This window comes from Artemia franciscana, chromosome 10 (assembly GCF_032884065.1).
Source record: "Artemia franciscana chromosome 10, ASM3288406v1, whole genome shotgun sequence".
NCBI lineage: Eukaryota > Metazoa > Arthropoda > Branchiopoda > Anostraca > Artemiidae > Artemia > Artemia franciscana.
Genome location: NC_088872.1, coordinates 43,138,804 through 43,210,892, shown reverse-complemented (window position 1 = coordinate 43,210,892; position 72,089 = coordinate 43,138,804). Strand labels below are relative to the sequence as shown.

General features: G+C 35.6%; 1 protein-coding gene and 1 pseudogene across 1 annotated transcript; one reads left to right on the top strand and one right to left on the bottom strand.

The window, feature by feature from the left end:
* Window positions 1-14,125: 14,125 nt before the first annotated feature.
* LOC136032506 (basic helix-loop-helix transcription factor amos-like) lies at window positions 14,126-15,109 on the bottom strand. The gene has a single exon (XM_065712812.1). It carries the CDS (start codon window positions 15,001-15,003, stop codon window positions 14,380-14,382), a length of 624 nt encoding a protein of 207 aa, XP_065568884.1. The 5' UTR covers window positions 15,004-15,109; the 3' UTR covers window positions 14,126-14,379.
* Window positions 15,110-17,958: 2,849 nt separating this feature from the next.
* On the top strand, window positions 17,959-70,586 carry LOC136032477 (cytochrome c oxidase subunit 2-like; annotated as a pseudogene).
* The last annotated feature ends 1,503 nt before the right edge of the window (window positions 70,587-72,089 follow it).

The following is a 72,089-nucleotide window of genomic DNA, read 5'->3' as shown; positions in this document are numbered from 1 at the left end:
TTTGTGTCCCGGTGTCCCGGTCTGTAATTTATCTTTGAGTGTCCCGGTCGTCATTTATATGTACCGGTCGTTATTTGTGTCCCAGTCTCCCTGTCTGTAATTTCTCTTTGAGTGTCCCGGCCGTCATTTATAGTCCCTGCGTCCCGGTTTTTAGTTTTCTTTTCCTCCTTTATTTTTCAGTTCTTTTCCTTTTTTTAGTTTTTTTTTCTTTTTCAATTTTTAGTTTTTTTATTTTTTTTTCTTTTTAGTTTTTTTTTAGTTTTTACCTTTTTTTTAGTTTTTTAGTTTTTTTTTCTTTTTTAGTTTTTAGTTTTTTACCTTTTTTTTAGTTTTTTTTTAGTTTTTTAGCTTTTTTAGTTTTTTTAGTATTTTCTTTTTAGTTTTTTTTGTAGTTTTTATCTTTTGTATTAATGCTAAAGCCAAGGTTCGAACCTGGAACCTCTCGGACCTAGAACCTGGAACATAACGCTTTACCAACTTAGCTACTTCGGCTTGAATACATTCGTATTTGAATTGGTATATGATGACTAACTTCTTGACGACATACAGCTCAATCCTTATAATGACGTCAGTTGACAGACAGACAAACAACTTATTTTTATATACTAGCTGTTGGGGTGGCGCTTCGCGCCACCCCAACACCTAGTTGGTGGGGCGCTTCGCGCCCCCCAAGCCCCCCCGCGCGCGTAAGTCGTTACGCGCCATATTAGTTACGCGCCATTGTAGTTGCGTCCCTGTGTCCCACCTGTGAATATAGATTTATATATGTGTTTCAAACTACGTAAAAATGGCATATATACAACATTCTTGGCTTTCCCATTGTCTGTGCATATACAAAGCCTTATGTACTAATAATGACGTCATATGCAAACGCTCTTTTTACACTTGCGAATATACAAAATTCTTCGCTGTCAAATTGTTCGCTGTCAGTATGTACTAATAATGACGTCATATGCAAACGCTCTTTTTACAAACAAACAAACATGCATACACACAACTCGTTTTTATATAGATAGATAGATAGATAGATACAATACAAATTAACTGCGTAAAACTTGCGAATATACAACATTCTTCGCTGTCCAATTGTCGCTGCATATAAATAGATTGTCAGGTTTACCGACCCTCGAACATGCAACGTACAATTGTCCATGGTGGGGCGCTTCGCGCCCCCCCCAAGCCCCCCCGCGCGCGTAAGTCGTTACGCGCCATATTAGTTACGCGCCATTGTAGTTGCGTCCCTGTGTCCCACCTGTGAATATAGATAGATTTATATATGTGTTTCAAACTACGTAAAACTTGCGAATATACAACATTCTTGGCTTTCCCATTGTCTGTGCATATACAAAGCCTTATGTACTAATAATGACGTCATATGCAAACGCTCTTTTTACACTTGCGAATATACAAAATTCTTCGCTGTCAAATTGTCGCTACATATAAATAGATTGTCAGGTTTATCGACCCTCGAACATGCAACGTACAATTGTCCATGGGAAAAACAATCAGTAATAAGATCTATACCACATTTTTCTACTGATTGAACTTGAGCTTTGTTAATGGTGATTGCAAATGCTAATCGAATTGGGAATTGCAATCTTTTAAATTGAAAAAGCAGATCCGATGGAATCACGGGAATGCGAGGAATAAGAACAGCCTCACCCTCAAAAGGCCCTGTCAAGATTGTGGCCTCTATTAGGTTTTCCATTGTTTTTTTTTACGGCAAGTCGCGTGCCATTGCAAAGCTTTGGTGGGTTGATATTTCTTAAAAGTATTATTGGTACGCCTATTTTTAGTTGTAGCACGTGTGGTGGAAACCCTGAAAGATCTATGGAATTTGAAAATTCAGATGGATAATTAACCTGTTCATTTGGTTCCAAAACTGTGTCGACTGACTTGTAAAGGACTGCCTGGTCTCGAATCTTGGTCAAAACAATATTGTTGATTTCGTGGACGTCTATATTTTTGGGTGCGAGAATCGCTCTTTCACTTAGCCATTTATTATTTTTATAATTTTTTAGAATATTCGGAAATACTTTTTCAATCAATTCATTTTTGGACGTCACTAAATTACAGAAATCAGCAGGTAGTTGTATACGTCCTGAAATTGAGTTCACTGGGAGCTTTCCGTTTCCAATTGCCAGCAATTGATCTGAAAATGTTTGACCAGAGTCATCGTTTTGCAATCGGACACGCATATTTGTAGTTAATTTTAATATTTTTACGTGTGCCCATAAATTAGAATTTTTCAGGCAAGCATTCATTTCGTCTGCAGGAGTTGATCTAGGTATTATAGGTAATGTTTGCCTGAAATCTCCCGCAAGCAATATTAATGTGCTGCCAAAGGGTTTCGACTTGCCTCTCAAATCTTTCAAGCATTGATCCAGAGCCTCGAGCGATTTTTTGTGTGCCATTGTGCACTCATCCCAAATAAAAAGTTTGCATTGCTGCAATACTTTACCCATCCCAGATGATTTGGAAATATTGCACGTGGGAGTTTCTGTAGAATGCAAATTCAGAGGCAATTTCAAAGCGGAATGAGCAGTTCTTCCACCAGGCAGCAATGTTGCGGCTATTCCGGACGATGTAATTGCCAACGCTATATCATTTTTTGATCGAATTGATGCCAGAATCAGTTTTATCACAAACGTTTTACCAGTACCTACTGGCGCATCCAAAAAGAACATTTCTCCAAAGTTGTTATCGACACAATGCATTATCGTATCATAAATGTCTTTTTGTTCCGACGTTAACTTGGAAATGTTATTTTGTACATACGACAATAGATCACTCGTACTGTAACTTTGTTCACGATCCAATTCTACACATGTCGAAACAGCAGCGATACGGTTAGGTGAAGGCATTCCCAAATCCTGAAGAGGTTTGTTTGCCATACGTACGCACAAATCTTCTATAATAACTAAAGTGTAGTTATAAATTTCTGATGTAAAATCAAAAGTCATATCTGACGTCTCTAACTGTTTTCGATGGAGTATATCTTCGGACATTTTTGACTTATATTTTTCCCATAACTCTGTAGGAGCTGATGGAGAGCAAGTTGTTAAAATGATGCCAAACAATGCACGAATTTGACTTGGGGTTGACGTTTCGCACGCGTCATTGATGCAGTTTTCCCAGTATTGGTCATTCTCCAATAAATTCAGAGCTTGGCATGCACTACGGTAAGTGTCATGTATAGTACCGTTTACAGTTCTCAAATACTCAAAGGATGTCGGACCGGGTACATTCACCACAAGCAGGCGTAGAAAGAAGCATTCATGTTGATTGGGGTGAACGGTGTAGAGTCTTCCTTTCGTGGTATTTTTGAAGATGGTAGGTTGGCTGTCGACTGACTTACCCTGTTTTCGACGTTCAAATACTTTATTTTTAGTATTCCACGTGTAATACGAAGGCACTTCAGTATACAGCAGTTTTTTTTGCAAAAGAATCATTTTTGCAAAGCGAAAAAAAAGCTGTTAATGTTGTATCCGGTGGATTCAGGGCTCTTTGTTGCACGTTGGTTTCCGTGAAATAAACACGTTGACCATTCTGTAAATGTACCGCTAAGTGAACAACAGCTGGACTACGTTCATGTATCGGAAATGAAAGAATTCGCCAAACAGCTTCATTACTGCTTATGTATCTTCCAGCCTGATATTGTACAATTTCGTCGAAATCTTTGATTTCGGGCTGCAAGCCAAAAACTGCCATGTCACTGCCTTTGTTGACGTATTTACATATGTATTTGATTGCCTTTACGGAGTTACAGTATTCAACGTTTATGTGTGCATTAAATGTTTTTGATAATCATGGGGAATATGGAACAACCCACTGGTTATCTACTTCGATGGTGGTACCGTTACGCTTCTTTATTATTGCTGTTTTACCGCCATCTTCAGTAGATCTTCTTCTATATTGTGGGTAACCATCATTGCCAGTAATTGTCTTTGATACTAAAAGTCGAGGATATTGCTTTGTGCACCTTCCTTTGGCCATGCATGGTGAATTTTCGTTCAGTGCACCGCAAGGTCCATGTATCATATTTTTTACAATAATATCATGTAACCCCTTATCGACATTTTTATCAGGTATTTCAGCGGAAATCACATTATCAATTTCGTTCCAAGTAATTTTTTTATGTAGCCAGATTAGTATATGTGCGTGTGGCAAACCTCGTTTTTGCCATTCCACTGAGTACATCCAGCATCGCACTGACCCAAACACTTCAAGTTTTACTATGTAGTTTATCAGTGATTTCAACTTTTGCCGGAAGACACGGGCCGTAATGTCATGCCTATGAACCGCCGATTGGCCTTGAAGTAAAAGCTGCAGTATCTCGTCCCAAGATTGATTACATGTAAATGTAATAAATAAATCTGGACGACCATAGAGACGAACATACGCAATAGCATCTTGACCATATTCATGCATATGACGGGGACTGCCAGCATATGACGAAGGTAAAATTGTTAATCTTCCAACGTTTGTGGTATTACCGTCATTTATAACTGCATCTCGCAAATGAATGTATTGTTCAGAGCGGAGCTTGGTCTGATTCAGGCGGATATATAGCAAACGTTCTGATTCAATTTTAGCATACATATCAACGACAAATTGGTGAAACAATTCACGGCATTTTAAAATATAATTTTCTTCATCCTGCCGAATCATTAGTCTATAGGAATAATAATGCATTGCACTGCATTTCTTATTCATTTCTTTGTTAGTGGCTGGATTCATCAATTTAATATTAAAGTGATAGCCGTCGGTTCCATCCCAAAAAATGATAGGATATTGTAGGGCATCGTAGCATCGATGAGTTTCAGCAATTCTTAACAACTGAGCGTTTCGCTTATGAAGAATAATATCTCGAGGTAAAAACTGATCACCGACCATAACGATTGCCACTTCGTCGATAGTTGGAGCATTGTATCTACGCACATGTTGGCCAGCAGGCGTTTTGTCAGCGGAAATAACAATTTTATGCGTATCAGTAGGCATCAAATCGATGGCTGTTTTGAACAGACGCACTAAATTATTATTTTCGTGGAAAAGATGTTGCAATTGGGAAACGATTGTCCTTTCAACCTCGGGAGAAATTTCGCAACGTGCATTCAATTCAGAATTTCTATCATTGATGAAGTACAATTGTAAAAATTTATGATTCTTGCCTGAGAATGGTAGAAGGGACCCTGCTCTATGATAAGTTTGCCCTTTTACTTTGAAAGTATACATAAATTGATCTGGATTTTCGATTTGGGCTCCAAACGACGTCATTTGGAAACATGAGTTGTATTTTCTGATTTTTGACAAAAAACGCTTAGATTCTGACGTAGTTCCAGTAAGGAAAGCCTTCAATGGCTCTGGTGGTGCAGCCAATAGAGGAAGTTTAACTTTTCCTGAGGCGCAACACATTCCCATTGTTTCACCATTGAATTTCAAGGCCTTGCAATAGGGACAAATTTTAGACATTGTCCCGATTTGAACACATCTACTCAAGCTATAATCATCGACTGGGCTGTACCTGAATGCCAGGCGATAACTTTCAGGTTGCTCTGATTCCTCGGCACGCTTTCTTTTCTTACTTTCTCTATCAGCAGCAAGCCTGATTTCTTGCTGTTCTTGTGATTCCTCGGCACGCTTTCTTTTCTTACTTTCTCTATCAGCAGCAAGCCTGATTTCTTGCTGTTTTTGTGATTCCTCGACACGCCTTCTTTTTTCACTTTCTCTTTTAGCAGCAAGTCTGCTTTCGCGTTGCTCTGGTAGTTCCTCGGCACGCTTTCTTCTCTGACTTTCTCTATCAGCAGCAAGTTTTTTGGCATAGACTCTTTGAGCATCTTCATCGGCTTTTGCCATTGTAAGTTCATCAGTCATTTTAAACTTAAACATTAATAGATTTCTACGTGAACATATATGTCTTAAAAATATCTTTAATGACGTCACCGTCATAGCAAAAATGACGACAACTAACTTCATGACGTCTTTTCTTACTTTCTCTATCAGCAGCAAGCCTGATTTCTTGCTGTTCTTGTGATTCCTCGGCACGCCTTCTTTTTTCACTTTCTCTTTTAGAAGCAAGTCTGCTTTCGCGTTGCTCTGGTAGTTCCTCGGCACGCTTTCTATTCTGACTTTCTCTATCAGCAGCAAGTTTTTTGGCATAGACTCTTTGAGCATCTTCATCGGCTTTTGCCATTGTAAGTTCATCAGTCATTTTAAACTTAAACATTAATAGATTTCTACGTGAACATATATGTCTTAAATATCTTTAATGACGTCACCGTCATAGCAAAAATGACGACAACTAACTTCATGACGTCAGCCGACACAGAAACATGACGTCACCTGATCCACAGACAGACAACTTATTTTTATATATATAGATACTAGGTGTTGGGGTGGCGCTTCGCGCCACCCCAACACCTCGTTGGTGGGGCGCTTCGCGCCCCCCCAAGCCCCCCCGCGCGCGTATGTCGTTACGCGCCATTGTAGTTGTGTCCCTGTGTCCCACCTGTGAATATAGATAGATTTACATATGTGTTTCAAACTACGTAAAAATTGCGAATATACAACATTTTTGGCTTTCCCACTACTGGGAGCTTTCCGTTTCCAATTTCCAGCAATTGATCTGAAAATGTTTGACCAGAGTCATCGTTTTGCAATCGGACACGCATATTTGTAGTTAATTTTAATATTTTTACGTGTGCCCATAAATTAGAATTTTTCAGGCAAGCATTCATTTCGTCTGCAGGAGTTAAACTACGTAAAAATTGCGAATATACAACATTCTTGGCTTTCCCATTGTCTGTGCATATACAAAGCCGTATGTACTAATAATGACGTCATATGCAAACGCTCTTTTTACAAACAAACAAACATGCATACACACAACTCGTTTTTATATAGATAGATACAATACAAATTAACTGCGTAAAACTTGCGAATATACAACATTTTTCGCTGTCCAATTGTCGCTGCATATAAATAGATTGTCAGGTTTACCGACCCTCGAACATGCAACGCACAATTGTCCATGGGAAAAACAATCAGTATTAAGATCTATACCACATTTTTCTAATGATTGACCTTGAGCTTTGTTAATGGTGATTGCAAATGCTAATCGAATTGGGAATTGCAATCTTTTAAATTGAAAAGGCAGATCCGTTGGAATCATGGGAATGCGAGGAATAAGAACAGCCTCACCCTCAAAAGGCCCTGTCAAGATTGTGGCCTCTATTAGGTTTTCCATTGTTTTTTTTTTACGGCAAGTCGCGTGCCATTGCAAAGCTTTGGTCGGTTGATATTTCTTAAAATTATTATTGGTACGCCTATTTTTAGTTGTAGCACGTGTGGTGGAAACCCTGAAAGATCTATGGAATATAAAAATTCAGATGAATAATTAACCGCTTCATTTGGTTCCAAAACTGTGTCGACTGACTTGTAAAGGATTGCCTGGTCTCGAATCTTGGTCAAAACAATATTGTTGATTTCGTGGACGTCTATATTTTTGGGTGCGAGAATCGCTCTTTCACTTAGCCATTTATTATTTTTATAATTTTTTAGAATATTCGGAAATACTTTTTCAATCAATTCATTTTTGGACGTCACTAAATTACAGAGATCAGCAGGTAGTTGTATACGTCCTGAAATTGAGTCTATCGTATCATAAATGTCTTTTTGTTCCGACGTTAACTTGGAAATGTTATTTTGTACATACGACAATAGATCATTCGTACTGTAACTTTTTTCACGATCCAATTCTACACATGTCGAAACAGCAGCGATACGGTTAGGTGAAGGCATTCCCAAATCCTGAAGAGGTTTGTTTGCCATACGTACGCACAAATCTTCTATAATAACTAAAGTTATTTATAAATTTCTGATGTAAAATCAAAAGTCATATCTGACGTCTCTAACTGTTTTCGATGGAGTATATCTTTGGACATTTTTGACTTATATTTTTCCCATAACTCTGTAGGAGCTGATGGAGAGCAAGTTGTTAAAATGATGCCAAACAATGCACGAATTTGACTTGGGGTTGACGTTTCGCACTAATGGGGAATATGGAACAACCCACTGGTTATCTACTTCGATGGTGGTACCGTTGCCATTGTAGGTTCTTCAGTCATTTTACAATTAGAAATTTCTCTTTCAACGGTCTTCTTACAATTAAAAATTTGTCTTTGAACGATATTCTTAAATACCTGTGTCCTGGTCGTCATTTATATTCCCTGTGTCCCGGTCGTCATTTGTGTCCCGGTATCCCAGTCTGTAATTTCTCTTTGAGTGTCCCGGTCGTTATTTATATTCCCTCTTTCCCGGTCGTCATTTGTGTCCCGGTCTGTAATTTCTCTTTGAGTGTTTTTTCTTTTTAGTATTTTTTAGTTTTTTACATTTTTTCTTTTTTCAGTTTTCTTTATCTTCTTTATTTTTCAGCTTCACTATGAAATACATATCGCCGAACCTTTGTTTTTTTAACTAAAATCTGGTAGGCATTGATGACCTTATCCAAGTCAAAATCCCAAACCCAATCATCATCGCTATCATTTTCAGTTTTGATATGTTTTGACTCTCGCTGTCCAGGTGGATCTTCATCTAACTGCGCGGTTTTGCGTTCTTTAGCCTCAAGCCTGTTTCCTTGCTGTTCTTTTGATTCCTCGGCACGCTTTCTTTTCTGACTTTCTCTATCAGCAGCAAGTTTTTTGGCATAGACTCTTTGAGCATCTTCATCGGCTTTTGCCATTGTAAGTTCATCAGTCATTTTAAACTTAAACATTAACAGATTTCTACGTGAACATATATGTCTTAAATATCTTTAATGATGTCACCGTCATAGCAAAAATGACGACAACTAACTTCATGACGTCAGCCGACACAGAAACATGACGTCACCTGATCCACAGACAGACACACAGACAGACAACTTATTTTTATATATATAGATATAGATATATATTGACCTATGTGATTGTATGGATGAGTAGGGTTAAGGCCTCATTCAAGTGCTGGTCTATATTAATCATTAATTTAGGAAAACAGTCTTCCTTTTCTCCTTCTGTCTCTTTTTTTTTTTAATGTGTTTGTGCTGTTGCATTGGAGATTTCTCTTTTCGTTATATATATATATATATATATATATAAGATATCCCAATTGGTTTTGGGAAAAATCACATAAGGGGAGTAATTCTTAATTCTTTATCGTTGTATTAAAAGCGGCGCCAGTCATTCCTTTGGAAGGCTGTTCACTGTAAAACATTTGCTGATATGTTGACAGATCTCATTGAAAAGAACGACCCATTGGACATAAAATAGATTGTATAACAAGTAATAAACCCCGTGAAATTAATATCTTGCTATCTACCTACTTTAAAAGATCCTCGGAAACGTGTTGCACGAGGAGCATGAATTCAGCTACTTCAAAAAAATGTGCTTTTTGAGCGCAATGACGAGCGACGAGAGATAAATGGCTAAATTCAATTTTGGGTGGCAATTGTATTTGGGACGGGGGAGGTGTTCAAGAGTTTTTTGTCCATGCTCATTTGTTTGAGCACAGAGACCATGTTTAAATAGGCTTTATTAAAATATTGAGCTATTCAAATATACTTGGACAAGAACTTAATCCTATGCAAATGCCAACGATTTTTATAATTTTGGAGCCTGTTTGTTTCCAGTGGATTCAACTTCGTTTTTCAATACAATATTGCTTGTCAAATGGAAGTGACCATCCATAGTTTGAATAAGTTCCTTAGTATTTTCTAGGTGTGCACATTTTATGCAACATACATTTCTACCACTGTTAAATTATATGTAAGCAAGATTATATTTTTATTTTCCCTTTTTTAATGTAATATGCCTTACTTTGAAAAAGTTTGAACTTTTAAAGTTATTCTTATAGCGTTTGAGTTTTTGTTTATTATTATTTTTCTTTTAAGACAATTGCCTGATCTTTTAAAATGGTTTAGTTTCCTATTCATTTAACAGGAACACGTATTTAGTAACTTGCTGTAATAGATTAGACTACTTTTAAAATACTTTATTTAATTCCTTTACCAAGATTGCCGTTTTGACCGATTGTTGTTTGCTTTTTATGCGTATATTTTGATGTTTGCTCGGAAAACTAAATAAGAATAGACATATTACATAAACAGCGAAAAAAGTGACAGATCCGTCGAAGCGAAACTTGTGTATGATTCAATTTGTCTTCATTAGTTATTTATCTCCTTATTGCAAATTCAGTTATATCCACATTCCCATTATACAAACCTGTTGGATAGTTCATGTTTCATTTGCATAGTTCTCTTATATTTTTCTATTTTCCACTGACTGTTATTATTCTCTTTTTGTCTTCTTTGTGATTTTTTTTTGTCCTCTCTTAAAACTACTGGAAAAAAGGGAAAATAAAAATCAAATCTTGCTTAGCCTACATATAATTTAACAGTGGTAGAAAAAGTATGTCGCTTAAAATCTGCTTACTTAGAAAATACTAAAGAACTTGTTCAAACTATGGATGGTCACTCCCATTATACGAACATGTATTTAGTAACTTGCTGTTACAGATTAGACTACTTTTAAAATATTTTATTTAATTCTTTTACCAAGATTACTCTTTAAACAATATTTATTTGCTTTTTATTCGTATATTTTGATGTTTGATTGTTTATTTGTGCTCCATTCGTTCTCTACTTGTAGCTATAAGCTTCAAAATAGGATATCAAAACAAAACGGGATATTAAAAACAATCAAAACAAAACTAAACCCTTTATCGATACCAGGTCAAACGCTAAGATTTTCACCAGTCAACAAATCTAAGCAATAATTAAATAAAAAAACATATCTTTCAACTAAAAGTAAGGAGCAACATAAAAAAATCAAACGAATAGAAATTGTTCCGCATATGAAGGGTTACCTTCTCCTCAATACCTTGCTCTTTACGCTAAATCTGTTAGCACTTGTAAAAATCTCCCTATTCTAACTAAAGTCCCCTGTGTTTCAGTAGTCGTTCTTAAAAAAATAGGACAAACAGTCTAAACTTTATCGTAAAGAGCTAAGTATTGAGGAGAGGGACAACCCTTTTATATACAACAAAATTTCTGTTCGTTTTGAGTTAATTTCTATTCGTTTTTGATGTTTTTCTTATATTTAATTTCTGATTGTTTTTCAAATTATGCCGGTAAATCTGGCCCAGCCTCGAAGAAAATTACCTCCCCTCACACGAGGTAATTCCTTGGGAGGTAATTCAAATATCTCCCTCACGGGAGGTATTCGAATAGATTGTAAAACTTTATTATTGATTAAATAATAAAAAAAAATTAACTAAAAGTTCGGAGCAACATTAGAACTCAAAACGAACAGAAAATATTCCGTATATGAAGGGGCTGCCCCTTCTTCAATATTTGGCTCTTTACGGTAAAGCTTCTAGCACTTATAAAAAAGTTTCCTGTTCTAACTAAACGGCCCCTGTGTTTCAGTGTTCTTAAGAATCGGGACAAACAGTCAAGCTTTAGCGTAAAGAGCAAGGTATCGAGGAGGAGGCAACCCTTCGTATACGAAATAATTTCTGTTCGTTTTGACTTTTAATGTTGCTGTGCACTTTCAGTTAAAAAAAAAATGTTATTCAAATTTAATTTCTGTTTGTTTTTCAAAAAGTGCATGTAAATGTGGCCTTCGTCAGATATACCCCCCGTCACGGGAAAATCATTTGTAGAAATTTCATCCGAAGCAAAACACACACACCCCGTCAAGATCCCTCCAGACAGTTCCATCCTCGCTGAGAATCCTCCCTCTCCATAAGATGTCTTGCGGACGATTCAGCCTGAAAAATTATTTTTACCGTACTTTCATTTTATTAAGACTTTAATCTCTAATCGGCTTTTCGATAACTCCGTAAATGCCCCCTTCCGTATACTTTTTTTTCCAGAAATCAAAACACGTGGAAAATAGCTCCCAGGTAATTCCTTCGGAACACCTCTGCATGCAAAATTGAGTTGACAAATATAATGTAAGACAATTAGGAATTCTGTCAAATCCCCCCAGTGTAAAGTTTTTCCATGTATTTTCACCACCCCCCACCGGAAATTTCACTCTCCAAGGAAGATTCTCCCAATGGAAATTAACCCCGAGCACCCCCCCCCCCAAAAAAAAATGTACGTATACTTTCCAATAGCAAATACTATGCATTAACAATGGGCAAATTTCGTAGCTTACAGGCCTCTCCCCACGGGCTGTTGGGGCCGCTTTACCCCTAAAGACAGTTATTTGATCTGTCAACTATACTGAACAAAATGGCTATCTCAAAATCTTGATCGGGTAACTTTGGGAAATAAATGGGCATGAGAGAGGGGCCAGTTGCCCTCTGATCTTTTTTCACTTAAAAAGAGCACTAGAACTTTTAATTTCAGTTTGAATGCACCCTCTCCCGATTTTCTGCGACCATTATTTCAATACGATCACCCCTAGAAAAAAACAACAACAAAAAAAAAGAAAAAAGAAAGAATGCACATCCTTTATCTGTCTTCTGGCAAAAATAGCAAAATTCCACATTTTTGTATGTAGGTGCTTGAAACTTCTACAGTAGGTTTTTTGGGTACGCTAAATCTGATGGTGTGATTTTCATCAAGATTTCATAAATTTAGGGGCTGTTTCCCCTTATTTGAAAAATCCGGTTTCTCAGGCTCGTAACCTTTATATGGGAAATACTAAACCTGATGAATCTCATATATTTGGAAGTAACATAATAAGCTGACTTTTTTTAGGGTTTTTTTTAGGAGTTGCTCCTTACTTACAGTTCGTTACCACGAACTATTTGATAGCGAGAAATCAAGAACTTCGTAATAGCCAAACCAAAACCAAACCGGAGCCCTCAATAATTATCCGACTAATAGCCAATAGAATGGTACTAAAATAGTATAGCTTATACTTTTAGTTATACACTGGTTCTGGTTTCACGAAACTCAACCCATAAAATTTACAAATTCAAAGTATGCAATATTTGTCTCAGCTTACGTAGGGTTTGAGGATTACACAGCTCAACCAAGAAAAGTACAGCCCAGCCAGAGTGAATTATCGTAAGATTTCAATCTACAAAACCCTATATAATTTATACTCAACTAAATTAAAATTTAATCTTTACCCAAGGCAATCCATGGAAAGTTTAAACCTGAAAAACGCTATCCAGGCCTGACTCAACTCAGAAAAACTAGTCAAAATTGGCATACGTAATAGTGTTGACCTAGTAAAGAGTAATAGGTCTTTTTTACCAGCACTTTGTGTAGAGCAGACTATGATTGAAACATGAAACAAAGCTCTTTCGAATGAAAACAGTAAGTTCTAGTGCTGTCTTAAGAGGAAAACCATATGGTGGGAGAACATCTCTCTCCGGTGCTTCTATTTCACCCAGGACTTAACTAAAGTTGTTTATATAAAAGTCAGTTATGATAATTGATGCAGATTCTGGAGATCATCTAAATTGGCTTAGACTGGCGTTAATTTACAAATTGTAAATAATATAAGGTACTTAAATAGTTATAAATTACTTTCCAAACCTGAACTATTAGTAATGACCTTGAAGATTTTTCACCGCTTAAAAAGTAAAAAAAACAAAAAAAACACTTCAAATCCAAAGCTATATTATCCAAGTATCTCTGAGAGTGTTCAAAGGAGATGTACCTTGTCTTAGGGAGAAAGAGAGAAAATAAGCAGAAAAAGAATAAAGCAAACAGAGACCATAAAGTGATCTCAGAACCATACGTTTAGCTAAAAAATATTCGTAACTTGTCAATCTAGTGGGCTCAGTTTAGAGGCATGGGGTATGCCCAAAATTTAGCAAAACATTTCTTTTAAGTAACTCAACCATAAAGCCGCCCATGGGCCGAACGTAGCATTCGCAAAACGTAGAGGTAAATTGAAGCTCAGGGAACAGGTTTAATACACTCTACATGCTAGAACTGCGAAAGGGCTAAGTCAAATTAGAAAAAGTGTTCCCATCGCATTGAATCTTAATAAAGGGTTTGTAGATAAACCATTTCTTTTTGGTTGATATTAATTTTTGTCTCAAAAATATCCTCAAGAACATAATAATAACCTAGAAAGCCTGTCTCGAGAAGTCTAAAAACAAAACTTGTCAATAATAGAAGATTTTAAAGTATTTATTTCAAAAATTGGAAAAGGAAACTACTGCGATATGTTGTTGAGCATTTTAACATATATAAGGTGTATAATACTACAAAAATTCAATTAAGTAATACAAAGCACTGTAGAGAGACTAGTATCGTCAAACTTAACAGCTACGAAAGCAATGCTTGATATGTTCTATGGTACAACTAATGGCAATTGCTTTAAATCAAGTCCTTTTTATCACAGATATTCAACCAAAGAATCTTACATTTCATTGTAAAAGATCAAGTAAAGCAGTGATATAACTTTGAGCCATCTGAAGAGTTTCATATTTTGAAAGCTGTCGGTCATCCCCTATGCCTGGAACAACACCTCGAAGTCGGTCAAATGCATCATTTAAACTGTTCATTCTCCTTCGTTCACGTGCATTCGCAGCAAGTCTCCTTTTTTTCATAACTGTTGGTGCAACTTCTTTTGCAGGACGCTTTTGAGCAGCTCGGGCAGCCAACATTTCAGTCCTTGAAATAGGACTTTCGCTACTCGAACTGGAAGAAATAACATCTCTAAAATCAACAGATGAAGCTTTTTCAAAAGTTGTCTGAAATGTAGCTGCTCGCTCTGAAATAGAGCGGCGAAATTTTTTAGAATCACATGATAAGTCAACAGGGCTAAAAGAGAACTCACTTTTGATTTGGCTTTTCGACAGAATTACAGGTGATGACGTTGGACTATCACAGTGATCACTTAGTGTTCCCGAATCCGACATTTGAGATTCGTAATTCGTAGGGCTTGGAGTTTGATAACCGTCAGAATTGTAAGCTTCAAGTCGGGCAAAAGGAGAAGTCGGCGGATATAAATTCAATAACTGAACATTGTTCTTCTGGAAGTGAAACATTTCAAACCAAACAAAATCAGTTCATATAGAATCTTAACTTTATGTGTTTTTCTCACTAACTCTATTCACAGGTGCTCAAGACACGACTGAATTACTGGAACACCTCACTCTCAGCTTATACATGTAAACTAGAGTAAAATGCAATCGGAAGCAGTATGAAGTCAACCATTGGTTGAAATGCTTAGCGCGTGGCGGGGTAGATACCGAAAGCCCTCTGGGTCGAAGGCCATGAGTACCGCCCAAAAACTGCTCATTCTGTGGCCAGACCCCCCAGAACATAGTTTGGAAAATCGGACAAATGTAGAGCTAATACCTGGTCTTGGCGTTTGAAGATTGGGATATTTTAGCAACTCCATAGACATAGTAATTTAGTTCAATCATGACCGCTGTCATTTTCTGTCCAACGAACTGAACACTGTAATATTGACTTTCACAGGAAACCAAAGTGCTCATTATTTTTTCGAAAAATAGAATTATTCTTCGCGTCGACAAGAATAATCATCGAGCGGAACAGCTTTCTTGATTTGTAATTTTGAATAAACTTAGGCATAAAAATAGGTTTGCAATTCATCACTGATTCTTATTTATATAATGCATACTCATAAATATATATACATATATATATATATATATATATATATATATATATATATATATATATATATATATATATATATATATATATATATATATATATATATATATATATATATATATATATATATATACATATATATATATATATATATATATATATAGGATTGGCAATATATACAAATGATTTGGCAATAATAAATGTTAGGTTGAAATTTGTATGCTTGGGCCTTGCTAGAGATTTTTCACAGCGTGGGGGGTACTGGTTGGCTAGGAGGGCAAATTTGTCTCCTTTCATGAAATTGGCCATTTGCTTTTGAAAATGTATAAGACGGGATAATAAGTTAATAAGTTATCCCTCATATCAAGGCCGCGTTTGGAAGGTCATTGTCTTTATGACATTGCTGGGCAACAGCCTGGTCAAATCTAGCCTTTCTCCCCAACTTATTTTTTGAACCTTTCACCAAATTAAACACAAACGAGTTTTTTTCAACTAACTAAGGATCCACTTTAAAACTTGAAAGAAATAGAAATTTTTTGACATAATTTCTATATAAATAGAAATCATATGATGGGGACTGCCCCTTCCTTAATCCTCTTTCTTTACGCCAAAGTCATTAAGTTCTTTAAATTACTTCTCATTCAAATTCAACAGCCTTTGTATTCAGGGGTGAATTTCCAGCATTTTTATTGGGAGTGAGGGGGCAAGAGGGGTCCATATCCGGATAGTCAAGGGGCATGGGATGCATAATAATTTTCACAGCACGTTATTGGGGGGAACGGCCCTCCTTATCCCCCCTCTAAACAACACCTCTTGTTGTGTTTGAGCAGTCTTTCTTAAAGAATTGTACCAAAAAGTGAAACTTTAGTTTAAAGAGCGAGGGTGGAGGGCCCCTCAGCGAGGGACAATCCCCCTCATACCAGGAATGATATCTGTTCGTTTTTAGTTTTAATGTTGCTCCTTACTTTCTGTTGAAGGAACTGATTTTTTTTTGTTTAATTTCTGACCATTCTTCAAAACATGCCGGAAAATCCTCTTCCCTCCTTCTGTGTAAAATTTCCCCTCAGAAGTACGCCTTAAAGCTTTTTTCTCCATGGGAAATTCTCCCCGGAGAAATTCCCCCGCAGGGAATCCTCCCCCTTCCCAAAAATATCAGTACATTTCCTAACGACAATTACTATAAGGGAAAAATCCGCAAACCGTGTAAGTTAAAGCTCTTTCCCCAGAGATTACTGGGGGTCATGTCATCCCCAAAGGCATAGTTATTAAACCTTACAACTATGCTGAATCAAAAGGCTATCTGAAAATTCGATTGGATATCTTTGGGAGGGAAAGTGCAGGGGAGAGGGACTATTTTCCCTCCAATCCTTTTGGTCACTTAAAAAAGGCACTAGAACTTCTGATTTCCGTTTTGAATAAGACCTTTCACAATATTCTAGGGCCAATGCTTCGATATGATTACCTCTGGAAAATAAATGAAGTATAGACGCATCCGTGACCCTCCTTCTGGGAAACAATATAAATTTCCTGACTTTTGTAGATAGGAGGTTGAAATTTCTATAGCAGGGGTTTCTGATGTGCTGAATGGGGTGGTCTGCTTGTCATTAAAATCTCTAGACTTTTTAATGATATTTTCTCTCTTTTTTGGTAATCAAGTAAATTTTGTAATTTTGAATAAAATCGCAATAAAATAAAGGCTTGCAGCTTTTGAAGAGTAATATTAAACTTAGTGAATTTTAAATATTTGGAATCAGCATAAGAATCTAATTCTTTTGAATTTTTTACTTTTTGTCCTAATTCTTTAAGAACAATTCCTAAAACACAATGACCGTTTAATTAGAATAACAATATTTATTTTAAAATTCTATAATAAAAAAACTTTAGCGTAAAGAGCGAGGTCTTAAGGAGGAAGCAACAGACCTTTTTGGCTAAAAAACCTCGTCCTAGCTGATTTATCTACAATGGGTTGCCTCCCGTATTAGCATAATATTTTTGTATGTATGAGTTTATAATGAGTCGGAGGTAATAGGCTTGAGACTGTCTGTGCAGGATTTAAACTCTTGTCTTCGAACTTGCAATGCTACAACGGTTAAAAGTGACTATCGTATCAACATTTTGACTAAAGAATCCAGACGATTCGAACTGGACTTATTAGGAGTTTCAGAAACTTTTATCCCTGGGATAGGAAGCATGAAATTAGGTGGTATAGAATTTGTTTACTCAGGCAGGAAGGGTGGGGCGCGTAGACAGGGAGAAGGCTCATGATGAATAAGAAAGCTGCTAAGTCTTGTTTAGGCTGGGAAGGTATTATTATAATACTAATTACTCATTTTATGACTAAAAAGTTCGGGGTATCAGTTATGGTAGTATATGCCCCTGTAGAACCGACTGACGGAGATACCAGTGACTCAGATGAATTTTACTTACAGTTACAGGAGCAAATAGACAGGGTCCCTGGTAGAAATTTGGCGTTTTTATTAGGAGCTTTTAACGCCCAGGTTTGTAGAAATAGGGATAGATGGTACCCTAGCCTAGGTAAATTTGGTGTAGAAAAAGAAAACAGCAATGGCTACAGACTTTTGCAATTTTGTAGGCATAGCAATTTAGTTATAACCAATACAATATGTTTGGTCATAAAATGGCCCATAGGTTAACATGGGTATGCTAGGGGGATGGGATGCTAGGGTATGCTAGGGTAGCGTAAGATACTAGGGCAGTGTAAAGAGCGAGGCATTGAAGAGGGGGTGAGCCCCCTCATATTACGTATACGAGGAAGTTTGCTCCCTCGTCAGTACCTCGCTCTTTACGCTAAAGTTTAAATTTTGTTAAATAATGATGGATATAAGCAACAATTTGTTTGTGTTGTTTTTTGGCAATTCTTATAATTTAATTTTATCTTAAGCAGCTTCATAACTATGATTTTTGCGTTATAATAAACCAAAGATATTGTATGTCTTCGGCTTGGGGTAGCTATTAAATAAAAAACAAGTTTTCTTTCCAACTAAAAATAAGGAATAACGTTAAAACTTAAGATGAACATAGATTATTACGTACATCTTTTAAGGATCTTTTATTTCAGTCATTTCAGTCATTTGAGAATTGTTCAACTTGTGACTTTCATTTTCATAAAAATAGTTTCGACCTATTTGGCCGTATTGTTACTATGACTTACAAAATTAGTTCCGCAAATATTACTAGTTTAAGTTACGTGGGAGAATTTTTCCATGGAGAAATTTCTCGTGGGGGACGGGAATTTTCCATGGAGGGTGAGCTGGATTTCCCGACATTAATTAAAAAAGATCAGCAATTAAATAAAAACAAGCTTTTTTAACTGAAAGTAAGAAGCAACATTAAAAATTAAAACAAACGGGAAATGTTACGTAAATGTGGGGGGTTGTCTCTCCTCAATAGCTTACTCTTACGCTAAAGTTTCTTTTCTAACTTTTAGAGGGGGTTATTATTTTAACTAATTACTCTTTGTGATTCAAGAGTCATTCTTAAACAACTGCAACAAAAATCAAACTCAGGTTATTATAAGGTTATTATTAGTTAAAAAATTAATATACAAATTTCGTTTTAATTATTCATACACAGTGAGCTAAATTCAAAACCTACTTTAATTCAGAAACGAAATTAAATATTTTATTTTTACTGAAAGTTAGGAGCGACATTAAAACTTAAAATGGACAGAAATTATTACGAATATGAAAGGAGCTGTTCCCTCCTCAGCGCTCCGCTCTTTAAGCTAAAGTTTTTTATTGTTTTAAAAAGTAGAGTTGTGAGAAAGAGTCAAACTTAAGTGGAAAGGGCAGGGCATTGAGGAGGAGACAGTCCCTTCCATATACGGAACAATTTCTGTTCTTTTTAAGTTTTAATATTGATCCTTATTTTCAGCGAAAAAACTTGTTTGTTTTTTTAATTTAATTAAAGACAGGAACTGGGCCACAATTAGTGATAATGAAAGATTTAAAGGGAGATGGGCAAAACATTTTGAGAATGTGCTAAACAGAGATAGAGTTGCAAGAAAAAGATATAGAGGAAAATGAAAAAGTTTGTGATACCTTGGATGTGAAGAAAGATTTGTTTTGTGAGGAAGTATTAGCGACAGCACTAAAAGAATTAAAAAATAATAAGGCTCCAGGTGCTGATAGTGTGGTTAATGTGTTGCTTAAATATGGTGGCTCTGAGGTTAGAAATAAGTTATTGCAGACTATGAGAAGGATTTTTGAAAAAGTTAAAGTACCTAACGATTTTAAGAAAACCTTAATTATACAACTGTATGAGAAAGGTGATAAGAGTGAGTGTGGTAGTTATCAAGGCATTAGTCTGGTCTCTGTAGGTAGAGAATTACTTAGTGAATATGATACTTTTTAGACTTTGACTCTTTCTCTCAATTCTACTTTACAAAACAGTAAATAACTTTAGCGTAAAGAGCGGGACGTTGAGGAAGGAACAGCCCCTTTCATGCACGGAGTAATTTCTGTTCGTTGTAAGTTTTAATTTTGCTCCTTACTTTCAGTTAAAAAGCTTGTCTTTTTTTTTAATTTAATGTCTGAACGTTTTTGAATTAATGCATGTTTGATTTTGGCTCTCTGCAAGTGAATAATTAAAACGAAATTTACGTATTATTTATTTTTTTTTGTTCAATGGCTTTCTCTAAGTTTTGATCAGACGATTTTGAGAAAAAGGGCGGGAGAGGAGGCCTAGTTGCCCTCCAATTTTTCGGTTACTTAAAAAGGCAACTAGAATTTTTAATTTTTAACGAACGTTTTTATTAGTAAAAAATATACGTAACTTACAAATTAACTAACGAAACGAAGTTCTATATTCGTATATTTTTATTTTGTATATGAGGGGGTTTGCCCCTCGTTAATACCTCACTCTTTACACTAAGGCTTTAAGTTTGTCCCAATTCTTTAAGATTGACCCCTGAATCACAAAAGCTGTAGAATAAATAGTTGAAACTACTAAAAATATTTTAGCGTAAAGATCGAGGTATTTAGGAAGAGCTGAACCCTCCCCCCCATATGAGTAATAATCTCTGTTGGTTTTAAATTTTAATGCTGGTCCTTACTTTCAGTAGAAAAAACTTTTTCATATTTATTTTTTCATTGTTTTTTTTTAAATAATGCAAGAAAATCCTGCGCCCCCTTCATGGAATTTCTCTTCTTTCATGACAAATTCCTCCAAGAGAAGATCCTCCCACGCAGCCCCCTCCTCTCACCCCTCAACCAAAAAATCCCCCTGAAAATGTCTGTACACTTCCAAATAACCATTACTGTATGTAAACGCTGGTCAAAGTTCGTAACTTGTAGCCCCTCCCCTGGGGACTCTGGGGGAGTAAGTTAGCCCCAAAGACATAGTTATTATGTTTTTCGACTATGCTGAACAAAATGACTATCTCAAAATTTTGATCCGTTGAATTTGTGAAAAATAAGCGTGGGAGGGGGCCTAGGTGCCCTCCAATTTTTTTGGTCACTTAAAAACGGCACTAGAACTTTTAATTTCCGTTAGAATGAGCCCTCTCGCGAGACTCTAGGACCACTTAGTCGACACGATTACCCCTAGGAAAAAAAAACAAACAACCAAGCAAACAAACAAATAAACACGTACCCGTGATCGGTCTTCTGACAAAAAATACCAAGTTCCACATTTCTGTAGATAGGAGCTTGAAACTTCTACAGTTGGGTTCTCTGATACACTGAATGCGATGGTGCAATTTTCGTTTGGTAATGGTACGACTTTTAGGGTGTGTTTCCCCCTATTTTCCATAACAAGGCAAATTTTCTCAGGCTCGTAACTTTTGATGAGTAAGGCTAAATTTGATGACTAATCAAAACTTATATATTTAAAATCAACATAAAAATCCGATTCTTTTGATGCATCTATCAGTATCAAAATTCCGTTTTTTAGAGTTTCGTTTGTTATTGAGCCGGGTCGCTCCTTACTACAGTTCGTTACCACGAACTGTTTGATATAAGGGCCTTAGCAAAGGTCTTATCCTTGTATGGTACGCCAGATAAATATGTTAAAATGATTAGTGATATGTACGAGGATAACACTGCTGTGTTTAGGGTAGTAAATGAGGTTAGCAGCAGGTTTTGTATTAAATCATGTGTTTTGCAGGGCTGTGTTCTATTCCCCTCTATATCGATCATTTCGATGGACTTTGTCTTAAGAAGCACAAGAAAGGCAATGGGAGACCACGGAATCAAATGGGGAGGAAAAACTCTCCTGTACTTAGATTATGCTCACACATAAAAGTGTGAGTAAAATGAATGAACTTTTAGAGGTTTTCTGAGTTCAGGTTGCTAGAATAGGTTTGAAAATTAATTATAAGAAGACTAAGTCACTAAGGCTAGGAAGAAGTGAAGATGAAAAGGTGACGCTGGCAACGAAAAGATTGATCATGCAGCATCACTTACTTTGGTAGTATTATTAGCAAAAACGATGGGAGCAGTGAAGATGTTAAAAATAGAATAGCCAAGGCTCAGGGTGTTTATTCACAGTTAAAAAAAAAAAAAGTTTGGAAGATTAGGAAGATAAGTCTGCAAACCAAGATTAGAATATTAGAAGCTAGAGTGATGACAGTGGTCAAATATGGCTCTGAAGCATGGGCGCTCCGAAAAGCAGATGAAGATGTACTAGATGTTTTCCAGAGAAATTGCCTACACATTCTTCTGGGTACCCGGCTGACAGACCGTATTTCAAACAGTAGGCTGTACGAAAAATGTAGTTCAATCCCACTTTCTAGGGGTATAATGAAAGAAAGGTTGAGATGGCTAGGGCAAGTTGCGCGGATGACGGATGACAGATTGTCGAATATTGTCCTTTTCGGCCTACCGTCTAGGGCTAATCGGAAAGCATGTCTTTCTCGTTTGGGGTGGGAGGACGTCATAAAGAAAGGTTTGAAGGAAACGGGAGCTTCCTGGGAGGGTGTCAAAGGGGACCCTTTGAATAGAATGGGATGGAGGAGGAGCGTTTGCAGTTGTGTTGGACTCAGGCGGCTTGCTGCTATGGTGAGTTGGTAGTAGTAGCAGTAGTAAGTGAACAGAAATTACAACAAATAACGGATTGACCTCAAGATAATCAGGTACTAAGATGGGTGCGCTGACGATCCCCACGTCTTCTAAAGACCAGGAAACAATTTCAACTTTGAGCGACTCAGCCGAATAGTAACCAAAACATTAAAAAAACATAATTTTGATAACAATTCACACTTTGAAAGAACTTTCTTTTAAGCTGATTCCAAATATATAAAGTTTATTAAGTTTAATATTACCCATTAAAAGGTACGAACCTGAGAAAATTTGCCCGATTTTAAAAAATTAGGCATCACGAAAAAAAAACGATCCAAACAAATATGACGCCATCAAATTCAGCATGTCAGTGAACTCTGCTGGGTAGGTTTCGACCTCATATCTACAAAACGAAGGATTTTGTATTTTTTGGCAGAAGAACGACCACGGATTTTTTATGTCTTTTTTTGTTTGTTGGTTTTTTTTTTTTTTTTTTAGGGTTGATTGTATTGACACAATGGTCCTTTAAGATCAGATTGGAGCTCTTTCGAACTGAAAACAAAATTTTTAGAGCCCTGATTTAGTGACCAAAAAAATTGGAGGCGCCTATTTCCCTCCCAAGTCCGTTTTCTCCCTAAGAATATCCGATAAAAAATTTAAAGATAGCCATCTAATGCAGCATAGGTGAAAATCCTACTCTATTTTTTGAACAAATGGCTGTCTCAAAACTTACAACAAAAAAGCAACAAAGGAAAAATTAAAACTCAAAATAAACAGAAATTATTCCGTCAATGAGGGGTTGCCCCCTCCTCAATATCTTGCTCTTTACGCTAAGACCGTTAGCACTTTTGAAAAAAGCTTCCTATTCTAATTAAACGACCTCTGTATTTTATCAGCCTTTCTTAAAATACAAGGACAAAGAGTCAAACTTTAGCGAAAGAGTAAGGTATTGAGTTGGGGGCAAGTCTCCATTTACGGAATAATTTCTATTCGTTTTGAGTTTTAATGTTGCTCCTTAGTTCCACTTAAAAAAAAAACTGTTTTTTTTAAATCTCTGTTTGTTTTTCAAATAATGCAGATAAATCTAGGTCAGCTACTTTGAAGCATTACCCCCCCCTCAAGGAAACATCCTCCGTGAAAGTTTCATCAAACGTAAAGTATGCCCCCCCCCTCGTCAAGCTCCCACCAGACAGTTCCATCCTCCCTGAAAATAACGATAATCTTTCAAACTTGTCCACTTAAATTTTAATCAGGTTCTTTACCTACCGGGTTTTCTATAATTTTATTAAAATCTACTCTTTCAATTCCATGTCTATTTAAATTTACTTTTTATTATTAGCATTGACCCTCGATAGGTCAATGGTAAAGACTTGGGTAGGGACCGGCGATAATCAAGTGAACAATGGTGACGCAGATGAGCTCATTAATGGCACGATCTTGAAACCTGTACATTGCATTGGAGATTTTCGCCAAAATACTACCCTCGCCACTGTGGATACGGGCGTTTTCAATAGATATCACGCACCAAGGGCATGATAAAATAGGTTCTTCGGGAGCACCTCATAAGGACACAAGGGACATAGACTGATATGTGCATTTTATGACCAAATTTCTTAAGTCTTCGTAATGCTACAGATAAACATCCAATAGGGTTTCTGTGTGGGGTAGAAATTAATCTCTAACCCCCTTTGAATTCCCGGGATGTTTTTAGACTACGCCTCTAATATGGGGCCTTTCAGGTAATGTGTCCCTCTTATTGCAGACAACCCTTTTCAGCGTGAGATTAAAGACTACACTCACACGCCTACTGGCAAAATAGTTGGAAAGGGGGATGATTACCACTAGGAATATCTCAGAGCATGTGGGGGGGGGGAGGAGTAAGGCTGAATAACTTGCTTTGAAATCCTTAGAAGTGATAACATTATAAATGATTTTTTTTTATAATCTGGATATCCTCCTAATGAAGATTTTGAGTAGTTCTTTTTGTTTAGAGAAGATTATCCTTTTTGAGGCGTTGTATACAAATGGTAAACTTTAATGTATGAAATTGGTGTTGGAAGATGGACTTGCGCCCTCCCACACGTCTGAACAAGCTTTGGATCACACAGCTGGAACTAAGAAGTAAAGAGCGACCCTTACCCTTGTCAAAAGAAACTGAAGCTCTAAAAAACTGAAATTTCGTTTTGCAACAACAATATATATGCAACGACGAAATATATTATTCATGCTTATTCTATAAATGCAATTTTTTATTTTTAAAGTTGCTCATCGCTAATATTAGAACATAAAAATTGGTATAGTTTTAGACATACAAATTAATCTTCCCCAAAAAGGTGCCGTCCTCATAGAGGTACACAAATTTAATTCAACATGTATGACAGGTCCAGTCGATAACTATAAAACGGGAAATATCTCTCGCTTCTTATGGTTTGAATTAATATCCACATGATTATGGATTTGTTTAGAGTATGACTACATAGAAGGAACTGCCCTGTTATTGTGGAGACTGTAGTTTATTTTGGCTAATTATACTCTGTCTAGAAAAGAAAATGCACTAAATGAGCTCTTTTTCTCGAAGTATTGCTACACAAAAGCTTGATTTAAAGAGTCAGGGTTAGGGGGGGTAGCCCTCCTTACAGTTGGGGTAACCCTGGGTAAGCTATTAAAACGAACGGAAGGTATATTTAAAAGTATTTTATTTGTAAAATGAAAGTAAAGAGCTATACTAAAACTTAAAACGACATAAATTATTCCACATACGAGGAGGTCTGCCCATCCTCTCGTCCCCCCATTCTCCAGGCCAAAGTTAGACTTTTTGTGCTAATTCTTCAGTAATGACAGCTCAAATACAATGACCGTTGAGTTGGAACAAGACTAATTTTTAACATACTCAAGGGGCTTTATCATAAATAGAGTAGGTTGAAGAGATGCGGAATAAGTAGGCGGAATGAGTAGATTTAAGAGATTCAAACACGGAATAACTTCTGTTCTTGTGAGATTATAATGCTGCTCTTTTCTTACGCTTGAAAAAAAAAACTTTTTTTATCCAATAGCCTACATTGCAAAGGACAGTCATATCCTTACCAATTCGTAAATATCTATTCTTAGCAACAGCATATAATATAGTTAAAATTAACCTAATTTTGAAAAATAGGGAAAACTCCAAAAAAGAGTGTATTTCGGGTAAAACTATACCATTGAAACCCACATGTTCAAGAATCTAATTCATGAAGTTTCAGTCTTTTAGAATTTAAGAAATTTTGAAAAAAATAATTCTAATTTTAAAAAATAAGTAAATACTCCAAAAAAGAGTTTATTTTGGGTAAAACTATACCATCGAAACCCACATGTTCAAGAATCTAACTCATGAAGTTTCAGTCTTCTAAAATTTAAAAAATTAGAAAAGATTAATTCTGCCCAAACTCGTCGTACTTTTCCCTGCATTTACTGGAAAACTGTGCATTAATACTTTGAACCTCCCTAATTTGTTAGTTGTTTACAGCTCAAGCATATACGAAAGGAGAGGGGCTTGGGGGGATACCAGCCTATCACATGAATTTTTCTGGAGTTTCTAGTAAAAATGTAGAGAATTCATCTCTTTTTCTCCTGTTTTGACAAATTCCAATATTCGTCAATAATAATAATGACAATAGTTTATTTATAACAAATTTTTAAACAAAACAAGCGAAGTAAATTTAACTTGAGAACAAACCGGTTTTACCTGTTAGTAATAAGAAACATTAAACTTACGCTGAGTGGAAAACAAGTGGCCGGTGACAGAATACATCGGAATAATACAACTTTGGCAACACATTTGCATATTAGGGGTGGGATGGGGGTTAGATCAGGTTACCCCCACCCTCTACCATTAATTTGCAAATTAGTATTTTTCATTAGGACTGACCTAACTTCATTTCTTGGGTGTAATACCAAGTACCCAGCTTTTTCATAATTTCCCATATATTTCCGCTTACAAATAATATGGCGAATGACAGATGTTCGTATTATAAAATAATATTATTTTTGAAAATGTGACGTTATAGAATGATATGACAGGTGTTCAATTTGGGACTCAAACTGTATAACGCTTCATTTGCTTTCTTAATCTAAACGCTAATTATGGAGGAATATTTCCGGAGAAGAGTTTATTTAAAATTAGATTGTCCACTACTTTTTGCGTCGTCCGTCAGATGCTTAATCTGTTTAAACCATATCAAAGCCACAATTTCGGCCACATAAAAACTTTGATTTCGCATCGTTACGATATGATAACAGCGTACAGTGTTTTTACTTTCGCCCTAAATTAAGCTATAACGACTCCTCAAGTTTGAATATGTGGTTGTCGCAAAAACTCATTATTAATGAAAGGCTTATGGAGAGCCTAAAGGCGCGCGGTGATCATCTCAATCAAGCAGCAAACAAGCCTCCAGTATACTTTTTATTTATCAATCGATCACAAATAGAGGCTGTTTTGAGGCACTTGGTCCGCCTCAAATGGCTTTTCAACTTTTTGACACCTTTATAACAAAAACTTTTGCCGTCAGTGATCAACAATGATCGAAGATGTTTTCTTTGCTTGTTATTTGCCCAGGACTTCAACCCTGGATAACTTCCTGCGGAAAAACATGCTCTTCAGTATGACTGACAAAAACTGTTAAGGGTGCGAAAGGGGCACTTTTGCAGCGTTATGTTTCTTTTAAATTGTTTTCTTTTCAGAAGAAAATTCTTTAAATTGACATATTGTAACTGTGCAGCTGTGTAAATATCAAAAATATTTAAAATCAAATTCTGTCAATTTTCAAGGCATATTCTGGGGAAGCTTCGCAGAAAAATGTTTTTGGATGCTAGTTAAAATTATTTTTAATGTCATCTTTCCTCATTGCCGAAGGCAATCACCAGTTGAGCCCTATTAATAAACAGAATTATTGTGAATGTGCAACTTTCAGCTATGCTTTGACCCATGTTTGTTCTTGCAAATGAGGCAGTCGATCTTAACCTTGGAAAAAATCAGCTAACTATCGTCAAGAATGGAAAATAGGCCTTTCCTATCTTCTTTAAATCTGAACCATACCTGATAAAAAGAGTACCCTGACGAATGCCCTGATGAGGATAGGCTTGGTGTAAGAGGTTGGACCTGTTCCAGTGCTGTGAGTTGGTTTGGGTCTCCGCTCTCTCATAAGTTCTGTCTCCGTCCCTATCTCTGATAGTGAAGTACTGCTTGCGTGGTCTCATTGTGGAATCAGGGTGGATCTTTCACGGGTCTCCCTAACCTAAACCATGAATGCTAAAAGGGCTGCAGGGTGATTTCGAGGAGTGGTGATTCTTGACGAAACCATAGTCTTGTAAACGAATCAGCATTTGCATTGAATTCTGATCAGTGTTTGGGTTTGGTCTTTTTTGAGGGTTTGGTCTGTTTTGAATTTTTTTGCAGGGGGGGGGGGGGCTGAAACGCCTCTTCCTAGCTACTTTATCGATTGTGGGCTGCCTCCCCGTAGTAGCATAATATTTGCAGGCATAAATATTTAATGAGTCGGAGGTAGTAGGCTTAATATTGTCAATGCAGGATTTCGACTCTTGATGATAAAAGAGCATTACCAAGTGTGGAAACTCATTTTATGACCAAGATTGAACCAGTATTGCACAAATCTTCCGTTCAACTGGAGGTCCCAGGGACGTCTTGCTGTTCTGCTCCAAACGCTTCTTGTAGACTTTAAAAGATGTGTTAATCGTCTTTTGGGATTCGGGAATTTGCCCTAAGCACTTCTTGTAGACTTGAAAAGATGTGTTAATCTCCTTCCTGCACGTATTCTGGGACCACTGCTTTTCCTGAGGCTATAATAATTTCAATGATTTAGAAAATATGAAAATTACAGCTTGGAATTACGTTAAAATACTACTATCCTATCGATGTTGTGACCGAGTAATTCAGACACTTCGAACTGGATTTATTAAGATATTCAAAAAACTGATATCCTATGGGTAGGAAACATGAAATTAAATGGTATAAAATTTATTTATTCAGGCAGGAAGGACAAGGTATATAGGCAGGGAGCAGTGCTCAAAATGAGCAAGGAAGTTCCTAAGTAATCCTTAGAAGGTATTAATAGTAGATTGATAGTAGGTCATTTTATTACTAAATTTACTTGGTGCAGGGTACTAGTCATAGTAATATGTGCCCAGGTAGAACTGAATGATGGAGACAGTAATGAAGATGAATTTTACTTACAACTACAGGATAGAAATATGGTATTTTTATTTCACGATTTTAATGTCCAGGTCGGTAGAAATAGGGATAGATGTTACCCTAGCCGGTGTAAATTTTGTAGAGGAAAAGAAAACAGTAATGACTGCAGACTGCTGAAGCCATTACTGCTACAGCCATTACAAAATTCGGTGTTATACCGAATTTTGTCGGTATAACAATCTAGTTATAACCAATATTTAGACAAAAAATGACCCTTAAGTTAACATGGTATTCACATGATGGTAAGACGGTTAACCTTATTGATTATGTCATTGTAAACTGAAAACTGGCAGGATCGATGCAAGATACTAGGTTGTATAGGAGTGTTGTTATTGATGTTAAAAGTAAATATCACAATGTAATAGTGTCTAGGATCAATCTAAAGATAAAATTTAGGACGAGTAATACCTTCCCCGAATCTATGATGCTGGTAGACTCAAGGATGAAAATCTGAGAGAAACCTTTCAGGAACAGTTGAATACTAAACTGGAGAGACTAAAATTTGACAATATAGCAGATCAATGGGATCATTTTAGGAAAATATTATGTAAAACCGCTGATGGTGTCTTATGGACGAAAGTTTGAAGCGCACCTAGGGATATTGATGAAAATGATTTATGTTCAGTATAGAGGAGGACAGGCTTTTACAAGAATTATTTGAGTGATAGATCATATGAAAATAAGAGGAATGTAAAGAAAGCGGAAAAAGCATTAAAATATGAATTAAGGATGTGTGAAATGGATACCTTGGATAAAATTGCTGTAGATCAAGAAGGTATAACCAGACGGCATAATAGTAAAATTTTGCACTGGCATGTTAATACATTGAAAGGGAATAGTCAAGTGGGAGTTGTCCCAGATAATTATAGGAACGAGGCCTCAACTAAGGATAAGAAGGAGTTAAACAGAGATGGGCAGAACATTTTGAGAATGTGCTAAACCGTGATATAGTTACAGGCAAAGATACAGAAAATTACTGATAGAATTCTACGGTTTTATAGATTATGAGGAGACGTTAGATTTAGCTGATAGCTGAGCTTTAGTGAAGGTCTTATCCTTGTAATGTATGCCATATAAATAAGTTAAAGCGATTACGAGAATAGCATTACTTCGGTTAAAGTAAGAAATAATGTTAGTAGCTCGGTTCTTATTAAATCAGGAGTGAAGTAGAGTTTTGCCCTAACCCTATTTATACGAATCGTGTGATGGACTTTTTCCTAAAGAGCACAGCAAAGGCAATGGGAGAGCACGGAATCAATTGAAGAAGAAAAACTCTCTTAAACTTAGATTATAATGATGGTTGAAACATCCTGGATGAATGTTAGCAAAATGAATGAATTTCTTAGAAGTTTGTAAGTTAAGGGTGCAAGAATAGGTTTGAAAAATAATGTTAAGAAAACTAAGTCGCTAAGACTAGGAATAAGTGCAGATGAAGAGGTGATGTGGGTAACGAAAATATTGATCAAGTGGAGAGCTTCACTTACCTAGGTAGTATTATTAATAAGGACGGTGTTTTTTAAAAGCAATACAGCCAAGGCCCGAGGTGTTTTTTCACTGTTTAAATTTTTTTTGGAAGAATGCTAAGATAAGCCTGCAAAACAAGAATAGAAGATGGAAGCTACAGTAATGACAGCGGTCAAGTATGGTTATGAAGCGTGGGCGTTCTGAAAAACAGAGGTGAATTTGCTAGATATTTTCCAGAGAAATTGTCTGCGGCTTGTTTTGGGTACCCGATTGAGTAATCAGTCGGGTACCCGAAAAATCTGAAACTTTAATACTAATAGATACATTAAAAGGATCGGATTTTTATGCTGATTTTAAATATATAAGTTTCCTCAAATTTAATCTTACCCATCAAAAGTTACGAGCTGGAGAAAAATTACCTTTTTTTCGAAAATAGGGGAAACTCCCTTAAACGTCATAGTATCTTATCGAAAATCACACCATCACATTCAGCTTATCAGAGAACCCTACAGTAGAAGTTTCGAGCACCTATCTACAAAAATGTGGAATTTTACATTTTTGGCCAGAAGACCGATCACGGGTGCGTGTTTATTTGTTTTCTTGTTGTTGTTTTTTCCCAGGGGAAAAAAGCGACCCGAGTGGTCGTATCGACTCAGTGGTCCTAGAATGTCGCGAAAGGGCTCATTCTAACGGAAATTAAGTACCCTTTTAAGTGACCAAAAAAATTGGAGGGCACCTAGGCCCCCTCCCACGCTCATTTTTTCCCCGAAATCACCGGATCAAAATTTTAAGATAGCCATTTTGTTCAACATAGTCGAAAAGCCTAATAACTATCTCTTTGGGGATGACTTATTCCTCGAAAGTCCCCGGGGGATGGGCTGCGAGTCACAAACTTTGACCATTGTTTACATATAGAAATTGTTTTTGGGAAGTGTACAGACGTTTTCAGGGGGATTTTTTCTGGTTTGGGGAAAGGGTCAAGGGGAGGGGGTTACAAGGGGTGATCTTTTCATGGAGAATCTATCTTGGGTGAAGAGAAGTTCCATGCGCAAGATTTTCTAGTATTCTTTAAAAAAAAACAATGAAAAAATAAATATGAAAAAGTATTTTCAACTGGGCGTAAAGAGCAGCATTAAAACTTAAAACGAACATAAATTATTACGCATATGAGGAGGTTCATATCCTCCTAAATACCGTGCTCTGTAAGCTAAAGTATTTTTTGTAATTTCAACTATTTATTCTACTACTTTTTTGATTCATGGGTCATTCTTAAAGAATTGGGATAAAATTTAAGCTTTAGCGTAAAGACCAAGGCATTGACGAGGGGGCAAACCCTCTAATATACATAATAAAAATATGCGAATATAGAAGCTCGTTACGTAAGCTAATTCGTAAGTTACGTATATTTATTACTAATAAAAACGTTCGTAGAAAAAATTTAAAGCTCTAGTTGCCCTTTTAAGTAACCGAAAGATTGGAGGGCAAATAGGCCTTCTACCCCACCCCTTTTTTCTCAAAATCGTCCAATCAAAACTATGAGAAAGCCATTTAGCCACAAAACAATTAATATGAAAAAACGTTCAGAAATTCAATAAAAAAACAAGTTTTTTTCAACTGAAAGTAAGGAGCGACATTAAAACTTGAAACGAACAGAAATTACTCCGTATATAAAAGGGATTATTCCCTCCTAAATACCCCGCTCTTTACGCTAAAGTTTTTTATTGTTTTAAAAAGTAGAGTTGTGAGAAAGGGTCAAACTTTAGCGTAAAGAGAGGGATGATTAGGAGGGAATAGCCCCTTTCCAATACGGAGTAATTTCTGTTCGTTTTAAGTTTTAATATCGCTCATTACTTTCAGTTGAAAAAACTTGTTTTTTTATTTAATTCACTGAAAGCCCAAATTGTGTTGAACAAAGGTGCCTACTATTCTGCAATAGTTGGATTAAGAATTCATCTAACAAAGACTCAATTATCGTCTGCTAATTCTCAAAGCCCTCCTTCTATATCCTTGGATAACAACAGCATTGAACAAGTTGGAAAATTCGTCTACCTCAGATTCCTTGTCAATTTAAAGGGAGATCTGACCACAAAAACAAAACTAGCCTCTCGACTAGCCTATTTGACTAGCCTCTACCAGCTTCACTCAGCTCATTAAATCACTTTGGAAGCGCACAAACATAAGCCTTGGTGCGAAAATTATTGCGTACGAAGCAATCGTTAGAAACACTCTCCTATCTGGGTGAGAAATGTTAGTTGTCTGAAATCATTATACTATAATCGTATGTGTCTGTAATTAGGATTCCTGTCGTCACATTCTACGCACCAAACGACATGAACGAGGATCAAATAAGGAGATCTGTTAGTGCTGTAAACAACCGTACCCAATCCCAGAAATTGTAAAGAGAGGACGGGTCGTGTGACTGGGGCAATGTTTTAGGCGTGAAGACTGCTGATGCATCTCTGAGTCCACTATTAAAGCAAAGCCGTTCAACAATTGGAAATTTTACAGTGTAGGCTAGAAGAAAAATTTGGTGGTCAATGTGAAAAATGATGTAGAACTGCTTGAAGACTTCCACCTTTTTGGTCGGCGTTATGCTGACTCTTTCAGCGCATGTTGAGAGAAATATCGCATTAACGAAAAAGTTTGCAGTATTAGATACCCTTAATTAGGGAATGTTCAACTAATCAAAAGGTACTATGTATATGCTTCTACTTCTACCAGTTCTATTAATACTACTGCTGCTACTGTTACATATTACTCAGCCTTCAGAGAATGTGGGGGATATTTGAAATTTATCAAAACTCACTATGTGTATGCACATTGTCAAAAGAGCGTATCAGTAATATCTTAGAGTACTCGGTTGAAACTTTCAGGGCATTTTAAGGGATATTATTAATTGACAAAAAGGCACTAAGTTCACCTTGCTACTATTACTACTACAACTGCTATTGCTATTACAGCTGCTACTTCTACTACTAATGCTATAGCAAATACTTATACTCCTACTACTACTGCTACTGCGACTACTACTACTGCTGCTAATGCTACTAATACTACCCGACTACTACTACTGTGACTACTATTACAACTATGGCTAAAAGTAAGAAGGCACAATTTTCAGGGAATATTGAGGAGGGAAGCTGAAGTGAATCACAGCATGCTGTCTGTACGCAGGTTGTCAAAAGTACGCATCATCAATATCTTAGGAACAACCTGGTGTGTGAAGTTGAAACTTAGAGGGCTTGTTGTGGGGGATGCTGGACAAAAGACAATATTTGCACCCTACTATTATTACTTACTTACTTAGTAACTTTCGACTGGAATTAGACGATAATCCATCCTGCCCGACACCAATGGACAATGGGATGACTGACGTAGTCCAACATGACCTGTCAGCAGCAACCTATTCTGCAGTGTTCAGCCAGTCCTTATCTCAACGACATCCATATTGGCGGAAGCCACCCCGAGGATCCAGGTCATTCTTGAATGTCTACAAGAGATTCTTTCTTTGGCTGCCTGTTCTCCGTTTCAAAGTTGGAAGGGGATCAAAGGTGAAGATGTCGCGGGGTATGGTTCCAGCTGGCCGTCGTAGTTTATGTCCCAGGAATTTCAGTCGTCGTAGTTTTATGATTACCGAGACGGGGACCTTCTGGGCCCAACGCCTTCGCACGTCAGTATTTGAGATATGAGACCATCGACTGACCCGTAGTATTTATCTCATGTAGTGATGGTCAAATATTTCTAGCGAGCGTGTTTCTTCGGCCTTTAAAGGCCGAGTTTCACAGGCGAATAGTACGGTAGATTAAACAGTTGCTTCGATTAAACCTTCATCTTCGTTTTAATGCTAATCTAATGTCCAATCCAAAGTGCACTTTGGTTTGTGGTGCTTGCTTTCATGACTTTTGTTTTAGACTTGCTGATCATGAGGCCAGCTTTCTTTGATGTACAGGAGGCATAGTTGTCAATATTTTGGAGCTCAGCCGACGAGCTACTCATAATACCCATATCGTATTGAAATCAAAGTCTGTCAGAGCCATCAGGTTATCTTTTCACTGACCAACGACAAACCCTATGTGGGTGCAAAGCAAATTCACCATTATCTAGTCTATTATGTAATTAAAAATAGCTGGCAAAGAGGACACCCCTGTTTGACCCCTGACTCAAAATCAAATTCCGTTATGTCGCCGTCGGCAGTTCGGACTCTCGTCCAAACTGCCATGGTCTTGCCGAGCATCATGGTGGAAAGTAGACTCATAGGCTACTTCGAGTATCTCGATCAGTTCTGCTGGAGCACCATTTTCCACCATGATCTTCCAAAGCTCGGTCATGATAAGGGAGTGAAAAGTAGCAACAAATCGATGAAGGTGATGAAAGCAGACAGTTGAAATCTCTCGGTCTGCTGTAGAATAAGTTGGAGGATAAGAATATGTTCTTGACAGCCCCTGCCAGGTCTGAAACCAGCTTGTTCTGGTAAACCGATAAATGAAAGATACTTTCTAATAACAAGATACTGATGGTTTCCTTTTTTTCAATCTTGCCCAGTTTTTAGAAAAGGCGACCATTTTTTAGGTATAATCCTTTTTCATGCGAACACAATTGTTGTCCAATCAAATTCCTTTATTTTACATATATTGGGCGTGAGAAACTTCCAAGACCGACCACTCTACATACACGTGCATGCTGCAGATGAATTCAAATATTAAGAATTCCAGTACCATACGTATTTATTTTTTTATATGATTCATATAAGACAAGACAAATTGTTATTTCGAACTGACTTCATCACGAAATAAAAGAAAAAGAATGTAGAAATTACACTTCTTACCAACTATTGGCAATAAACCAATAAACTTATTGCTGAAATTCCGAATTAGAACGGTTGATTCTCATCATGAAAATGGATTTACATGGATTACTTTTTAAACTATGGTTTTGGCTCAGAAAAAAGTCACCGAAATTGCTTTTGGCCAACAAACTTCACAATGAATTGACAGCAGCTTTTCTCTATAATGTCTCCATACCAAAGAAGTATCAGGTTCCCGAAATGTCTCCCCATGCAGGGCATTAAGACTTTTTGTTAGATCAACATGGGCGTTTATGTGCAATATTATGCAAATGAAATCATTAGTGCCAGTTAAACATCCCTGCGGGTGACAGGAGCCAAAGAAATGTAAAAAAGCACCGTACATATTCAAATAGATCGGGTGAGTGACAATCAATCACTAAGCTTTTTTGATGTTTTAATCAATAGGCTTAGTTTGAAAGGTGTTTCATTTATGGAAGGCCTGTTTTTTCTAATGTTTTTGTAGGTATTTGACTACACAGAAAAGGTGAAGAGTTTTAACGACTTATATATGCATCATTAATATCTTTTTCTAGACTATAGAGAAACACAGTATAATGTTTGACTTTTTCAACAGTGACTGGAACATAAATTAATCTTTTTTAACGTGATCAGATATTTTTTTTCTAAAAAAAAATAACAAGTAGTTCTTAGTCCCAAGAAAGACGGGCAGGCCTTGCATTTTTTCACAGGCGGGATATATAAATGACGACCGGGACATAGGGATTGTTCGAATAGAAATTACAGACCGGGACACAAATGACGACCGGGACACCGGGACACAGGGAATATAAATGACGACCGGGACACTCAAAGAGAAATTACAAACTGGGACACCGGGACACAAATGACGACCGGGACACAGGGAATATAAATGACGACCGGGACACAGGGACACATCATGAGAATAATGAGGTATAGATCTGAATACGGATTGTTTTTCCCATGGACAATTATATGTTGCATGTTCAAGAGTCAGTAAACCTGACAATCTATTTATATGCACAGACAATGGGACAGCGAAGAATGTTGTATATTCGCATGTTTTACGTAGTTAAAAACATATATTTATATCTATCTCTATTCACAGGTGGGTCAAAGGGACACAACTACAATGGCGCGTAACTAATATGGCGCGTAACGACTTACGCGCGCGGGGGGGCCTGGGGGGGCGCGAAGCGCCCCACCATCTAGGTGTACAGCTAGTATATATATATATATATATATATATATATATATATATATATATATATATATATATATATATATATATATATATATATATATATATATATATATAAATATATATATATATATATATATATATATATATGTATATATATATATATATATATATATATATATATATATATATATATATATTATAGTACTATTATACACTATCAGTACTATTGCTGAGGGTTTTTCTCATTATCAGTAATAAGCGTAGCTATGAATTACTAGTATCATCATTTAGAACTAATTACAATTACTATTAATTACCACAGTATCATTTACCACTTGTAATAATTATCAATAACATTACAGAATAGTTTCCTCTGAAAGAAGTTTTCCATCATTTTATCTTTTACAAAATGATAATAATAATGAATATACATGGCTCATTAGGGGTTTGGTTATTTGTTCTACATTGTGCTCTAATCGAGCTGTACGTAGAATTTTATGTTATGTAAGCTTTTGTTACGTTACGGAAAAATCAATAAAATGGAATTTCGGGATGGGCACTTAACTAATTTCTAAAATAAATTACTAAGCTTTTCCTAGAAATCCTCTCATGCTTAATGGAAGCTTGAATCTCCGTGTCTATCCCACATTTTTAATTTTTGAAGATTTTGCTTATGATGAGTTTAGATGAGCGATTTTTGGATTTTACTGGTTTCTATGTTGGCCTGGTATGAAAAATTACATGTAACACAATGTATCTTAACCACCTAGTCTCTTTTTTCTCTTATTCCCTTTTTTGTTGTTTTCTGTGTGTACTCCGTCTCTACACTTTTTTGTATTGTATGACGGATTGGAAATCAATAAATATAGCAAATTAGGTGTTTAATGTGAAAGCCGCTTCGTGATGCTACCGTAAAGGCTGCTAAAAAAAAAGATTCCTAGTCAACTCTCCCTTTTGATTAAATCAAAAAACAAGCTTTTTCAACTGAAAGTAAGGAGCAGCATTAAAACTTAAAAAGAACATAAATTACTCCATACATGACGGGGGCTGCCCCTTCCACAACCCTCGCTCTTTACGCCAGTCTCAAATTTCTATAAAAATATTTTTACTTAAATTCAGCGACCCTTGTGTTTGAGCAGTCTTTCTTAAAGAACTGGGCCAAACTTTAGTGCGAAGAGCGAGGATTGAGGAAGGGGTAATCCCCTTATATATGGAATCATTTATGTTCTTTTTAAGTTTTAATGTTGTTCCTTACTTTCAGCCAAAAAACTTATTTTTTTTATATTTAATTCCTGACCGTTTTTCCGAACCAGGGGGAGGAGGCAAGTTGCCCTCCAATCTTTTTGTCACTTAAAAAGAGCATTAAATTTTTGATGGCATTTGAATGAGCCCTCTCTCGACCTCCTAAGACTGTTGGATTGACACGATCAGCCCTCGGAAAAAAATTAAATAAACACGCGTCCATGATCTTCGTTCTGGTTAAAAAAAAAAAAAAAAAAAAAACATTTTTGTAGATAGGAACTTTAAACATCTACAGTAGGATTCTCAGATATGCTAACCCTGATGATGTGGTATTTTAAGATCAATTGACTTTTTGGGGGAGGTTTTCCTCCTGTTTGGAAAATCAGGCAAATTTCCTCAGGCTCGTAGTCTTTGATGGGTAAAATTAAACATAATGAATTTGATATATTTGGAATCAGAATAAATTGATGTATCAATAAGTTCTTAAAATTCCTTTTTTTAATATTTCAGTTATTATTCGACCGATTTGCTCCTTACTTACAGTTTATTACCCCGAACTGTTTGATTTATTACAAGGGTGGCAGCAGAAAATAAAACAAAGTTTGTCGATGGTAGTTCCAAACAAGCCCAAAATGATGACTATAACAGCTGTTACTTCTTGATGGGATCATTACTGACATATTACGAGTACTTAATCGTTTCAGCAGTATCATAACCCCTCCGGTCGCGTGGGTCGATTTTGCAGCAGGAACTACTAAAAGCTAACAATTTTCGCTTCGAAACGAACACTTTTATCGCAGGCAATGTTGAAACAAAACACAATTTTATTTTTATGGGCTAAACTACCTTTGATAGAATCAGAAAATTGCAGGTGTTTCAATAATTACTGTCATGGACTGAATGAAAAATGCGATAAAAGTAAGGAAAGTAGACCAATGGAGGTGTTATGATTATATGCTGAGCATCATGCCATAAAAACGTGTGATGCTTAAGAAAAAAAAATGAATTAAAACAAGTAAAGCGGAGAGAAAATTGTCATGCAATAAAAGTAGTATAATGATTTTCTTAGTTTGAGATTCTAATCAAAAATAAGGAATATACAAGGCAGAACAAAATTTAATCTGTGTTACAGCGATTCGATTTTTGAATTTTTTTCTAAGCCTTTATATAGAAGGGCTTATTTTCACTTAGCAATCAAGTTGTCAAGAACGACGGTAAGGTTGACTAAAGTATTTAGTATCAAAGCATTTAGACTAGTGTGTGCAAGTTTTTCAGTTTATTGTTTCCCTTTTCTTTACATTAGTGGACAAAAAATACTAGCCTTTAAAAATTAAGAAACCCAGTAGCAACTTTAGTCCCAATTATTTTCAAAGGAAGTATATGTGCATATCGCAAAAATTTCAGGAGATGGGCTACTGATTTTTTTGATGGGGGGAGAGGCTTTTGAAAAATTGTAGTTTTTACCGTTTTTTAAGACAGGAGTCTTTAAACTAGCTTTATATATATATTATATATATATAAAGAGAAATCACCAATGCAACAGCACAAACACATTAAAAAAAAAGGGAGACAGAAGGATAAAAGGAAGACCGTTTTCCTAAATTAGTGATTAATATAGACCAGCACTTGAATGAGGCCTTAACCCTACTCATCCATACAATCAAATAGGTCAAACAGCATAGCCATACACAATCAACCACAAAGAATAAACCATGGACAGGCAGTCATGTCGTCAATAAGTATAAGTCGTCATTTACCAAACAGTAAAGACAAATAATTCAGAGGCAACAACCCAACACAAGGGCTCATCAGGAGAATACACTTGCCTATAGGGTTTCGGCACTTTAAATGAGAAATGAGAGTAAAATGAGAGTGAAGAAACAAGAAATTTTAGGTTAGAAGAACAACGTCATCACAATCTTCGACGCCAAAAAGCTCTGGCACAAAACCCAGGGCAAACCTAGAAAGATGCCTCTATTTTCTCGAGAGAACCAAACAAAGGTGATTCATTTGCAGATTCCGAATTGCTTGGTCAAATTGCATTGTCACTCCCACAATTTCCAAATGAACCGCTTTGGCTTACTTTAGGACATCACTTGCTCCCTAAAGAGTTCCACTAACGAATCCAAAACTTGAATTCATCTTAGGCTTCAGCTTCATTCAACGTAAGCGATCGTCAAACCATCAATAGTCATAATGTTTTTAACTTTAAAGTAGCAAGACAGATTTGTCACAAAATTAATTTAGTGGCAAACAATTGAAGGTGATTTTTCCTACCTTCATATATCCAAACGTATCTGCTATGTCCCAATGAAGCTCTCGAAGATCGCCTCACACATCTTTTACATTATGGGATTTCTTGTAACCTAATGGATCTCTTGGTAGAAATATTACGAGACACAAACATCTATGCCAAACATTTCATGAAATACAAGTAGTGGAGGATGATTTAAAATCAGCGTGCTAGTTCACTGAGACAACAGGCTCCAAACGTAAAGCTCATTTTCACTGTGCCAGATGGTGTCAATTATAGACGGTTCAACCCTCGTGCATGTGATAAAATATACGCTGTACTTACTATTTATACTGACCAAAGTTTTCCGTCAAACGAAACGATTGTAAGACAACATGGCAAAAATATTGCCAATTTTAAAACTATTGACCATCATGTGGAGCACTTTACCTACCCATTGTTTTATCCAGCTAGAACGTCATGATGGACAGTGGATATGCCACTTCAAACACCGTATGTAAGTCGTTCACATCTAACATGGTTGGAGTTAGCAATGTATCGTATTGCTTTTCGACCTGAACATGCCAAAAACCTTTCTCTGCAAGCTGTCTGAAGCTGTCCCTGCAATATTTGTTGGTTAAGTTAGGGTACTTAGATGTACTGTTCAACGACATCAATTTCCATTTTGACCTGCATTTACCATGACAATACACAAGTCACAAGGCCAAACTTTCGATTTTTTTTCGCGTTGACCTCCGTACTCTTGTTATGAGTCATGGTGTGTCGTATGTGGCATTCTCTACTTTTTCAAGACAACATAGCTTAAAAGTTCTGCTACCACCCCAAAATGAAAGACGAACATATAATGCTGCGTGGTAAGAAGCGTTGACAGCTGACAACAAATTCATTTTATTGTAAGGATTATATTCCTTCTTTTAAATTAATCAAACGAGCAATAACTGTGTATATGTGTGTTTATAGAGTTTCGTCAAAATCGCTTACATGTTTTTTTTTTCTTAAAACTGGCATATTGACATTTTTGGCCACAAGAATGACCTGAACTTTTAATGACAACTTTAAGGAAAAATTTATATTTTTCCCAATGCGGTTGTATCAAGCCTATAGTGACGTAATGGTATCAAGAAGAAGTTCACATTGTCTGTGGTTAGAAGACAAGCGACAATAAGAATCAATATATATAAGTCTGTCACGTCACCCTGTTGTGGACTGGTGGTGAAGCCGCCAGTCTCCTAGCTTATAAGATATCCCATAATCTAAAGGATGTACAAAGCGTTTTTCTATAGCTTCATCGGGTGTCTTCCAACCGCACGACTATTTTTCTTCCCTTCGATTTTCTTACTTTCTGATACTCCCTTTCACGTGTCTTCTAACTGCAAAATTGTTTGTTCTTCACTTTCATTTTTTGGACATCCTGATTCTCGCTGTCGCTTGTCTTCTAACAGTACAATTATGCACTTTCATGTTTTACAAGTTCTGGTCTAACTGCACATTTTACTGTTCTTCAGTTTCGTTTTTTATTCGTTCCGATCCTTGTTGTCGCATGTCTTATAATCGTATATCTCTTTGTTCTTCACTTTCGTGGCAGGATAGTACATGTTTGATTCTCTAATTACGCATTATCATAAGTTTATCTCTTTCATTTTTGATTCGTTCTGATCCTCGTTGTCACATGTCTTGTAAGTGCGTATCTCTTTGTTCTTTAATTTCGCTTTCGACATTTTATAACTCTCACTACTGCTTATCTTCTTACCAAATATTTCTTTTGTTGTCCTTTTTGTCTTTTACTCGTTAGGATTTCCCTTGCTACATATCTTCTAACCAGACATTTCTTTGTTCTTCACTTTCATTTTTCGTTCGTTCGGATCTTCTTTGTCACTTGTCCTGTAACCACATAATTCTTTGTTCTTCACTTTTGTTTTTGACCTTCTAGCGACACATTTCTTTGCTCTTCACTTCCGTTCTTGATTCGTTGCAATTGTCATTGTCGCAAGTATTTAAACCATAAACTTCTGTGTTCTTCAATTTCTTTTGTCATTACTTTAGGACTTTTTTTCAATATCCTTTACCTCAGCTGCTTGGAATGGTCTTGTCATATTTGATGGTCTAGGTTGTTCATTTTCACCCATTGTAAATTTACATTTGTCGGGTCTAGTTAGTTCTATGTTTTTGTCCTCTATGCATTTTGAAAAAGTCTTTTGTAAATAGACTCATTACACTTAGTATTTTATGCTTAGCCATCTCCCTTGTATAATTTTACATGCGTCATAGATACTAAAAACGATACAATCACTCCTGGGGGGGGGGGAGTAATGCAATTTTTTCTCTTGAAAAATGCTGATAGATATGACGTCATTCATACGAATCATTTTCCCAAAACTAAAGCTCTAAACGAATTTTCTCAGTATTTCTGACCAATGTTGGCCGTTTTTATCAGGCCAGAAAATCCCAAGGTTCCAATTTTCAAAAAAAAGAATGCACAAATAAATGCACACAATTATTACTCGTTTAAAGAGAGTAGACAGATAGATAGATAGAACCGGGAACCTAGTGGCTTCCCAACCAGGACCCGGCACTTGCCAAGTGGCAGGCTTTATATATTAAAGTATAGACTATATTATATCAGTGGCAGGCTCATTAAGACTTGTGCAGTTTACGACATCTTTGTAGGTTTCTGCTGTTTTTTTTTTGTCAGAGCTTGTCAAAGATACTGACAAGATTGTTCTTCTAACCTAATATTTATTTGTTCTTCACGTTCTTTTTTATCTCGTTCTGATTCTACCTATCGCTTGTCTTCCTACTGCATGTTTCTTTTTCTTCAATTTCGTTTTTGATCCATTCTGATTCTCACTGTCACTTGTCTTCTAATCACACATTTCTTTGTTCTTCACTTTTGTTTTTGACTCGTTGGGATTTCCAATGTCACTTTATTTCTAACTGCATATTTCTTTGTTCTCCACTTTCGTTTTTGAGTCTTTGTAATCCTCAATGTCGTAAGTCTATTTCTTTGTTCTTCATTTTCTTTTTGATTCGTTGTAATCCTCGTTGTCGCAAGTCTTCTAACCGCATATTTCTTTGTTCTTTATTTTGAATTTTTCATCACTTGAGACATTTTTTCAATGTTTTTGGCTCAAAGCTGAAAGGATTGGTCTTGTCTCTTCTGATGGTCCAGGTTTTACGTTTACGTAAAACTGTCCCATTTTGATGGTTTAAGTGGTTGAACAAAAAATTCTCTTGTTCGAATGAATCATCATTTATAACAATTCTAAATTTTCATTTTTTTGGTCTACCTCTATGCATGTTTTTTATACTTGAGCTGTTTAGTACAACCTTCATATAAAAAAATAGTTCTACTCTGTAGTAAAAATATGATCCTATTCCCTTCAAATTGTGTTTATTTTAATTTAATTTTTTGAAAATAACGCACAAGACTAAGAAAACTGTTCAAATGTTTCCAGGGTTTCAAGAAAAAAAAATTTAGAATGAATTTAATTTTTTGTGTCCAGAAACAGTAATTTTTTCTATTTTTCAGGCTTAATCTACATGAGGGGAGATGAGGGATTGATTCCCACACCCCCCCCCGTCGTACCTCTTCCCGTATTTTTCTGAAGGTTAATGGAGATTTAAACAGTATTGACATCGAAAAACGTTCTTTTAAGTCTGTAGCATCCCCTCCCCCGCCTTACAAATTACCCATTGCCCTCCTTCATAAAGGCTGCTTTACTATTATAAAATTTTCTTCGTTCTCTTTTTTTGTCATTCGGCTTCCCCATTTAAATTTGGGGAAATTTTCCGGGAGGAACTTTTGGAGAGGGGGTTTCGTGAGGGTATTTTAAATGAGAGGGGGGCTTTTCCGGGTGGAACTCTCAAAGCGATAATTTTCAGGGTGGAACTTTTAGGGGAAAGTGAAATATCCGTGGGAATAAGTCGAGCTTCAGAGATTAAAATGGTATTTCTTTTATGCTTCCCAGCCTCTAAACTCCAGAGATGGCATCAGAAAAATCATTTTTGGCGGCACATGTTGTTTTTAGATGATGAAGTCAAAACAAACTTAAGAAAACTTGCAGGTACGAGTATGATAAAAAATGTTTAAATGATGCATTAAACCGCTCACTAGGATGTTCCAATAACCGGCAAATTTTGATAGACAGTCGACAATTTAAGTAATTCACTAGGGGGGCTCGGAGACTGCAAACATCAACTTTAGGGTTTTCGACAATATAGATTAAGACGGTACCCCTTTGTCGCTTTGCAACCTTTCTCCTTTAGAAATAGCGCCAAAAAATTTTTTTCCTGTAATATTGCACTTTCTGATAGTGGTATCAAAAAGAATTAATAAAAAGCACGTAAATAAAAATTAACTTGGAAATGAACCCTTAAACATCTTTCTATGATGCTCTCGTGTCTCACTAGTGGCAAAGTAAAAAAAGGACAGGCATCAGTCCTTTCTATGCGAATAAGGGATTTGTCCTGCTGCTCAAGGTTTTCGACTACAATCCTCTTGTAAAACGTCAAGTTTTTCGAATGGTGCACTCTTCACCTAAATTTGGCACCATTTTCTAAATGTTCAGGGCTCTTTTCTAAAATTACCATTGACTTGTTTTAATAGTAAGTTTTTAAAATTAAGATTAACCAAAATAATAGTTCCCATTCCAAAATTGGCTTCAAATTAAATTCTTTCTCACTATAAGGTTTTTTTTTGTCACTGTTGTTTTAACTTTCCAGCTAGTAGTTCGCTCTTTACTAAATTGCCAACATAATACTATCCAGTCGAGTAAAGCTGTCCACTTAATATATTTTCTCACTACCTAGACCCACACCCTAACCCTCTCCTACAACTTACTTGAGCAGCTTAGTCTTCTTAACAGTAATCCAATAATTGTCCTAATTCAACTCGACTGAGGAACATCTGAACAGTCCTGTGAACGGACATCTGATTGAGGAACATCTGAACTGGCCTGTGAAGAAGGGATTGTAGTCCTGCTTGACATTTAAGAGCGCCTTGGATCAAACAGTTTGTGGTAACAAACTGTATAAAATATCCCTTGTCAATGGAAACCGAAACTCAAAAAAAAAGTTTCGATTACACCATATACAACAACAAAATCTACTATTCGAGCTGAATATAAATAGGTAAATTGTATAAATTTTAATGTTGCATGTTTTAAGCTATTAACATATGAAAATTGCATGATTTCAAAAGCAAGAAAAAAAATCCACTGAACAGGGGTAAAACGATCATAATTTTATCTCGTATAATATGGGCATCTGCCCCCACCACAACTCCTCATTCTTTACGTAAAAGTTTGATCCTAATGCTCAAAGAATGACTGTTTAAACACAAAGGCCATTGTATTAGAATAGAAGCACTTTTAATTTCCTTTAGAACTTTAGCGTAAAGAGAGGGGGACAGCTGGGATTATGTTTTTACTTTGTTTTTAGGTTTCATAGACACTCAGCCCATCCAAAACTTAAACACCGAAAAATGGCGTCAATTCATCAAAATGTAAGGGGAAGGGGGCAGAAGTATATTTTTCAGAATCTAGAGAGCGATTTTTTTCATTTTTCAATGAAACGAAAAGAATGATAAAAGCACAAAATGGTATTTTTCAAAATTGAAGCGATAGGGATCCTGAAATTTCGCTTTAGACACGGATTTTTTTTCCGTTTGTTCTCGATGCTATGAAAAGAATAGTTGAAAATAAAAATAGTATGAAGAGGGTGAAGAGAAAAAATGTTAAAGGAAGAGGATCAATTTTAATTGTTCAGATACTGCCCTATTACTTCAAAATGTATAAAACATTTACAGATGCATTGACAATTTGATTAACCTGCAGTATGGTTCTGAGAAGAAACTACTCATATTTATGTATGAGACAATCTATAAAGCTATATGTCTAAGAATCTCTATGAATATATGTCCAACAAATATCCATGAAGGTATCATCTGTTTTGATGATAGAATGCCGAAAACGACAATATATAGAAACAAAATTACTCCGTTTATTCAAGTTTCAAATGACTATTATTGTTGATTCTTTTATTATTAATGTTTTTCTTATATTATTATTTTGGAACTTCATGTGTAAAGTTAATAAAAAATAATTGTGCTTCAATTAAAAACTTCAATTAAAAACTTCTTTTAATGGAAATAAAGAAAGAAGTTTTTGATGTTTTGGGATCTCTTCTGTTTTTAAAATTGTCCACTATTTTGTTTCATTTTTTTCTGTTTTATTTCTTATGATTTTCTTATATGAATATTTTGGAAACTTATTTATGATATAAACAGAAATACAAAGAAGAACTAAATGAGCTTCAATTTAGAAACTTCAACTAAAAAGTTCTTGCAATAAAAATAAAGGAAAAGGTTTATGACTTTTTTGGAATATCTTCTGCTGTTAAAATTGTTAAGCTGTTAAAAGCTGTTAAAATGAGTCATATGCAAAATAAGCACAAGTACTGAAAGAACTAGGTAATTATAAATATTTTGGAAAGGAATTAGGTCTAAGGCTCCCCTTTCTTGTGCTGGTGCCATTATTGAACTTCGGGCACGTTGAACTTTTGTCTTGACGCGTTCTTGTCCTGACAAGGAACAGAGGGCTTTGGCCCTACTCTTCTTTGTGGTATTGTCTGCTCATAAGTTTAACTTCATTGTTTATTTTCACTTCTTTCTTCTAACTATTCGTTTTGGGTTTCATTTATTTATTGATAATGATTTATGGTCATTTCACCTTGAAATGTTATTTGACTTTATTTCTGATGGTCTTTAGTTTATTTTAGCTCTTCACTTTTCTTTGAAAACTTCTTTTGTTGAAATTTTTTATAATTAATTATTATTAATGCAAGATGTTGCGAACAAAGTAGTGGCTTTAAAGATTTTGTAAAGCAATTTAATTTTTTTTTTTAATGATTTCATAGCAACCACAATAGGTCTAGAGGAATACCTGTTTCAGTTGCATTCAGCAACTATTATATGAAGCAACAATAAGAAAATTACACCACTATGGTGCTACACCTTACCCAGCAAAATACTGTTTCCGAAAAATACCAAAAATAAGCATTTTTTTTGCTCTCCATAGACTCATTTTAAGTCTGTTCAAACAGTTCGTGGTAACGAACTGCAGTAAGGAGCGACCCGGCTCAATAGTAACCGAAACACTAAAAAATGGAATTTTGATACCAATAGTTACGTCATTACAGTTTCTTACTGTTTTAAAAACAGAGTTAAGAGAAAGAGTCAAACTTTAGCGTAAAGAGCGGGGCGTTGAGGAGAAAAAGCCCTTTTCATATACGGAGTAATTTCTGTTCGTTTTAAGTTTCAATGTCGCTCCTTACTTTCATTTGAAAAAACTTTTTTTTTTGTTTAATCGCATCTAAAGAATGTGAATTTCAAAGACTTTTTCTATAGGTTGTTTCAAAACTACAAAGTTTTTAGGACAGTAGGCCTATCATATTTTATTTTACCGGCCACGCTGAACCGTAAAAATAAGTAAGTAGAACTAACTCGTTAAATTTGACAATGGTTTCATCCGTAAGCATTCAAACCTTATTTAGTTTATATTTTGCTGGTTTTCTTCCTACGTTCCCTTTTTGATTTTGAAACCCACTAGAAGTGACTCCCCAGGCTGTATTTGGAGGTTACTTTTTGTTAAATCTGACAACAGTTTCATCCGTAAGCATTCAAACCTGTGTTAGTTCATATTTCGCTGGTTTTCTCCCTACCTTCCCTTTTTGATGTTGATGTCCACTAAAAATTACTCCCCCTGCTGTGTATGGAGGTTGTTTTTTCTTTGTTCCGATTTTTACTTGTTTTATGATTGTGTAAGTGATAAAACAAATCAAAAAACCAGATTTCATTTCCACTGTTCTTGGTACTTGAAATCACCAAACCCATCTTCAATAGTTGCTAATTGTCTTCTTTTCAAATGAAACTATCAAATACACCCAGAGGCAATTGATGGTCAGTGTGAGATTATTATATTTGTAAAGTTTTAGGGACCTATATCAAATTTTTCTTTGAGAAAACTATTATTAAAGCTAGGCTATCATGCCTCATGACCGCTTATTGTTACGGAACATTGAAGATGGTTATTTATGGTTATTGGTTGTATTATTTGCCGCTCCTGTTCCGGGATATAGGTGGTCTTCACGCAAGCTAATCAAGAATCACAATCAAAGGGCTTTGAGTATACTCAAAATTGGATCAATTTATCGCACAAAGTTTACATTTCATATTTTACCGTCGTTTTTGCTCAAAGCAAAAACAATAAAATAAGATTAGAAATTACACTAATCGTCGATGCCACTAAATTGGTGCTTGTTTTCTTTTCTGGTTATTTGTAATTAAGTTAATAGGCGGCTAGAGTATGTAAAACTTGACCTTTGTTGCTTTCGATAACTAAATAGATGTTGTCATACAAAAATATGAGGAGTGTTAAAGTATTTCAAATCCACATAGGACCTAGCGCAGGACCGCTATGGTTCTCTACTTTTTTCCCTTTTCTTAAGATAACTTTTAATCTGAAGAGAGAAAAACATTGCATGACCGTTTTCTCGCGGAGGCAATATTATGAGATACTGAAAACTCTTGAAGAATATATAAATGTTGAATATATAGCTCTATTTTTTCCCCACAACTTTGTGATAATAAGATGTTACTTCAAAATTATTGGCTGATTTATTCTTTGTATCACACATTTACTTCACTATTTACCATTAAAATTTATACAGGAATAGTGGACCCCAAGGAGTTTTATTTATATGACACATTTGAGGCCCACAGTTTTCATTCTCTATATTGAAATTTTATGTTCAGTTCACGACTTTTGAGCTGATGACCATTAAATTAGATTATTTAAAGGAATTGCGTAAATTTTTGGCTAGAGATCTAAAATGGATGGTTTGAATGGAATTCCATCACTCTTAGTTTTTGCTAAATAGAATTTTAATTCACTATGAAACTCGGACAATCTCGATATTTTTCAGAGTGAAACTCAATTGTTTAGGTAGGTTTTCCATTGAAATTCCTCTACCACTTTGAGTTCCTAAGCAATAACTATTTTACGCAGGGATTCAACAAAGAGCTTCAAAAAATCATCAAACAGTTCGTGGTAACGAACTGTAGTAAGGAGCGACCCGGCTCAATAGTAACCAAAACTCTAAAAAATGGAATTTTGATACCAATAGGTACATCAAAAGAATCGCATTTTAATGCTGGTTTTAAATATATAAGTTTCATCAAGTTTAGTCTTACCCATCAAAAGTTACGAGCCTGAGAAAATTTGCGTTATTTTAGAAAATAGAGGGAAACGCCCCCTAAAAGTCATAGAATCTTAACAAAAATCACACCATCAGATTCAGCGTATCAGAGAACCCTACTGTAGAAGTTTCGAGCTCCTATCTACAAAAATGTGGAATTTTGCATTTTTTGCCAGAAGGCAGATCACTGATGCGTGTTTATTTGTTTTTTTGTTTTTTTGTTTTTTTTTCTTTTTCCGAGGGATGATCGTATCGACCCAGTTGTCCTAGAATGTTGCAAGAGGGCTCATTCTAACGGAAATGAAAAGTTCTAGTGCCCTTTTTAAGTGACCAAAAAAATTGGAGGGCACCTAGGCCCCCTCCCACGCTAATTATTTTCCCAAAGTCAATGGATCAACATTCTGAGATAGCCATTTTATTCAGCGTAGTCGAAAAACCTTATAAATATGTCTTTGGGGACGACTTACTCCCCCACAGTCCCTGTGGGAGGGGCAACAAGTTACAAACTTTGACCTGTGCTTACATATAGTAATGGTTATTGGGAAGTATACAGGCGTTTTCAGGAGGATTTTTTTGGTTTGGGGGAGGGGTTGAGAAGAGGGGGATATGCTGGGGGAACTTTCCTTGGAGAATTTGTAATTGGAGAAGAAAATTTCCATGAAGGGAGAGCAGGATATAGGCTACTAGCATTATTTTAAAAAAAAACAATTAAAAAATAAAAGTGAAAAAGCTTTTTCACCTGGAAGTAAGGAACAGCAATAAAACTTAAAACAAACAGAAATTATTAACCATATGAGGGGCTCACCTCCTTCTAATACCTCGCTCTTTACGCTAAAGTATTTTCAGTAATTTCAACTACTTATTCTACGGCTTTTGTGATTCAGGGGGTCATTCTTAATGAATTGGGATAAAATTTAAGCTTTAGTGTAAAGAGCGAGGTACTGACGATGGGGCGAATCCCCTCATATATGTAATAAAAACATGAGAATACAAAAGTTCTTTACGTAAGCTAATTTATAAGTTACGTAAATCTTTTACCAATAAAAAGATTCGTAAAAAATTAAAAGTTCTAGTTGCCTTTTTGATTAACCAAAAAATCGGGGGGCAACTAGTTTTCGTCCCCCGCTCTTTTCTTCTCAAAATCATTCGATCAAAATTATGAGAAAGCCATTAAGCCAAAAAAAAAATATGCAAATTTCGTTTTGATTATTCCTTTGCGGAGAGCCAAAATCAAAACATGCATTGATTCAAAAACGTTCAGAAATTAAATAAAAAAAAACAAGTTTTTTTAACTGAAAGTAAGGAGCGACATTAAAACTTAAAACGCACAGAAATTACTTCGTATATGAAAGAGGCTGCTTCCTCATCAACGCCCCGCTCTTTACGCTAAAGTTTTTTACTGTTTTAAAAAGAAGAATTGAGAGAAAGAGTCAAACTTTAGCGTAAAGAGCAGGGCGTTGATGAGGAAGCAGCCTCTTTCATATACGAAGTAATTTCTGTGCGTTTTAAGTTTTAATGTCGCTCCTTACTTTCAGTTAAAAAAACTTGTTTTTTTTATTTAATCACACAAAGATCGTGGTGCTAGAAAAATACATTAAATTTTTGGATTTAGCATGCTAAACTAAATTATAAAAATGTACCACAACTACTAATTTGAAAAGATTGCAAAGCACTTTAATTAAAAAAAACTTCTAGTACATTTCATGTACAAACAATGGGGCTGGAGGGGTAGGGAGTTGTAGTTTCACATCCTAATTCAGTTTAAAAGCTTAAGTCATAAATGCGAAGATACAAAAAAAACTATTCTTTTCAGGAAGGTACTTATGAACTGTATTTATTCTGGGTTGGGGAGAGGGGGGGTTCTAGATCATGAAAATCCCCCTACCTCTCTGTAGGTGCTCGTTTTTAACAGTATCAGCCTTTGCTTCAGCCTTCTGTTTCTTAGATAGTGAACTGTTATTCAAATTATAATTTGAACCAATGATATTTACTATTTTTTATGATAATTTGTAATCTAATATAGATATAATTTGAGTTATCATAAAATTGGGAACCCATTATAGCTAGAAATATGCCAAACACTACGATAGTGTACTAGTAGTTAGCTTCTGTTTAACTATTTAAGTAAATGACTGTTTATTACATTTATAAGCAGGCAAAACGTTACTGGGACAGATCTAGAGCAAGAACTTGTGGGGACGGGGGAATGTGATTTACAAAACGAGAGGAAAAGAGAAAAAACAAGGAACGATTGTGCCGGAAAAATTCTTGGGGGATAGGGCTCCTTCGGCCCCCTGAATCCACCACTGAAGTGTTATGAGCATTGCCCTTATGGATTCTTAAAAAGAACTCTACGTAGGCCTAGTCTTTCCATTATGAGTAGTTGAGGATTGCCTATGACTAATGTTTAAAAATGTTCAGAAATGTGGAACCAGGAATTTTAAGAACATTCTAATTATTTTAATTTTTTTATTGAACTATATTTTATATTTAACACCATTTAAATTCCGCAATAATTAGATAGTTGTCATATCGCAGAACAACAGAACCGCAAACATCATGAGCTGGGTTATCGTTGTCCAAGACCGTATCCAAAGAGAGCTACCGAGTTTGAATTTCTCCCTGATCCTCTCAAAATAAAACAATTCTTTTACTCGTAAATTCGTTGTAAATATGTTGGCAAAACGAATATTTCTCGTAAAAAAAACAAAAAAAAAAGTTTCAACGCGCATATTGGTTTTAAAATGCAGGTAAAGAACCCAAACCCCTCCCCCTAAGAACAAAACTCTGACGGTGATCTCTCCTCTTGAACAAAACTTATTTTGGAAGATTCCCCTTCTCCCGACTATCAGGCCCTGTCATTGAAATTTTCTTCAAAATCTCCAGCCTTTCTTTCTTTTTTTTTTTCCTTACAAAACCAAAGCGCAACGCAAATGGGTGCAATACATTTTAGTTGAATTGAAGTTGTTCTGAAAAATTATGATAACAAATAATTTTCTTGGACTTTTTCTTAAATGCTAAACAGTCGCTGATTTGACCCAGTCATACAGTCTCCCAATTCCGCATCTCTGTTCTTTAGGGGTTTATTCAGGGAAAAAATAAAAGTCACTGAAATTTCTTTCTTCACAAAAATAATTAACACAGTTAACACTGAAACGCATTTCATTGGAATACTGAAATTTACTGAAACGGCTCACCGAAAAAGCCAAAAGTAAAGGAAACTATACTATTGAAAACAATAAAACAGAAAAATCAAGCAAAATAAAACTTGAAGGTCATTGGAGATTTTTCAGAACCCAAACAAGGTTTCTTTTGAAGTTCAATGGTTTATGCTTTTCTTAAGTTCACTTATTTATGCTTTTCTTAAGTTCACTTATTTCAGATCTAAGAGGCACAAAAGTAAAATATGATTGACAATAAGCAATGTTATAGGTTCCGGCTTGATTTTCCTATCAAAACCTGCTATGGTAGATCATTAATCATTCAGGATTTCTTCACAAGTAGATTAAAAGGCATCCCACTAACTGAATTGTAATGATTGGCATCACGCAGCTATCGGCTGCATTTTCATTGGAATGATCCTAGATGTTCCAAACGGTCAGCTAATAAAGCACCAATTAGCCTAATAAATCACCCAAATTTGTGATCTGATTTTGTTTCTACTCATTCTGGGTAAGGAAGGACAGGGTAATCCTACGCGTGTCAGACCGCGGTACCATCATTGACAGAAAGGGGGTTTATTAAGCGGCGTCAGTAGGGCGAACGCCAGTAAAGAATTCTTGAAATGATTGGATGGGATATTAGAAGATTGTATCATAGATTCTTGCCATATTAAACTTAGAGTATCGAATATCTAAATAGGCTCACTATTTCAACCTTTTGTCTTTTTCTTGGTAAAAAGCTTTTGAAGCATAAAAATTGACAATGGAAATAAAATTTGAAATCAAGTGACATTTTGGCTTATTCTCTTGTTTTGACTTATAAAGTTATAAAGATGGAAATTACATAAAATCTTAAAAAGGTGAGAAAGGTATCGTATAAAAAAAATGAATGGTCATAACATAAATATTTCTGTTGTTTTGTTAAAAAATTATTTTGCAAAAATATTGAAACTGATATTTCTTAATTTTAAGTTTTAGAAGATATGGGTTAAAGTAGTTGACTATAACGAATAACACAGTAAAAATACTATTGCATTTGGTCTATGTACACAGTACACTATCTGATTTTACTCTTAAGCCTACGCTCACTTATTCTATGTGCTATCTAAAAAAAAAGGTAAAAAGGTAAAGGATACGGCATTAGATTTTACAGTCCTTACCGGCGGTGCTGATCTCCGTTTCTTGGCCCTTCAGCCAGGAAGGGTGATGGGGAAAAGTAAACCTAGTAAAGAGAAAACCACGGCTCAATGTAATTTTCTTACGATCTTATATTTTCCATGTATTACTACTACTACTAGCAGCTCATTGCAGCACCAAGTCACCCGATGCCACAAAAAGCTAAGCATAGTCTCCCTCCTTCCCGATCTACTGAAAGCTTCAGTATTTAGCCACTCTGAAGAAGTTCAATTTTTCTTTAAATCCTTTTCCAGAATCTCTTTCCACCCTGTTTGGGGACGACCTGCTTTTTGTTTCCCTCTAGATGGATGGCCGAAAACAGCAATCTTTGGCAATTTGTCATCCTTCATCCCCAAAACGCGTCCTACACATCTCAACCTTTTTACCATTACGGATCCACAAACTGGAAGAGAACTTGATTTTTTGAACAACTTGTTGTTTGATATTCAGTCAGTCAAACAGGCATCCAAAAAATATGTGTAGACAACTCCTTTGGAAAACACTTTACAAATCCTCTTCCCACTTCCGAAGTGCCCAGTTTTCACAACCCTACTAAACCCTTGTTATTCCTGTTGCTTCAGAAATTCTAGTCTAGGCTCTTAAACCCGTCTTCCTATTCTTTCAAACTTTTTCCAATTGTCGTAAGACACTCTGGGCCTTTGATATTCTATTTTTTAAATCTTCACTGCATCCCCCATATTTACTAATAATTTTAACCAGGTAAGTTCTCGTTATACTTGATTGATCTTCTCGTTATCCCACATCACCTCTTCACCTTCATTTATTTCTAGTTTATGCGCCGTAGTCTTCTTGAGTAAATTTTCAAACCTATTCTTGCACCACTAAGCCTCTAAGCCTCTTAAAGCCATTCATTTTGCTAACATTTTTATCCAGGACGCTTAAATCAACCGTGTAATCTAGGTCTAGGAGAGTTTTACTTTCTCGTTTGATTCCATAGTCTCCCAAAGCCTTTTCCGTGTTCCTTAGGATGAAATCTTCCAAAATAATCCACGTCAATGTGGATAGAAGGCAAAACTATTTAACTCCTGACTCAATTACAAACCAGCCACTAACCTTGTTTTCAGTTTTAGCTTCAGCAATATCGTTCTCGTTCACTTATTTATTTGATTTCATTTATGCCCTCAATTTCACACCTTCTTAATTAATGCCTCGATGCCTTCTCCACTCCCCTTACTTTCCTCTTATTATCATATGATCCATATTCGAATACTTTTTGTACACACGATTCCTTTTTTCTACCATGCTTTATACCTTTTCACTAATATTTCTAGCTGTGTTTCTAACTTTCCTCCTTAAAACACCGTCTATTACTTCACAAACTAATTTCATAAAATTATTAAATCCATTTTCTAAATTGTCAAATTTTAGGCTCTGCAGTTTCATATTCAATTGTTCCTGGAGAATTTCTCATCCTGGAGTCTATCAACAGCCTAACGGCCTAAATTTCAGCTTTAGATTAACTCTAGAAAGCACTAGATCTTTACTTTTATTATCAGGTGATTTTTACTTTTAATATCAGTAGCAGCACTGGTTTATGCCCTAGTATCCTGTATTGATCCTGTCAGTCTTCGATTTAAAATAACATAATCAATAAGATTGGCCGTTTTACTATCATCTGTGTATCATGTTAGCTTATCGACCATTTTATGAATATCAATTAAAAAAGACTGTCCAAAAAAGAAGTTTTTTAAAGAAAAGTAAAGAGCCGTATTAATTCTATCATCAGCAAAAACAGAGTCCCATAATAATTCAAACTCAAAACGACCATAAATTACTCTCATAGGCAGCGCAATGGCGCTGCCAAAGTAACAGCGATGTCGGAACAATGCATTGATATGTTTTCCACCAAGGCACTTCGTATAGAAGATGTTGTCTGAGACACTTCGAAAAGAGCTCATTCAATTGAAAATAGAAAGTTCTAGTGTTCTTTTCAGAGTCAAAAAGGATTGGAGGACAACCAGCTCCCACACGCCCATCATTTTCCTAAATACTTCCAATTCAGCATAGTTGAGCTATGCTGAATTTTAGTCAGCATAGCTGAAAGGTCTAGTAATCCTGTTTTTTGGGAATATAACCCACCATAGCCCTAAGGGCAAGGGTTATAAGTAATACTAGTTACCCATTGTTAGCATATAGAATTCTTCTGGAAGGGGTGGTCGTACAAATTTTAGAGGAGGTAATTCGATTCAAAATTGGAATTTCTACTGCCCCTTATGAGAATTAAAAGTGAACGAAGGTCAACTAACGCCGTCCACGCCTACTTTTCCCTAAATGCATCTATTCAAAATTTTGAGAAGCCTCTTTTGTTCAAAGATCTATAATGTTTCCTCCGGGATTTACACAAGCCTCCAGAGCTTTGGCATAAGGGCTATTAGTTATTCCACGGGGGTAAATAGGGTTTATATGGGAGGGGTAGCCATTTAAACTTTGGAGAAGACTTTGGAGGAGGAAACTGAACGTATTCGTTACCTTTTCAAGACTCAAAAGGGATCGGACGGCAGCTATAGCCCCCACAACCTCTTTTCCACAAATAAGTTGAACTAAATTGAAACAAATTGTGTGTACGCAGATTGTAAAAAGGGTGTAATTTCAAAAATGGATTTGGGTATTAAATTGGAACCAAAAGAAAATAAGTGCACACTACTGCTAATACTACTGCCGTTGCTATTTTTACTACTAATACTGCTACAACTACTACTTCTATTCTAAATACTTGTCAAGCTCAAAGTATTAAGAAGAAAATTTCAGGAAGTATGGGTATATACAGGTTATCAAAACGGCATATCGAAAATATCATAGCAACGGCAAATTGTATTAAGTTGTAACTTCCAGGACTTGATGAGGAGGATGTTCCACTGATCAAAAGGCAAAAAGTTAATACTACTGCTGCTACTAGTACAAGTCCTATTACTTTTAACACTACTACTAGTGCTATTAGTGCTAATAGAACTAATGTGATTATTATTAAAACTGGGGCTAATTGTGTGAAGATGATACTTTCAGAAAATATTGAGAGAGGATGGTGAACTCAATCACCACACGCGGTTTTTATCCAGGTTGTCAAAAGGACGTATAAGCAATATCTTAGGAACAGTTGGGTGTGTACTAAGGCAAAAAACTTGGGGAACATTGAAACAACATTGAACCTAGTCGAAACACACTATGCACAAACAGGTTCTAAAGAGCTCCAATGCTTCCAACAGGTTCCAATGCTTTAGCAGTTCATGCTATTAAGTTGAAACTTTGAGTGTGAGGGGGATACCAAGATAAAATGAACAAAATATAGAATTAAGTCACATGTCTTGTGCCCCCATTTTCCTGTATTTTGAGCAAAATTAGATTGTTCTCTAAGAAAACATCTCTAAACTTTCTCTAAGAAGGAGGCTTCTCCTACATTTTTAACAAGTTTATACCATTTTCTAAGAAAAACATCTATAGAAATTCTTTAAAAAGGAGCCTCCGAAATGCTAGGATCGTATCGCTAAGAAATGTAGAATCGCTTTGTCTGAGCTTATAATACCATTCTGAAGCATAACTTGGCAAGCAGGTTCACTTCAGATATAACCAAACTCTAGTAATCGATTTTCCTCCCAACATATCCGTTATTGCAGTCTTAGGAAACACATAATTCATTTAATAATTCTAGTATGCGAGAACAGGAGATTCTCCTTGCGTACAATAGGTTATTTCATGGAATGTATATCTGGAAACATAATAGTCCAGAAAGATTCATAGTCCAGTCTTACAAACCGTCTTTAAATGTCTTGAAACTTCTTGCAGAAAATGTCTTAAAAAACATTTTGAAATGTCTTTAAAAATGTCTTGAAATGTCTTGAAACCTTTTGAAAAAAAAACTCTTGAAGAAAAAAGTCTTAAATTAAACCCTATTACATAACACCTCAGACCTATTATGTAACATTTGAAGAAATCCTAAACATTCTCTATTATGTAACATGCAAAAGTAAGCACTCCCTATGACCTAACAAACCTCTGAAAACACTCCCTATTACGTAGGTGTACTATACACGTGCGCTATTGCGTCAGACCCGGGTGCGCGTACTGACGTCTTGAGGGGCTAGTAGTGCTAATAGTTTACCCCTTATGGCTGCGTTTAAAATCAGTGAGGGGATACAAATGCTAGAAAGCGCTATGTTTATGCTATTAATTCTTCTACTTTGATTGCTCTAACTAATGACGCTAAGGATATTGTAAAACTAAGGATAGTGAAGCTTTCAGGAAATGTTTAGGGGAGTTTCAATTAAACAAAAAAACTATATGCAGGCATGTTTTCAAAAGGGAATATAAACATAGGTGGCACCGCGCTTTCATAGATATCAATATAAGAGACTCTTTCAAAGGAGCTAATTGGAAATTAAAAGTTCTAGTGACCCTTTTAGCAGTCAAAAGTGGCTGGAGGGTAAGCAGCCCTCCTCCCCGACATTAATTTATATGGACATCCAATAAAAATTTCGACATTACCATTTTGTTCAGCATAGTTGAACGGTCCAGTAACTATGGTTTAGAGATGTTGGGTATATCCACCCCCCACAGTTAAGCAATTTGCCCATTTTGCCTTATAACTATATGTTGCTTTGAAACTAAATCAAAAGGTACTTTGTGCGTGCTGTTTGCCAATAATACATCTCAGCAACATCCCGAGAGCGACTGAGGGTATTGAGCTGAAACTTTTAGGGCTGCTACTATTACTGCTTCTGCTCTTACAATTTAACTAAATCAAAAGAGTAAAACAAGCAATACTGTTTTTAGCCAGATTTTGAAAATGGTTTAGGCGTATATTGTTAAAAACTGTTGAAATTTTTTTTCCAATATACAAATAGCCAGCCAAATTATGGATTTTTATAGAGAGTAAACCGAAAAAAAGTTGAAGGATAATTTTATTTGTCCATGAAAAAGACTATGTCTATACAAAACTAACAGGAATTAATTTAAAAAACATTTTACACAAAACTTTTTTTTTTAAGTGAAAAGCTCCTTTAAACCAAAAATAAGCAGAAATAAAGCTTCTTCCAAGCGTAAAACAACAACAAATCACCATCAATAAATAGATGAAACCCAAACAAACAGAAATTACAATAAATAACAGACTCAAACTCAAAACGACGAGAAACTAACATGATTAGGGTTTAGTATGTATTTGGTTTTCAGTAAAGTAGAACAGAAAAAAAGTTACAAAAAAATTGCATAGCAACTAGCCCCCTGTCACAAGCCATTTTATCCCCACAGTTGTCCGATCAAAATTTTAAGATAGCAGATTTGTTCAGCATAGTTGAAAGACCCAATGAACATGCCTTTATCATCAACATATCCCCCAAAGCCCCTGGGAAAAGGGTTGTAAGTTGCAAAATCTGCCTATTGTTTATGTGTAGTACTTGCTATTTAGAAATATACGGGCATATTTTTGTGTGTGGGGGGTATTTTTTGCTTGGGTGAATTTTTCCAAGGAGAGCTTTTCGTAGGGAGGAAAATTTCCAGGGGTAAACTTTCCAAGAAAAAACTTTACAGGGGGGAATTTGCTGGAACTCATATATGAAATTCTTTATATTTGTCTTAACTTGCCTTTGTCGACACAATTTTACATATTGGGATGTTCCAGGAAATTCTCAGGGGGTTTGAAATTGTCTAGAAGATCTTTCCGTCGGGGAGGGGGTTTCAAAGAGATAAACTCTCTTTTTGGAAATTCCACGGAAGAGATTTTCCATGGGGGAATTTTCCGAGAGAGCAATTTTCCACTAGGGTTGGGAAGAATCTCGGTAAAAAAAATGTCCATAGTGAGTGGGGTTTCAGCAAGATTCAAAAACGACAAGAAATCGGAGTATTTTACAAATGGAATTATGCTATTGTGAATAAAAGGTGGAATTGTCCACAAGAAATTTTTCAGGGGGGAAGATTTTCAGTGAGGATAGAATTGTCCCTGGAGAATTTTTCGGGAAGGGGATTATATTGCAAGATAAGAAAAAAAAATAGAAAGAAATAAAAACGAGAGTAGTATGAGGTCAATGACTTTAAGTGCCATGTACCCCCTTTGATTTCCGGTACCAGCACTTTTTTTTAAAAGACTAAACAAAAAGGACATTCCTCCAATGCTGCCATCTACATAACCAAAATCATAGATGACGTTATTATTAACTACAATTATCGATGGCTGCATGTTTTCTTTTCAAATGACACAATTTTTTTTTAGGTTCTAAACAGTTTTCCATTTGATTTTATGAAATATATGTTTGATGTAGGATTCGAACTTGAGACAAATTATATCATACGATAAAAGAACAACACATTACTCGACTGAGACAACAAGTCATTTATAGTACTATGTTCTTAGAAATACATTCTAGGCAATAAATGTATTGTTTCTGGGACGCCAGCCAACTTAAGTCAAATCTGATTTCATTTTATTTAATATTTTTTTAAAGCCAATCACTTGCTAGCTTTGGTCTCATCTAACATTTGGCTAGGTTGCGGATTGATTGTTTCATTGTTAATGGGGCCCAAATAAATTTCTCCTTTTTCTCAACTAAGGGCTGAGTTTTGGTGCATAAATTTCTTTATTTATACTGCATCTCTTAAAATTTTAAAAGAGACCTTTAACAGAGGCAACAACAAAGGTATTTTCAAAACAAATAGAATGATGTGTGTTGGCTTGTCCTTGTGTCTTTCTATTTGTATGTCTTAATCTGTGTGTTTATATGTATTTTATTTCTCTCTCACTCTCTGTGCCTGTGTGACTGGCAGGGTATTTGCTTGTACTAGTGCCTACTTTTGTCTGTTTGTATGCCTGAATATGTGTGTTTTATGTGTTTTTTGCTTTCTCACTCTCTGTGCCTGTGCGTTCGTGGTGGGTGTTTGCTTGTCCCAGTGCCTTTCTTGATGAATTTGTACGTCTGAGTCTTTGTGTTCGTATGTGTTTGTTTCTACCTCACTCTCTATGCCTGTGTTTCTGGGTGGGTGTTCTCTTGCCCCAGTAACTGTCTTTGTCTGATTCTGTGTGTTTTTATATTTGTTTGTCTCTCTCACTCTCTTTGCCTGTGTTTCTGGGTGGGTGTTTGCTTGTCTGTGTGGATTTTGGATCATCTCTCTCATAGTCTATTAAAAGGCCTGTTAACCTATCTAAGTTTCAAATATACCTCCTATGAGCCCACTAGTTGTTTAGCCTGACTTTCTAATATACATTCTAAGCGATCGATTTGCTAGCGTACCCTAAAATAGTGGAAAAATAGCAAAGTAATGCATAGAATGTTTTTACTGAAATAACGACATATAGAATATTATCATAAAAATAAAATGAATGCTTTGAATCCATTCAATAATATACTTCCTTAGATTTTCTCTTGACATTGGCACTTATTCCATTTTGGGGTCATATACAAGTTTTAATATGGTTTAAGCTACAATCGCATCACACATTTCATGATTTTAATTATTGGGCTCATTGAATATATCTGTTGGCATATGATCAATGGTAGTAATAATGTTCACATGCGCTTTGTTTTCCATTGATTCATCTTTATACCCCGTTGTTATATTGTATTCCAATACTTTTTTTATTCTACTCCGGAAGAAATTACAGAAATTACTCCGTATATGAAATGGGTTGTCCCCTCCGCAATCCCTCGCTCTTTACGCTAAATCTTTTAATTGTTTTAAAAAGTAGGATTTCGGCAAAGAGTCAAACTTTAGCGTAAAGAGCGAGGAATTGCGGAGGGGACAACCCATTTCATATACGGAGTAATTTCTGTTCGTTTTAAGTTTTAATGTCGCTCCTTACTTTTAGCTAAAAAAAATCAGTTATTTTTTTATTTAATTTTTACAAAGGTAACAGTTCTGGCACGTAGACAAGATATGGTTTATGATATTGGTGCAGTAGTAGGCCTTTCTTTTTCTCTTTGATTTCATTTGAATGTCAACCTACGAACGGTGCTGACAGGATCTATCAACAGATAACATGTTACCACAAGCACTAGTAAGAAGCTGTCTCTTGTCATCAACTATTATTTTCATGTTTGCATTTTCTTTGAATAGTATCATCTCTGGATGTCTCATTCCCCCATATCCACCACCAGCAATTTAGAATTGTTTTGGTAGCCCAAAGAAATCTAATCGTTGACTTTCATAACAACGCACGTATACATTTCCAATAGTGTTATCACTAGTACTTGTTTCATGGTTCAGATATTTGTTTTTGTCAGCATTCAACGCAACGATAACTTTACCATGTGCACATATTTTCTTGGACTTTTTCATCTTCACTTTTAAAATAAATATGATGAAAGTGTTTATCCTTCCAATGTACAATTAATATTGATCAAAACATAGAATAAACCATCTACTCTCAATTTTCAAACCATTTTCACTATTTCGCCTAAGAAACTAAAAGTTATTTTTCCGACTCTTACATTCGTCTCTAAAATGTAAGTAAATAAAGTTATTACCCTTCCCTGTAGGAACAAAATTCTTTGGTTAGATACCTTCTTAAATGGAAATTATTTTGTTAGATCTCCCTCACCCTCCTCTTGAACAAAAATCCAATAGAAGGCCATGCCATTGAAACTTTCGTGGAAATTCTTCCGTATTTTTTTCTTATGACACCTGAGGGTTATTTTACAATATATTAGATAACAATTAATTAAACTAACATTGAAATGCTCCTTTGGTTAAGGTAGGAAGTAAGGATAGTAGTCGTTTTGGTTTAAAATCAGGAGATAAGCAGGGTTTTGCCCTATTCCTATTCAGGATCTCACTGATGGACTTTGTCCAAAGGAACACAACCAGGGCTATGGGAGAATGTTGAATCAGATGGGAAGGCAAGACACTCTTAACTCTGGATTTTACAGATAGTTAGAGTGTCTTATATCGTATTCCATTTTGATTAAAATTAGACAAAAAGGAACCGAGTGCACGCGTCCCATACATTGCATAAAATGTAACACAGATTGTTTCTTTTGTGTTTCAGATTTTTTTTTTGTACTAGCCCGATATTCCACTATTATAGTGGATAGTATCTAAAAATTTTATTTTTTTTAATTTTATATAATTTTTAATTGGTCATCTAAAATGATAAAAATTTTCCAGAAGCCAAAAGCCTTGTACCCAAGATTGCACAAATCTGAGCTTAGATTGCATCTATTTAACTGTTCAGTTAAAATATCAATGGTGTGAACAAAAGCTATATTTTTCCAAGAACTTGAGTAATTTTTAACCCCCGTCTATGGAAACAGGCTCTAGTGTACCTGATTGCTACTAAGTACTAATATATATAAGCTATCCTTCTACTCCCCACCTCTCCCCTAAAAAGAAGTCAAACGGATTCGTAAGATGCGACAGCCGAGCATCTGAATATTTTTTTTTTAGGTTTTCAACCAATTGCAGTCCGAGACTAGTTAGGTCAGAGGTTAAATCTAGTCCCAGGAGAAAGATAATCAGCACCATCTAGAATTTTGGGTTAAATCCTGAAATTATTGCTTCTTTATTTGACCATATTCACCTTTAGGGCACCATTTGGGCTGATTTTTATTTGTCCGTTTTTTACCATGCTTATTTGAACTACCTTTTTGAGGTTTTGTTTTCCTGAGTCATTTGCAGAAAACAGGGGATAAATACCACAACCCCTCTCCATTCTTAGGGGAAAGGAAAATCGTAAAAGTTTGCAAACGGTTGCCTGAAAATACATATCATACTTCCATTTGTGTAGCCAGGAGAGGGAAAATTTCTACGGTTAGGAAACTCCTAACCAGTCTGAAAAATCCTCAAAAAGCGTTTATTTATCGTATTTTACCGGAGTGTTCAGTTTTATTTACACACATTTTTTAACACTAAAACTGTTTTGTTGATTATTTTTGGCTCTAATAGGACTAGAAATTTATCTAGATATTAAATAGCAAAGTACTTTCCTTGGGATAAGCAAGGTAAGGAAAGTAGTGTAATCGTAAAAAATTCCTTTCCATATTGCCAGAAAAAAATATAACAGGGCAAACATTCGATAGAAAACGGTGAATGTCACAGAAGTTAGAGACAGATTTCTTCCTGATAATCGGCTATTTGTCTGGAATTTTATGCAGTTTTCATTTACATTCGTATAAGTCTTTCGAGTCAGAAAAACCTTATCAAAAATTTATGATGATTAATCTAGTTACTGACAGCTTTTGAAAGTTTTTTGGGCGTTTAATAACTGTGTATATAGAAAACATTTGCAAGTTTTGTCGAAAGACTTCACCCTCTTCGCAGAAGAATCAATAAATTTTGGTAAAAAAAAAATTCATTTTTTGTATTTTTGACCTTTGTTAACAAGCAAAGCTTTTTTGAAATCTTGGTTACTTTTTTTGAAATCTTGGCTCCATTTTGCATATTATCTGTAGTATTCCTCAGGTTTTCGGTGGCAATTTCTGCATTCTCGGCTACAAGTCTCAGGCTTGTTTGTGCTGTAATGGGTTTTTAGTAGCAGCAGTAGTAACAGTTGCACTGATGTTTTTTTTCTTTGATGTTAGAAGGCTATTAAAACACATTAAAGAGAAACTTAAGGGCTTGTTTAAAAGTTATTCTTTATGTCTACATAAGTTTTATGTAGACACAATTTAGAAAAGTAAATTGTTGTATTGCAATAAAAACGATGCTTATATATATATATATATATATATATATATATATATATATATATATATATATATATATATATATATATATATATGTATATATATATATATATATATATATATATATATATATATATATATATATATATATATATTAATCTTGGTACAAGTTACAAGTTAAGTCAGTAAAATTCATATACATCACTTACTCGTCATGTTTACTCATTAATTCACAAAAAGAAAAAAATTTCGGTTGGCATAAAAATAAACTGCAATAAAAAATGGACCATGGTACTCAATCAATTAGCTCTGATCTTCTAATATTTTCAGCATTTTATTTAATTAATTAACATTTTCATTATTACTAATAAAATGTTAACAAATTACACTATCCTTAAAACTACACACTATCTGAAAAACCAGGTTGAACTATAAACACTAGATTATAGACACTAATTTATTTATTAACAAATATCAGTAAATAGTAAATAGGCTGTTTTTGGTAAAATCACTGCTAGCGAAAGTTGTATTTAGATCATATACTTAGACTAATTATAATTCATGTGGTAAGCAATACCACCGGAATTGCAGGTCTTGCCTAACTCTTATATCTATTATTAAATAAAAATAAATAGTTTTTTTTAACTGAAAGTAAGGAGCGACATTGAAGCTTAAAACGAACAGAAATTACCCCGTATATGAAAGGGGCTGTTCCCTCCTCAACGCCCCGTTCTTTATGCTAAAGTTTGACTCTTACTCTCAACTCTACTTTTTAAAAAAGTAAAAAACGTTAGCGTAAAGAGCGGGGCACTGAGGAGGGAACAGCCCCTTTCATATACGGAGTAATTTCTGTTTGTTTTAAGTTTCAATGTCGCTCCTTACTGTCAGTAAAAAAAACTAGTTTTTTTATTTAGTTTCTGAACGTTTTTGAATTAATGAATGTTTTGAATTTGGCTCTCCGCACATGAATAATTGAAACGAAATTTGCATATTAATTTATTTCGTGGCTAAATGGCTTTCTCATAGTTTTTATCGGACTATTTTGAAAAAAAGGAGTGGGGGAGAGGCCTAGTTACCCTCCAATTTTCTGGTTACTTAAGAAGGCAACTAGAGCTTTTAATTTTTTACGAATGTTTTTATTTGTAAAAATATACGTAACTTACGAATTAACTTACGTAACGAGCCTCTATATTCGTATATTTTCACCATGTGTTTGAGGGGATTCGTCCCCTCGTCAATACCTCGCTCTTCACACTAAAGCTTAAATTCTTCCCAATTCCTTAAGAATGACCCCTGAATCACAAAGGCCGTAGAATAAATAGTTGAAATTACTAAAAATACTTTAGCGTAAAGAACGAGATATTAGGAGGAGATGAACCCCTCATAAGCTTACTAATTTCTGTTCGTTTTAAGTTTTAATGCTGCTCCTTACTTTCCGTTGATAAAACTTCTCATATTTATTTTTTCATTTTTTTAAAAAATACCAGAAAATCCTGAGCCCCCTTCATGGAAATTTTCTTCCCCCATGAAGAATTTGTCCATTGAAAGCTACCGCCACATAACCCTCTCCCCTCAACCTCTCCCTCGACCAAAAAATCCCCCTGAAAACGGTCTATACACTTCCCAATAACCATTAGTATATCTAAACACTGGTCAAAGTTTGTAACTTGCAGCCCCTCCCAAGGGGACTGTGGGGGAGTAAGTCGTCCAGAAAGACATAGTTATTAGGTTTTCCGACTATCCTGAATAAAATGACTATCTCATAATTTTGATCCGGTGACTTTGGGGAAAAATTAGCGTGGGAGGGGGCCTAGATGCTTTCCAATTTTTTGGTCACTTAAAAAGGGCACTAGAACATTTAATTTCCATCAGAGTGAGCCCTCTCACGGCATTCTAGGACCACTGGCTCGATATGATGACCCCTGGAAAAAAAAAAAAAATCAGCACGCATCCATGATCTGACTTTGACAAAAAATGCAAAATTCCACATTTTTGTAGATAGGAGCTTGAAACTTCTATTGTAGGGTTCTCTGACACGTTGAATCTGATGGTGTGATTTTCATTAAGATTATATTACTTTTAAGTGGTGTTTGCCTCTATTTTTTAAAATAAGCTAAATTTTCCCAGGCTAGTAACTTTTGATGGGTAAAACTAAACTTGATGAAACTTGTATATTGGAAATCAACATTAATACGATTATTTCGATGTAACTATTGGTATCAAAATTCCCGTATTTTAGAGTTTTGGTAACTACTGAGCCAGGTCGCTCCTTACTATTGTTCGTTGCCACAAACTATTTGATAAGTATGAAGCCCCTACTGTAAGATTAGATTGGGAACAAACCACCAAAAGACACAATTGGGAAAATTTGTCTGAAATTCTGTCGAGTGTGCTTTTGCCCCCTTCCCTCCGCAGATGTTAGGCTACTTTTGGACACCCAAATGACTCAAATGGCCCAAATGTCTTTCTCTCCGAGATTTTAAAACGTATCTTTTATTAGGTATTTATTTTTATTGAAAATGCCTGTTTAGGTGTTTTATTGAAAAAAAAAGAAAAAAACAGCGAAATTGATCCCCATTGATTTTAAAAAATACCCCCTCCCTAGATTTCTGTGAATTAATGAGATATAAGGCACACATGGTGCGACAACAAATGATCCGTCAGAAGTTTACTTTCGACTTGTTTTAATTTTATGTTTTGTTATGGCTGTGATAAAAAATATATATATATTTTTCAGGAACTGACGGGGAAAATTATAAACATAAGAGGAACTTCTTTTCTCCGTTTCGTAATCCCCATATTTCAAAAGAGTCTCTAATTTTCATTTCTTGTCCCTTTGGAGCTATTAACTACCAGAGATGAGAAAAAAGAAAACTAGACCTCCAGAACTCGCTCTGCAACATGATTAAAAACAGCTTAAGTTTCACATGTTTAGTACAAATTTTGACAAACCGTATTTCAGCAGTAAAATTTGTTCAATTTTGTCGACCAACTGAGGAGTAAAATTAAACGTTGTTCCACTTATTAATAAACATCTTGAAATATTTTTACTCTAATTTTATGATCGTGGATAGGGAAGGAAGGGATAGGGTAATTTCTAAACCAGCCGAATTTCAAATTCTCGTTCTGTATAAATGTATCTAAAATAAACATTTTATCTGGTTTCCTTTCGGAAATTTTAGACACCGTATCTTTGGATATGAAGACACTGCAATGCAATTGAAAGCGTACTTTGGTTGACGAACAGCGACCCTCCCCCAGTTTTTCCACAGGGAATTTCTACTGATACCCTGCTTAAGGATTCACCTGTGTATATCTGTATTCATAGTTACTAACCGCTGAGTCGAGAGAAGCCATAGGTTGAGCTCTCAAAACTTAGTTTCGTTTGTTATTTCAGCTATAAAAAAAAAGCTTCCTTTGTCGCTAATTCAATATAATGCACTAGACTTTCAAAGTGCCCTGACTTAGTTACATTTTATCTTTGTGCTTTTTAATTTTCCGACACTCAAGTCGGTATAAAACAAGAAGGAGCATATAATGCCCGAGATTTGAGCCCGTTCTCCCCTTATATCTTGGGGTTCTTTCATTACCCAAATCATTTTCTATGTGTTTAATACAATTAGCCTGTGTTTTTCACCCCTTTGACTCCAAAAACTTTATCTCCAACTATAAAAGAGATATTTATCTAAAGATATTTTTAACCAAAATGCGTTCAAAGAATGTGGGAAGAGGGGAAGGGTGTTCCTTCCGGTCCCTCTGATCTAGTGGATTTTCCAGGGAGTATGAATGTATTTTCACGGGTTTTTCAAGAATTTGAGAAAAAAAAGCTTTTAACCATGTAGACCTTCCAAGGGGAATAAATTGCGCCGGTTTGCTCTAAAACTACTTTGTGTCCCAATATTTTAGCATTATTTATACTACTTCCGTGAGATTTTTCAGAAAATGCTAATATGACAAGACACAGATAATTATGCAGACGGTTTGATTAGCCTTTGACGCAAAGCCGCCCATGCCCCACCTTATCTGGTCACTATCTACGAGCACAAACTACCGGAAAAACACTTACTAGTTATCCAGTTTCTCTTAAGTAAATAATTTCTATAATTGTGCGGTAAAATCTTTGTACACTCATAATCAGTGCACACAATCTTTAAAGATTACTGAAGGGGGTATAGTGTTAATCCAAATTGTTAATGCCTAAGTTTCACTGCAACTTGATACCCTCCAAATCGATCAGAAGTTAGTTAAAATTCTTTGACCAATTTGCAAGATTTTAATCGGAATCGAAAAGGCCAAACTTCCGATGTACTTTTAAACTACTTTGATGAACCCTGTCAAAAAATGATACTAATGATCCCCATTTTAGAGAAATGGGGGTTATGAGCAGGTGTGGCAAGTCAAATAAATTTTCGGCTGCTGTTAAACCCATTGTGAGACCAATTTATTTTCAGCCTAGTATTGGGATGACACATGTAAGAATAAACTATAATTGACTTTAGAAGGGCCTTTCAGAGCTGACAAAATTCTTTTATTTCTTCTACAAATTTGTTGAATAAGGAACTTTACTATGATTTGTTAACCCCACTTGGATTTGAATGGATGGCCAAGCAATTAATCCCGTTTTTATCATATTTCCCGATTTGCAGATAAGCCGTTCATGCCTTGTGTGATTAATGTTCAACTGCTGAAATTAAGAAGATGTGTTTAAATTTTACGCTTAAATGAAATTTCCCATGCATTCTAGAAAAATAAGTGACTATGTGATTTATATTTTAATTAAGTAAGGCACCCTTTGAGTCATATTTCAATGTTGAAAAGTATATAATAAGTAAATTACTTCAATATACTTTAGGTTTCAGTCTCATTATGTTCTAAACCTAAAATTTGGAAAAATCTTGAAATCTTCAGGCTAGTTTAATAAGTTTGTAAGATTTTTAAAAATCAGGTTTTTTATAAGTGATTTTACTAAAAGTTTTGTCCAGGCAGACCAAAAGATGACAAAGAAGGGAAGGGATGGACACTGTGTAATATTAAAATTAAAATTTATTTTTAGTTATTAAAATTTAGTTATTATATTTTAGTTATTAAAATAACTTATTTAGTTATTTTAGTCATTTTCCTTTTTTACAGAGGATACTAAAGAATGAGGTTAAAAACTTAAAGCAATCAGAAATTAACTTAGGTTGCTGTTAAGTTAAAAATGAACCGATACTGAAGACCTACAAATAGAAGCAATCCTCCTAATATACAGCAGTAAATATTTCCATTGCCTATAGATTAAAAAAAAAACTTCAATTCGACAATGCCTGCATGGTTAAAAGCCTGCCTATTTATCAATAAAGCGCTAGTGACGCCACAGGCGTTAAGGGTAGGTTTTAGTAAGTCATCGATAGGTCTTTACGAAACTGCATATTTATCTAAAATCTTTGCTTGGATAACAAACACTCGGGAAAATTAAAACGAGTGAAATAAGTACATACACAATTTGAAATTCTCACTTCCAGAGGCAACGCTCTGCCGTTGTCTAAGAGCTATAATGCTCCAGTATATTGTTTTGTTTTTTTTTTTTTTGCCAGAGCCATTTCATGTGGAAGAATTAGCCGTACAAACTTTGAGGGGACTCATTGAATTAGAAACTGAAAGATCTAGTACCTATTTTAAGGTTCAAAGTGACTGGAAGTAAACCAACTCACCTTCCATGCCTTTTTAGCTGTCCTCCCCCTCTTAAAGGCATTCAATCAAGGTTTAAGATAGATATTACCTTCAAGTTAATCTAAATCTCAAATAACAACGTCTTCGGGGATGGTGTAGCCCCCCTCCCCAGTCCCTGGGGCTAGAGTTGTAAGTTATAGGGTATTTTCATAGACGAACTCACCTCTCATAGAACAACTTATTTTTTTCCATGGCCATGCTTTACTAGTAGTAATTTTAATTACTTCTCTTGTCGGCTTTCTTTAGCTCCGTTGTCTTCTAATAAATTTCTCCATCGTTATCTACTTGATGGTCAGGCAATCGAGACGGTTAGAACCGTTATTCCTGCTACTATTTTAGTAGCTATCGCCCTTCCTTCTATTCAGCTTCTTTATTTAATTGATGAGAGTCATAATCCTGCTCTGACTATTAAAGTAACAGGACATCAGTGATACTGATCTTATGACTACTCTGATTTTGATGATATTTAATTTGATTAATACATGATCCCTTCAAATGAACTTTCTACTGGTATGTATCGTTTACTTGATGTGGACAATCGTATACCAGCGCCCTATAATCAAGCTATCCGTCTGATGATTACTTCAGATGATGATCTATTCATGGGCCGTGCCATCTCTAGGTATTAAGATGGATGCCGTCCCAGGTCGACTTAACCAATCCAGACTTCTAGTAAATATACCTGGAGTATTTTATGGGCAGTGTTCTGAAATTTGTGGATCTGGACATAGTTTTTTACCTATTGTGATTCAAGCTGTTGGAGAAAGTGACTTTCTAAAGTGACTTGAGTTGCAAATTTCATAGGGTGGCTGAAGGTCAAGGGGTAGCCTCTTAAGCTCTCATATGGTAATTACCCCTTATGGTATAGAAACTTAGTTTATTAATAAATATAAAGCTGTCAACTTTAAGAAGCCAGTGGCAGTCTCTTATTCCTCAAATAATACCGCTTCCTTGAGTTATAATCTACCTTGTCTCTATAGTTTGTCTTTATAACTATAGTTTTTTGTATGTTTGATCATAAGTTTCCAAAAGGCAGTACTACTACTAACTCACTGCAGTACCAAGACGCCTGAGGCCAACACAGCTACGCACCCTCCTCCTCCAACCTAATCTATTCAAGGCCTCTCTCTTTACACCCTCCCAGGAAGTTCCCATTTCCTTTAAATCTTTTTTATAACATCCTCCCAACCCAGACGAGGACGACCTATTTCCGTGTAGCCCTAAACGGTTCGCCAACAAGGACAATTTTCGGCAATCTGTCATCCTTCATCCGCAGAACGTGGCGTAGCCCTCTCAACCTTTCTTTTCTTGTTGCCCTACAAAGTGGGATTGAATTACATTTTTCGTACAGCCTACCGTTTAAAATACGGTCAGTCAGCCGGGTACCCAGAACAATCCGAAGACAATTTCTCTGGAAAACATTGAGTAAATTTTCGTCCGCTTTTCGGGGCGCCCATGCTTCATAGCCATATTTGACCAGTGTCATCACTTTAGCTTCCAATATTCTAATCTTGGTTTGCAGACTTATCTTCCTTTTCTTCCAAGCTTTTTTTAACTGTGAAAAAACACCCTGAGCCATAGCTATTCAACTTTTGACATCTTCCCTGCTCCCATGATCTTTACTAATAATACTACCGAGGCAAGTGAAGCTAACCACCTGATCAATCTTTTCGTTACCCAACGTCACCTTTTCATCTTCACTTATTCCTAGCCTTAGCGACTTAGTCTTCTTAACATAGATTTTCAAGCCTATTCTAGCACCCTGAACTCGCAAAACCTCTAAAAATTCATTCATTTTGCTCAATTTTTGCTCAAACTTTCATCTAATATCCTTAAATCATTAGCATAATCTAAGTACAGGAGCTTTTTTCTCCCCATTCGATTCCGTGGTCTCCAATTGCCTTTCCTGTGCTCCTTAAGACAAAGTCCATCAAAATGATCAATATAAAGGGGGATAAAAAACTGCCCTGCTTAACTCCTGATTTAATACAAAACCATTTGCTAACCTCATTTCCTACCTTAACCGCAGCAGTTTTATCAAACAGTTCGTGGTAACGAACTGTAGTAAGGAGCGATCCGGCTCAATAGTAACCAAAACTCTAAAAAATTGAATTTTGATATCAATAGCTACATCAAAAGAATCGCATGTTAATGCTGATTTTAAATATATAAGTTTCATCAAGTTTAGTATTACTTATCAAAAGTTACGAGCCTGAGAAAATTTGCCGTATTTAGGATAATAGGGGGAAACACCCCCTAAAAGTCGTAGGATCTTAACAAAAATGACACCATCAGATTCAGCGCATC

Bases quoted from the DNA above. Each gene is read 5' to 3' on its own strand.
- LOC136032506 (XM_065712812.1), bottom strand. From the start codon at position 15,003: ATGTTTCACTTCCAGAAGAACAATGTTCAGTTATTGAATTTATATCCG.